This window comes from Scomber scombrus, chromosome 11 (genome assembly GCF_963691925.1).
Source record: "Scomber scombrus chromosome 11, fScoSco1.1, whole genome shotgun sequence".
Taxonomy (NCBI): domain Eukaryota; kingdom Metazoa; phylum Chordata; class Actinopteri; order Scombriformes; family Scombridae; genus Scomber; species Scomber scombrus.
Window position 1 is genome coordinate 30,871,296 of NC_084980.1, and position 72,089 is coordinate 30,943,384.

General features: G+C 40.9%; 2 gene segments (V, D, J or C); both read right to left on the minus strand.

Annotated features, from left to right (window-relative positions):
* Nucleotides 1–46,948: 46,948 nt before the first annotated feature.
* Nucleotides 46,949–48,626, minus strand: LOC133991208 (T-cell receptor alpha chain V region CTL-F3-like; the record flags this gene model as incomplete). The annotated part of the segment is given in 2 exon segments: nt 46,949–47,259; nt 48,584–48,626. Coding segments are annotated over 2 exon segments (354 nt in total), but the record flags the coding sequence as incomplete, so codon positions are not given.
* A 4,482-nt stretch (nt 48,627–53,108) lies between these two features.
* Nucleotides 53,109–54,786, minus strand: LOC133991209 (T-cell receptor alpha chain V region CTL-F3-like; the record flags this gene model as incomplete). The annotated part of the segment is given in 2 exon segments: nt 53,109–53,419; nt 54,744–54,786. Coding segments are annotated over 2 exon segments (354 nt in total), but the record flags the coding sequence as incomplete, so codon positions are not given.
* Between the last annotated feature and the right edge of the window lie 17,303 nt (nt 54,787–72,089).

Here is a 72,089-nt window from a genome sequence, read left to right on the forward strand (position 1 = left end):
TGAAAAACAGTTACGAGAGTGATATAACATATTAATACCAAAGTTGACGTTGCGTAATAGATTATTTAAATTAGGCTTAAAAGTGAGTTCTGAATCCAGCCATTCACCAAGATATTTAAAACTGTCAACTTTATGCAGTGGTGAGCCGTCATTACAGTTTATAACACAGGAACCAGGTTTGGATTTAAGTTTTTGTTTGGTACCAAATATCATGATGTAGGATTTTGATTTATTAAGCAGGAGTTTGTTACAAGATAGTCTTTCCTGAGCAGAGGTAAAATCAGACTGAAGATAAGGCTGGGATGTATATATGACGGTGTCATCAGCATAAAGTTGAACTGAATTTAGCAAGACTTAATGGGAGATTATTTACATAGATTGAGAATAGAAGAGGTCTGAGTGTTGACCCCTGAGGGACACAACATTGCTGAATAAGGAAATTGGATTGAAATCCATTCAAGACAACACAATGTTTTCTGTTGTGAAGGTATGAGCTAAACCACTTGACTGCATTGAGATATTGTGAAATTTGTCTAAAAGCATGATCCTTATATACAGGAAGATACAGAAATATCTCTATACACAACACATCAATGTACAATATTATTGTGCTGTAAATTAAAGGAAAGCTCAGGGTCAAAGGTCAGACTCATACTGACAGCAGTATTCTTCTTGTTATCAACAATCTAAGATACAAGACTAGCTGCTGACATTACAGGATTTTAATGGAACATATAAAGATGTGTCATCAGCATGTTGTGAGATCCAGTATTGAAGAGCAGCTTTACAAGCTGTTTGATAGCAAACCTCTGAAGTTTAACAGTGTGTGACTCCCTCTAGTGGATGTTGTGGAGTATTCTGTTGTCTTTGCTCCAAAGGTTTTTGTACAGAGTTTTGGTGTTTCCTGTCACTGTGGGCTGCAGAGCACAGTAGTACACAGCAGAGTCAGACAGCTGCAGCTTCTGGATCTTCAGAGGAACTGATGTCCCGTTGACTGTAGCATCAATCCTCTCTTCCTCTGCAGGATTATCTTCTGTTCCAGACTTGAAACGTTGCAGTAACAACTTTGGGTAATCATTTACTTCTTGTTTGTACCAGAACAAAGTGGGACTTGGGTAACTGGTCTTGAATGTACAATTAAGTGTAACTGTCTGTCCTTCAGTAGCAATGACATCTCCTGGTGGCTGGATCACTCTGTCTTGTCCTTTACACTCTGGGGAAGAACAGAACATGCAGAGGAAGAGATGAATTAATAAAGATGATTGATTAAAGGAGAACAATCAGCAGGTTTAAAGAGTTACCTAGCCAGAGAGTCAGAATCAGGATGTTTCTCAGCCAGTGTTTCATGTCTGCAGTGAGAGGGGAGGAGAGAGAGGAAGAACATTGATACTCTGATGGATCTGGGCCTTCACATCATTGGCCCTTCCTCTTTATCATCTGTTGAGGAACTCTCAACATTTACATCACATATACATTTCAGCTGTTTAGCTGCCGCTCTTATCCAGAGCAGCTCATCATGAGGAGATTGAACCTGTCAACTCTTTTAAACAGGAAGGTCTCTTTAATCAGTGAACCACCCTGGTATTCCACCATCATCATCCTCTCAATAAGCTTCATTTATTTGTTGGAGATATAAAAGAGATGTTTATATCAAAGTGTTAAGTGTCCTATCATATAACGTCTCCTGGAGCTAACATGAGGTCTGTCACCACATCTGATCAACAATGACAGAAACACTAACTGTGGAGAAAAAGGACGTTCTTGTCAAGTTCTTCTGTGTAGAGAAAATTATAATCAAGCTCACTATGAGCTGGATTAGACGTGTTTATGAAGATGTAAAAAGAAAGACACAGTATCATGTTGTCAGTGTCCATCTGATGGCGCTGTTGTTGAATAAAAGGAGGAGTTGAAGTGTGTAAATGTTGAGTGAGGAGCTGTCAGGTTTTTGTACAGAGACTGTGGGTTTGCTGTCACTGTGGGCCTCACAGCACAGTAGTACAGAGCAGAGTCTGTCACTGCAGCAGAGGAGATCTGCAGGTTGACTCCACGCTTTTCTCCAGACAGTTTAGCAGAGAACCTTTTTTTAAGTGAGTCTGCAGGTCTTGAGCTGTTCAATCCTGAGATGTACATGATGAACTCTGGAGGTTTTCCTGGATATTGTCGATACCAGAAGAAATGATCATCATAATCAGCTTCTTTGGAGTATTTGTAGGACAGAGTAACAGAGCTGCCTTCTAAACTGAACTTTTCACTGTTGACTGGAGTGAGTTCTTCACAGCTGACACCTAAAGGAAGAGATAACTCTGTTATAACATGTTGTCAAAGACTCATCAAAGGAATATGTACAACTTCATGCTCAGTTTTGAAGCAAACATCAATAGAAGTAAATATGAAGTGTGTCTCCTACCTGTTAGTGTGATCAGAAACACAGTTGAAAACAGACTTAATTGCATTGACACCATCTTGAAGACAACAAGAAACTGTGTGTGTTGTTTAGTATGAAACACCACAGTGAAAGTTTGTGTCTTTCTGTACTTCAGTGACAGTTTTGCTCCTCCCTTAATCTCCTCCTCCCTGCTCTCACAGCTCTGACTCATAATGTCTTCAATGTAGTTTGAATCAATAATGTTGTTTTAAACAGTAAAGATACTAACTATATTTGACAGATGCTAAATGAAATGTAATAATTGATTCCTTTAGGATAAAACAGCAGTGAGGAGAAAGTGGAGCCTTGGTGGGAGCCTCTCAGCTGTTAGTGTTGTTGTCAGAAGAGTTACTGTGTGATACTCTCTCATTTATGTGAATCATACTTCATAGCTATCAGGACAGTCTACATCATTCATTAAACATAATGTGTTTAAACCCCTCTTAAAAAATCTAACCTCAAGCCTGCATATGAATTTAAATCGGCTTTCTTTCTACACATAGCACAGAGACAGCTCTCCTCAAAGTTACGAATGACCTTTTACAATCAGATGCAGGGCTCTTCTTGATTTTAGTTCTTCTTGATATCAGCGCTGCTTTCAATACAAGATCATGAGCTTCTTTTAAATGATCTGAGGGACTGGGTTGGTATCTCTGACATTATCAGTAGTGTTTGGTAAGTCCTCATCCTCCTTTGCTCACATTACTTGTGAGGTGCCACAAGGCTCTATTCTGGGTCCTTTGTCACTGTTTATGCTCCCATTAGGTCACATAATACAAAGACCTAATGTGTTCTTGATGTGATGGATCGATATCTCCTGCTGGACGGGAGGAGATTGAACAGTCCATGAGAGAGGTGGGAGGAGTCCTTCACTATGCAGAGAGCTTTTCTCCTGCATCTGTCTGTGTAAATGTCCTCAATAGCAGGGAGTGAGACTCTGATGACCCTCTCAGCCATCCTCACAACATGCTGCAGAGTCTTTCTGTTGGCTGCACTACAACTTCCATACCAGGAAGTGATGCTGCTCATCAGGACACTCTCAACAGTGCCCTGATAGAAGATGGTGAGGATGGGGGCGGGAGGGTTCACCTTCCTCAGGAAGTGCATCCTCTGCTGTGCTTTATTGATCAGGTGTGTGGTGTTCAGGGACCAGGACAGATCCTCAGTGATGTGAACACCAAGGAATTTTGTGCTGCTGACCCTCTCCACAGCAGAGCTGCTGATGTACAGCAGGGAATAATCAGCCTTTGACCTGAAGTCCACAATTATCTCTTTAGTCTCATCGACGTTAGGAGACAGATTGTTCTTTATACACCAACCCACCAGTTGTTCCACACTGATGCTGCAGTCACCATCATGATACAGGTTTCTTTTCTTCTTTTGTAGGTCTGAGTCAAATATGTGAAGATTCAAACCTCTGAAGTTTAACAGTGTGTGACTCCCTCTTGTGGATGTTGTGGAGTATTCTGTTGTCTTTGCTCCAAAGGTTTTTGTACAGAGTTTTGGTGTTTCCTGTCACTGTGGGCTGCAGAGCACAGTAGTACACAGCAGAGTCTGTCACTGCAGCAGAGGAGATCTGCAGAGGAACTGATCTTGAGGTTGTATTCAAAGTTGATGAAAATCTTTCCTTAAACTCATCTACTGTGTTCCCTTCATCCAGTTTATAGCGGCTCAGGATGAATTTGGGTCTGTTGTTTCCATCCTCTTTGTACCAGTAGAGATATGGATTTGATGAACTGCTTTCATATTTACATCCAAGTGTTACTGTCTCTCCTTCAGTAGCAGTCACATCTCCTTTTGGCTGCAGCACGTTGTCTTGTTGTGCTCTGCATTCTGTAAAACAGCAACAAACAGTATCAGTGAGCTGTTAAAGAATCATGTCAATGTTGGATTGATATCACAGAAACAGAGCTGTGTTCATACCAAGGCACATAGCAGCCAGCAACACTGAGATGAACAGAGACGTCATATCTGCAGTGTTGAGTAACTCTGAGCTACAGCGAGTATAAAGAAGACTCTGATCTCTGTTTAGTCTTCATCAACACTAAGTTGGTGGATTTAAAGGAGGAGTCTGATCACAGTGACAGAGCTCATTCACAGCCCTGTGTTATTCCTCCTACTGACAACTTTACACTAAACACATGTTTGTGCCTCTCTCCTTTCCTAGCATAGCTTGTCTTGTATGTTTTCATCACTGGAGATTTAATGTTTGAATATAAATTACAGTTTAGTGTCTTTTGGTTCTCTGCAGCTGTCAGAGGTCAAATGTAAAGATGGTGGAGTTGTTGTGGAAGCTTCAGTTTCTATAAATCAGCTGATTCTAAACTTGGTGAAAGCTTCAGCTGTTAAAGTGTAGCCCTGTTGAGTTTATGATGTGTGAGAATATAAATGAACAGTAATGTCAGAGTTTAATGCTTCAGTGTGTATTTATGGTGTAGCTCAACATGTTACTGAGGATAATGAACAATGGACGGAGCTCATTGTGGCCTAATGGCCCACAGGGAACAAAGAGGATGAAGTCAGTCAGTAAGTGTCCATTTATTCTGTTTGATGGTGTCTTGTGGTTACACCAGTATTGGAAGCCACTGGCTTCCTGTCTGTTTCAGGATTGATTTCAAGATTTTGTTTGTTTTTAAGGTTTTAAATGGGCTGGTGCCTCCTTACCTAGCAGAACTCCAGCATCATCATCATACTCCAGTTGGAGAACTGAGGTCCACCAACCACATGCTCTTGGATGTTCTGAGATCCAGGAACAAAACCTTGACCTGGATATAGTTCCTTATGCAGTTAGTGATAAAACCATCTAGCTCCTGTGATTCTTTGATTATTTTTGTTCAGACTCAGAAGAAAACTTTATAAGTGATTCATGTAAATATCTTGTTTATTTCTAAAGCAGTAGGAGGCAGACAGAGGTTGCTTAGATAACTGTCAGTATATCTGAAATGGGGCAGCTGTGGCTCAGGTCGTCCACTAATCAGAAGATTGATGGTTCGATTCCCGGCTCCTCCAGTCCACATGTTGATGTGTCCTTCGGCAAGATGCTTAACCCCAAATTGTTCCTGATAGCTGCACCAATGGTGTGTGAATGTTAATCAGTTGACTAATGTTTGAATGTAAATAGAATTTAGATCAATTTCAATCAGGCTTTCTTTCTACACATATGACAAGGTTCTATTCTGGGTCCAGTCCTTTTCTCACTCATTCCAAGACTGAATGTGTCTGACCACTGTTATGCAGATGATACCCAGATATACATCATCTTCTCCCCAAATGTCCTAAACAGCCTAATCCTCCTGCAAAAGTATTTAATTGAAATTAAAGAATGGATGCATCAAAACTACCTGCAGCTTAATAATAATAAAACAGAGATTCTACTGATTGGTCCACACTGCACAACTGAGCTTTAATTTACTCTAGACTTAATTATTACAACTCTCTGTACTCCTGTCTTAGTCAGAAGCAACTGTCATGCCTTTGTTATTTTTCTCCCCAGTGAAAAGAATCTAGACTGTTTGATACCAAACCTCTGAAGTTTAACAGTGTGTGACTCCCTCTAGTGGATGTTGTGGAGTATTCTGTTGTCTTTGCTCCAAAGGTTTTTGTACAGAGTTTTGGTGTTTCCTGTCACTGTGGGCTGCAGAGCACAGTAGTACACAGCAGAGTCTGTCACTGCAGCAGAGGAGATCTGCAGATCCATTTGTTTTCCTTCCACTTTAATCTCCAGTCCAGATTTTGGAGTTACTACATCCCCAGAAGCTGAGTGTGAGATGAGGAACTCTGGTGGTTTTCCTGGATATTGTCGATTCCAGAAGAAATTATCAGTACTGAAAAGTTTTGGGTATTTATAGGACACAGTAACATTGCTGCTCTCCAAACTGTGCTCTTCATTCTTGACTGCAGTGAGATCTTCACAGCTGACACCTGCATGAGAATATTTAAATCCAGCAGTTAGTGAACAAATGGACATTTTCTTGGGCTTCTTGTTCTTTGCTTTAGTAACTATGTAGCTGCTTTAATTACATGATCAGATATGAATGTTGTTGCCATTGAATTTAAGTCCAAGAGATGAAATGAAAATGTGACTCACCAGTGAATATACAGAGGAGCAGAGCTGCCACTAAAAGCAACATGTTGAAAGATAAACAGCTCAGTAATCCTCACAGTCAACTTTCTGAAGTCTGCTTACTTTCTGATGGGGACAGCTGGGCTTCTTCCATCTGTAAAGGAAGCCCCTCCTCCCTTAATGACATCACTGTGACATCACTGATCCTTGCAGGGGGGGGGGGGGTATCCCACCAGTTATATCACCATCACAAGACTTTTCTTCTTCTCTTATTTCTTCAAGGTCACCTTACAAAGAATAAAACAACAACAAGAAATATAAAAAATAAAAAACATCAAACATTAATTAAAATCAGACATCAACCTTAAAACAAGTGTAGTGCACAGTGTCAGAGTGAGTCTGCCTGTTTGAATAGTTTTGTTTTGAGTTTGGATTTGAATGTTGTGATGGAGTCTGACTGTCTTATGTGTGGGGGATGGGGGGGGGGGTTACATAGTCTGGGTGCCGAGCAGCTGATGGCTCGGGCACCCATGGTGCTGAGGCGTGATGTGTGGATGGTTAGTAGACCAGCAGAGGTAAGAAGGGGCTAGGTGGTGGAGAGCTTTGTATGTGTGGAGGAGGTTTTTGTAGTGGATGCGGTATTGTACCGTGAGCCAGTGAAGTTGTGTGGGAATAGGGGTGATCTGGTCAGATGATTTGGTGCGGGTGATGATCCGGGCGGCCGAGTTCTGAATAATTTGCAGTCTGTTGATGAGTTTGTCGGGGAGTCCGGTGAGGAGAGCATTGCAGTAGTCAAGGCGGGAAGTGACAAATTAATGAACCAGGATTTCGGTGCTGGATTGGGACAGTGATGGGCGGAGTCTGGAGATGTTTCTGAGGTGGAAGAAGGCAGTCCGGGTGATGTTTTGAATGTGAGTTGCAAATGAGAGGGTGCTTTCCAGAGTGACACCAAGGCTCTTGACTTGGGGGTAGAAGGGTACAGGGAATCCGTCGATGATGATGGGTGTGGCTGGGTAGTGTTGTGATTTTGTGAGGGTGGCTTTGGAGCTGATGAGCAGGGCCGCGGTTTTATTGCCATTGAGCTTCAGGAAGTTCCTGCTCATCCAGCTCCGGATGTCTTCCAGGCAGGTGATGAGGGAGGTAGGAGGGATGGCAGTGGTGGGTTGGGAGGAGATGTAAACCTGAGTGTCATCGGCGTAGCAGTGAAAATGGATCCCATGATGACGGAGGATTGTGCCCAGGGGGAGGAGGTAGATGATGAAGAGGAGTGAACCCAAGACTGACCCCTGGGGGACACCCAGTGAAACATCCAGTGAAACACCCAAACACCCAGACTTATGGTCCCTTATTTGCACAAATTGTTCGTGGTCAGTGAGGTATGAAGTAAACCAGCAAAGTGTAGCACCAGTGATCCCAATGCCAGCCAGGCGGTCCAGGAGTAGTGTGTGGGAGATGGTGTCAAATGCTGCACTGAGGTCGAGGAGGATGAGAATGGTGAGTAGTCCAGAGTCAGCTGCACAGAGGAGGTCGTTAGTGATTTTGACCAGGGCTGTTTCAGTGCTGTGCTTTGGACGAAAACCGGATTGAAAGGGTTCATGGAGGTTGTTTGTGTCAAGGTGGGACTGTAGTTGTGCGGCGACCACCCTTTCAAGTGTTTTGGAGATGTAGGGAAGGTTGGAGATGGGCCGGTAAAGGTTAAGGCCTGTTGGGTCAGCACTGGGTTTTTTCAGGATGGGAGTGATAGTAACCAGTTTGAGAGTGGGGGGTACAGTGCCAGTGGTGATAAAACCATCTAGCTCCTGTGATTCTTTGATTATTTTTGTTCAGACTCAGAAGAAAACTTAATAAGTGATTCATGTAAATATCTTGTTTATTTCTAAAGCAGTAAGAGGCAGAATATTTTCAGGAATATATTCAGTTGTGCTCCCCTTTGCTCTTTTCCAGAGTATAAACTCAGGTGCCTGAAGATCAGAATAATGTTTGTACCAGTAAAGGAGAACACCCCCAGCAGTTGTCTCATATGTACATGTGAGTGTGACAGATTCTCCTTCTCTTCTACTGACTTCATGTTGTTGAGGATAGATTTTGTCTCCAGCTATTAGTCCTGGAAAAAGTAGAGAAAATGAAGCCATTAGACTAACATTGTTCATGAGGCTGAGAGGAGAAGACAGTGGAAAATGTCAACTGTACAGTGTTACTCTGTGGACACAAACTGATCAACTGTTCATTTGACTGATTTCTATAGAAATCATCTTCCAAGGTGTTACCTAGTGAAGGAAACATGTTGTATTAAAGTTCTGTTCCAGAGTGAAATATCCATCATTTGTAAAATATCACACAATGACAAAAACATACAAACCTACAAGAGTTGAAAAGAGTAAAATGACAGCGAGTGTTTCCATGTTTCCAGAAGTGAAATGCTGTAACTGAATGTTCAGTGTGAATAAGTGTTGAGTGGTTTTGTGAGTTGTGTTTGGTCTGATGTTCACAGCTGGAATCAAACAGCTCTCTGCCATGCAGCCACCTCTGCAGTCAGTAGGAGGAGACTCATATGTCAAATTACATTCATTTCTAAAAGTCTTCATCACAGCTGTGTCTCATGAGGGAAAAGAATCTAGACTGTTTGATACCAAACCTCTGAAGTTTAACAGTGTGTGACTCCCTCTAGTGGATGTTGTGGAGTATTCTGTTGTCTTTGCTCCAAAGGTTTTTGTACAGAGTTTTGGTGTTTCCTGTCACTGTGGGCTGCAGAGCACAGTAGTACACAGCAGAGTCTGTCACTGCAGCAGAGGAGATCTGCAGAGGAACTGATCTTGAGGTTGAATCCAACGTCGATGAAAACCTTTCCTTAAACTCGTCCTCTGTTTTTCCCTCACCAACTTTAAAGCGGCTCAGGATGAACTTAGGTCTGTTGTTTCCATCCTGTTTGTACCAGAAGAGGTTATGATTTGAATCACTGGTGTTATATTGACATCCAAGTGTTACTGTCTGTCCTTCAGTAGCAGTCACATCTCCTTTTGGCTGCAGCACGTTGTCTTGTTGTGCTCTGCATTCTGTAAAACAGCAACAAACAGTATCAGTGAGCTGTTAAAGAATCATGTCAATGTTGGATTGATATCACAGAAACAAAGCTGTGTTCATACCAAGGCACATAGCAGCCAGCAACACTGAGATGAACAGAGACGTCATATCTGCAGTGTTGAGTAACTCTGAGCTACAGCGAGTATAAAGAAGACTCTGATCTCTGTTTAGTCTTCATCAACACTAAGTTGGTGGATTTAAAGGAGGAGTCTGATCACAGTGACAGAGCTCATTCACAGCCCTGTGTTATTCCTCCTACTGACAACTTTACACTAAACACATGTTTGTGCCTCTCTCCTTTCCTAGCATAGCTTGTCTTGTATGTTTTCATCACTGGAGATTTAATGTTTGAATATAAATTACAGTTTAGTGTCTTTTGGTTCTCTGCAGCTGTCAGAGGTCAAATGTAAAGATGGTGGAGTTGTTGTGGAAGCTTCAGTTTCTATAAATCAGCTGATTCTAAACTTGGTCAAAGCTTCAGCTGTTAAAGTGTAGCCCTGTTGAGTTTATGATGTGGGAGAATATAAATGAACAGTAATGTCAGAGTTTAATGCTTCAGTGTGTATTTATGGTGTAGCTCAACATGTTACTGAGGATAATGAACAATGGACGGAGCTCATTGTGGCCTAATGGCCCACAGGGAACAAAGAGGATGAAGTCAGTCAGTGAGTGTCCATTTATTCTGTTTGATGGTGTCTTGTGGTTACACCAATATTGGAAGCCACTGGCTTCCTGTCTGTTTCAGGATTGATTTCAAGATTGTATTGATCACTTTTAAAGCTCATCTGGATCGGGCTCCAAGCTACATAGAAGAAATGTTGACCCGTATGAGCCGGCCACAGCCTTAAATCCTCAGTTTGGCCCTTCTGGATGTTCCAGAGTCGAGGCATGAATCCAAAGGTGACCCCTCGGCTTTGGAGTGACCTACCTGAGGAAGTAAGGCTCCCAGAATCTGTAAATTCTTATAAAATCACTTAAAACTCATTTCTAAAGAGTTTTAATGTTGTTTGTTCATTTCTTACTGTACTTTTTATTTTAATTTCTTCTTATCATTATGTCTTTATTGTATTGCATTGTCTTCTGCTCTCATATTGTTAATGTTGGCCTTGCTGTCTGTGTTGTATGTCTTTGCTTTGCATTGAACTGTCTTTACTTGTCTGTCAAAGCACTTTGTAAACTGTTCTGAAAAGGTGCTATATAAATAAAGTTGTTGTTATTATTGTTATTATTATTCGACTATGTGGCTCTCAGCTGATGAAGCATTAAATGGCCTTTTGTGATTCCTGTATCTGCCATAATCAATCTTCTACTGCCTGCTGTGTATTGATCTTCACTCACTGTGTTCATCCTTGATCACCGTTCATGATAGTTTCTCATGTTGGGCAGAAGCATAACAGTCAATGAAGCCACTGGCTTTACTCCAGCTGAGTTGCTGCCTAGAGGGTCTTCAAAGGGACCTTTTGCCAGAGCCTTCATCACAGGTGTCCCGTGCTCCGAAAAATGTCCAAGCCTTTGTACAGTCAAACCTGCGGCAGCCAAGAAGAAAACAGGTTCAAACCTACCTTAAAAACATGTCAAATTCAAAGAGAAAGACCAGGTCTGAATGAAAGCCCCTCCCCTGTCCAAGGCTTCCAATAATTATACCGCTAGATTTGCCCCACGGTGGATTGGCCCTTACTGGAGTTGAGCAGGTTGACCCTGTGAACTACAAAAGTGTTCTTGTAGACATCTGTAGACTTCCACTGCAGTAGAATGAAGAAACTAAACAGCCTCTCTGCTGCACAGCCCTTCTCCTCAGCATCAAGCTGATTGGGATTTGACTTCCTCAAACATTTCTGCTCTGGAGACAGAAATAATCTCATTGGTTGAGTTGAACCTCAGTGGGCGGGACAACCCTCTTGTTATGTGATAAAAAGAGGATGTGATGGTGACAAGCTCTGAGACTTTCGGTACAGCAAGTAGCTTGGAAAGGTTTGGAAAGAATCAAGGAACTATTGTTTTTGATGGTGTCTTGTGTTTGAAGCATCATCCAGCTGGTTTGTCATTGATGTGGATTTGCTGCTCATGTGAATCCTCCCACAGTGTTTCATTAGCAGCTGTAACCACAGTGACTCTGATAAAACAGGAATTAGCAGAATCCATCTGATATGAAGCTGTGGTTTGAATACCACTTCCCTCCTCTTTGAAGAGTAGTCACATATCTGTGTTCAGGTTTTTGTACAGCCTCTTCTACACTTTCTATCACTGTGTGTCTAGAGCACAGTAGTAGAGAGCTGTGTCTGCCAGGGTTAGTCTCTGTATGGTCAGCTCAGTTGATGTTGGTGATGTTTTGGATCCATATCTATCTTTATTATTATCAGGAATATATTCAGATGTAACTGATTTTGCTCCTTTCCAGAGTATAAACTCAGGTGCCTGAAGGTCTGAATCATGTTTGTACCAGTAAAGGTAAACACCACTTGCAGTTGTCTCATATATACATGTGAGTGTGACCAATTGTCCTTCTCTTCTACTGACTTCATGTTGTTGAGGATAGATTTTGTCTCCAGCTATTAGTCCTGGAAAAAGTAGAGAAAATGAAGCCATTAGACTAACATTGTTCATGAGGCTGAGAGGAGAAGACAGTGGAAAATGTCAACTGTACAGTGTTACTCTGTGGACACAAACTGATCAAAACACACATTTATGCTCTGAACTCTGGATACTAGAAATAAAAAGCTGGAAAAGTCAGTCAGTACAATTTACATATATTTGTACAAGATGATAAAAACATGAAGTGTTTTCTATGTTACCAAAGAAAAGAGCAGCAAGAATAATCCACAGCCAATGTTCCATCTCTACAACAAGGTTTAAATCAACAGGAGAAACTATGTGATGTTCAACATTCAGTGTGAGAATTGTTCTCTTCACAGCAGCAGTTATTATTGACAGAATGGTTGAACACAGTGCAGAAGTAGTGCACCGCCTACTTGATAATGTGGCCCTCTAGTGGAGGTAAAAAGTTCAGTACAACAGTGTGGAAAAAAGGCTTCCAGCAGCTTGTCAGTGTGTCAGCTTGTGTTTTTGTACAGAGACTGTGGGTTTGCTGTCACTGTGGGCCTCACAGCACAGTAGTACAGAGCAGAGTCTGTCACTGCAGCAGAGGAGATCTGCAGATCCATTTGGGTTTTATCTCCACTCACATTAACAGACAGTCTAGGTACTGGTTCTGATATTGGAAGTCCTGTTCCAAAATGAGAGATGAGGAACTCTGGTGGTTTTCCTGGATATTGTCGATACCAGAAGAAATAATCACTACCAGTTGCAGCTTGAGAGTATTTGTAGGACAGAGTAACAGAGCTGCCTTCTAAACTGAACTCTTCATTGTTGACTGGAGTGAGTTCTTCACAGCTGACACCTAAAGGAAGAGATAACTATGTTAGAGTTAATGTTTTAAATGTTTCATCAGTGAAATTCCTTTTTAAGTCAAAGCAATAAAATATTATGCAGTAGTTAATTTGTTCACCTACCTGTCAGTGTGATGAGAAACAAAGTCAGAAACAGACTAAAGTGCACTGACAGCATCTTAAAACCAGCTGTGTTTGTTCTGAAGTCCACAGTGAAAGTTTGTGTCTTCTCTGAACTTCAGTCACAGGTTTTCTCCTCCTCTTCAGCTCTGTTCGTTCTTCCTGCTGCTGTCTGTCTCTTCACAACAAACTGTGATCACCTGACAGAAGCAGAATTATCTGGAATTTGTAGCTTTTTCATAAATTGTGTAAATATTACTTTGTGAGAACAGTAAATGTAACTAAAAATTCCAGGGAAATGTTGAGTGTCACGGGGCTGCTGCCGGAACGAGTACACGATTTATTTCCAGTGTTCAAAAGTCACCCTGATCATATTCTGGTTTTAAGTATTAAGTACATCTTACTCGTCAGTATCAAGTGTAATGTACTTTATTCTCAACTTAACATCCCTGTAAAAATATTAAGTAAATGTTCATCATATTTAAGCATAAATAATATTTATTTAAACTAATTAAAGTCCCTGTAAAGTAAGAATAAATATGTTTTCTGAGTTTGACATACCACAGAAAAGTGTGTTGTTAACCACCCTGCCAAATGTGAATGATTAAAAAAAAAAGCTAAATATGTGAAATTAGGATTCAAAGTTGTGTAAAAATCAGCCTCTGGTCTCTGCTCCCAAACGCTGTGGGCGTTCCCGCCGAATTCGCTGAAGCCCCGCCCCCTACAGAGTGTCACCTGTCAATCAAAGTCACCATCTCTACCCTAAACTATTGCTGGATGCTATTGCTGAGAGCTAGCTCGGTTAACTGGCAAAACAGACAGACAGGAATTAGCCAATCACAAAAAAGTAGGTCAGTTTCTGTCCAGCAACAGGTTGCTAAGGACAGCAGAGGTTCTATGGTTGCTACGGCGATTTGAGAATATGTTTGGAAAAAATTCTCAAAATGCCTCAGAATTTGGCTTCTGACAAGGTCCCGAACAATTACAAACTGTGAGAAAACCGTAACTCCTGTCCAAAAACCGAAAACACTGTGAGAGACACAGAAGCCGGCAGATTCTGACAGTGTTTATTTTATTCAGATATTCCTTAAAATGAGCGCGTAAGCTCAGTGCGAAGACAGAGTGAGATTCTTTTTTTTTTTAAAGACGATTTCATTAGGGTCAATGGGGAGCGAGACAGGTATTGCCGCCGGTCTCGGCCCCCCCGTTTAAATTTTGTGCAGACCCCGCCTGTCAACGTCACATTTTATGAATCCCAACAACTATGTCTACTTTTTGACAAAAAATTATTTGTCTCCTTTTCACGGTTTGGCCGTGAGCTCGAGTTAGAAATAAAAATTAAGGTTATTTTTTACTGCTTCTCACACTCAAGCTAACTGACGCTTCCACTCTAACTTTGAAGAAAAAGTGATTTCCACTCCTCGTTTGACTGCTCATAGTTTGAAAAGTTTACATGTTATGTAAAAACAGTTTGGTATTTTTCGAGAGAGCACAAGTTTTCCTCCGTTTTAAAGTTTGAATCACATTTCTACGTGCAGGTATGAGAGAGCTAGTTGACTCTGAAAAAAGGTGAAATTTTGTGGTTTTAAAAAAAAAATCCCATTTTCAATGGAGAAATTTCCCGGTATTTTGGGAATAACTTTGGGAAAAAGTTCAAATTCAAATATGAGCTCATTGAATTTATGTGTTAACTGTTATTAAGTATGTGATGTGTCAAACAGGTCAGTTTCCAAAGAGGGTCCCTTATATTTCACAGATACTAAATGATGACCTTAATGCAATAGTTGATACCAAATGATGTTCATGTATAACTCTGTAGAGTAAGAGCAGAGTAGAGACTGTAATCATTATCTCAGAAACACAATTACAATATTTTCAGCAGAACAGACGAATCACAGAATTATTACAAATCCTCAACAGGCCCAGTAGAAGTCAAAGTCATTGGTTTCTAATTTTAAGAATTATTTTAATAAAACAATCAATATTTTTCTCTACTGACAATTCACACCAAAAATATGAACTTAAATAAAATGCCGACCAATACTGCATGAATGTAAATCTCTTCTAATAAATGGTGATTATATCAACAGGAGCAAAGGAAATATTTGCAGTAAATGCAAACCTCTGAAGTTTAACAGTGTGTGACTCCCTCTAGTGGATGTTGTGGAGTATTCTGTTGTCTTTGCTCCAAAGGTTTTTGTACAGAGTTTTGGTGTTTCCTGTCACTGTGGGCTGCAGAGCACAGTAGTACACAGCAGAGTCTGTCACTGCAGCAGAGGAGATCTTCAGAGGAACTGATCTTGAGGTTGAATTCAAAGTTGATGAAAATCTTTCCTTAAACTCATCTACTGTGTTCCCTTCATCCAGTTTATAGCGGCTTAGTATGAATTTGGGTCTGTTGTTTCCATCCTGTTTGTACCAGAAGAGGTTATGTTGTGATGTTGAGCTGGTGTTATATTGACATCCAAGTGTTACTGTCTGTCCTCCAGTAGCAGTCACATCTCCTTTTGGCTGCAGCACGTTGTCTTGTTGTGCTCTGCATTCTGTAAAACAGCAACAAACAGTATCAGTGAGCTGTTAAAGAATCATGTCAATGTTGGATTGATATCACAGAAACAGAGCTGTGTTCATACCAAGGCACATAGCAGCCAGCAACACTGAGATGAACAGAGACGTCATATCTGCAGTGTTGAGTAACTCTGAGCTACAGCGAGTATAAAGAAGACTCTGATCTCTGTTTAGTCTTCATCAACACTAAGTTGGTGGATTTAAAGGAGGAGTCTGATCACAGTGACAGAGCTCATTCACAGCCCTGTGTTATTCCTCCTACTGACAACTTTACACTAAACACATGTTTGTGCCTCTCTCCTTTCCTAGCATAGCTTGTCTTGTATGTTTTCATCACTGGAGATTTCATGTTTGAATATAAATTACAGTTTAGTGTCTTTTGGTTCTCTGCAGCTGTCAGAGGTCAAATGTAAAGATGGTGGAGTTGTTGTGGAAGCTTCAGTTTCCAGTGTTGTGCATGAACGCGTTCATTGAACGAAAGTTCATGAACTCGTTCATAATTTTGGTGAACTTGAACGAACGAACGGTATTTCTGCCTGATGAACGATACTATGAACGCGTTCATTCTGGTGTCCGTGAACGTCACGTTCACTCTTTTTAAATTTCGTTCAATAAGTGTTGCCCAACCGTTGCGTGTACTTCTTTGTCTGTGCCAGATTATGCCTAAAAAGTCCGAGAGCGCCACAGTTGAGTAGAGCTATCTGGCAACCATAGGCAAAGGCAGCCAGTGTCGCACTGCTCCATGCGTCATCAAAACAAAACAAAACAAAAAACAGCATGGAAGCAGCATGGAAGCGACAGCAGCATGTGGACATAAGGAGGTCTCATATAATTATCTCAGCGATTTTTATGAGAAAATCGACAACTACCTCAGTCTGGTTCCTACCTCAGTTTCTAGTCAGTAGAATGGTCTTGAGGGTTTGTAATTTTCTTTCCAGAATTCCAGTATTACTATTTTGTAATGTTCTGCTATGGAATTTGAAATTATCAATGCACCTTACAAACTACTGTCCTGTTTGTTTTATAATTTCTTATTAAAAAGGACATTCAAGCAAGTTTTTCCTCATGTTTTTGAGAATATAATGTTGGGGTGAAAGCTGCAACTGCTACTAGTGTGGACTGAATGGAGTTTAAACAACAATGGGGGAAGGCCCTTCGATGTTAATGTAAATCCTGGTTGGATAAGGATTCAAAACTGGATGAAATCTGACACATAGTTTCAGTGTTAAACTAATGAAATAATTGCTGGCTGTGGCAACAGTTTTAAAAGAGTATAGTTCGCAACGTATTGAAAAAAAGAACTGAACTAGTTCATTTTTTGGAGCTGTGAACTTAGTTCATAATTTGGAATTATGAACTATGAACTGAACTAGTTCATTTTAAAATGTGTGAACTATGAACTGAACTAGTTCATGTAGAAAGTGAACTTTCCCAACACTGTCAGTTTCTATAAATCAGCTGATTCTAAACTTGGTAAAAGCTTCAGCTGTTAAAGTGTAGCCCTGTTGAGTTTATGATGTGTGAGAATATAAATGAACAGTAATGTCAGAGTTTAATGCTTCAGTGTGTATTTAAATTCAAATTCAAAAAAATCAAAATTACTTTATTTATCCCCGAGGGGAAATTCAATTAGTCTGTTAGCTCTTCTGTAAATGATTGTAGAATTAGAAAGCCTGATGGCTGTAGGAGCGAAGGATCTTTTAAATATATCCGTCCTGCAACGGAGAGAGAGGAGCCGTCCACTGCTGTTTTTTTGGTCCATAAAGATGTTGTGTAGCGGAAAATCCGGGTATTTGAAGATGGCCTCGAACATCTTCACAGTGCATCTCTCCTCCTCCAGTGTGTCCTACCTGGCTCCAATCACAGAGCTCTTTTGACTAGTTGGTTGATGATGCCTTGCATCCCTGTGTCTGATGCTGCCTCCCCAGCAGACTGCAGCATAAAACAACACACTTGCCACCACAGACTGATAAAACATCTGCAGCATATTACTACAGATGTCAAAAGATCTGAGCTTCCTTAAGAAAAAGAGGCGGCTCTGCCCCTTTTTGTAGAGAGCGTCTGTGTTTAGGGACCAGTCCAACTTATTATCCAGTTATATACCTAGATACTTATAACTTGGCACCACCTCAATGTCCACCCCACAAGTATTCACTGGCTGAAGAGGAGGCTTGAACCTGCGGAAATCTATGATCATTTCCTTAGTCTTTGAGGTGTTCAGTAGGAGATAGTTCTTGTGACTCCAGTCACTGAAGGCTTTTATCAGATCCCTATATTCAGATTCCTGTCCATTCCTGATACACGCCACAATAGCAGTATCGTCCAAGTATTTCTGGATATGGCAGGACTCAGATATGTATTTAAAGTCCGCTGTGTACAGTATGAACAGGAATGGAGCCAGAACAGTCCCTTGTGGAGCACCTGTGCTGCTCATGAATGTCCCAGAAACACAGTTCCCCAACCTGACATACTGTGATCCAGGAGATAAAGGAAAGATCCACTCCCATCTCTGTGAACTTGTTTTTGAGTATGTTGGGTTGGATGGTGTTGAATGCGCTTGCAAAATCAAAAAACATGATTCTCACATAGCGCCAGTTTCCTCCAGATGAGCAAGGGCACGGTGAAGCATGTAGAGGACAGCATCGTTCACCCCAATGTGTTGTTTGTATGTAAACTGCAGGGGGGGTCGAGTTTGTCTTTAACCTCAACTCTAAGTAGGCGTAGAATCAGCCGCTACAAGGTCTTCATGATGTGAGAAGTGAGGGCTACTGGTCTGTAGTATTAAGTTCAGCTGGACAGTTGGTGTAGCTCAACATGTTACTGAGGATAATGAACAATGGACGGAGCTCATTGTGGCCTAATGGCCCACAGGGAACAAAGAGGATGAAGTCAGTCAGTAAGTGTCCATTTATTCTGTTTGATGGTGTCTTGTGGTTACACCAGTATTGGAAGCCACTGGCTTCCTGTCTGTTTCAGGACTGATTTCAACATTTTATTGTTTGTTTTTAAGGTTTTAAATGGGCTGGTGCCTCCTTACCTAGCAGAACTCCAGCATCATCATCATACTCCAGTTGGAGAACTGAGGTCCACCAACCACATGCTCTTGGATGTTCTGAGATCCAGGAACAAAACCTTGACCTGGATATAGTTCCTTATGCAGTTAGTGATAAAACCATCTAGCTCCTGTGATTCTTTGATTATTTTTGTTCAGACTCAGAAGAAAACTTTATAAGTGATTCATGTAAATAACTTGTTTATTTCTAAAGCAGTAGGAGGCAGACAGAGGTTGCTTAGATAACTGTCAGTATATCTGAAATGGGGCAGCTGTGGCTCAGGTCGTCCACTAATCAGAAGATTGATGGTTCGATTCCCGGCTCCTACAGTTCACATGTTGATGTGTCCTTGGGCAAGATGCTTAACCCCAAATTGTTCCTGATAGCTGCACCAATGGTGTGTGAATGTTAATCAGTTGACTAATGTTTGAATGTAAATAGAATTTAGATCAATTTCAATCAGGCTTTCTTTCTACACATATGACACAAGGTTCTATTCTGGGTCCAGTCCTTTTCTCACTCATTCCAAGACTGAATGTGTCTGACCACTGTTATGCAGATGATACCCAGATATACATCATCTTCTCCCCAAATGTCCTAAACAGCCTAATCCACCTGCAAAAAGTATTTAATTGAAATTAGAAAATGGATGCATCAAAACTACCTGCAGCTTAATAATAATAAAACAGAGATTCTACTGATTGGTCCACACTGCACAACTGAGCTTTAATTCATTCTAGACTTGATTATTACAACTCTCTGTACTCCTGTCTTAGTCAGAAGCAACTGTCATGACTTTGTTATTTTTCTCACCAGTCGTAAGAATCTAGACTGTTTGATACCAAACCTCTGAAGTTTAACAGTGTGTGACTCCCTCTAGTGGATGTTGTGTAGTATTCTGTTGTCTTTGCTCCAAAGGTTTTTGTACAGAGTTTTGGTGTTTCCTGTCACTGTGGGCTGCAGAGCACAGTAGTACACAGCAGAGTCTGTCACTGCAGCAGAGGAGATCTGCAGATCGACTCTATTTCTCTTCTCATTCAGTTTAGTAGTCAGTCGAGGATTTGGAGGTTTTGCTTCAACCACAGTAGGAGGTGTTGCATCAGTGATCAGGAGAAGGAACTGATGAGCTGATCCAGGATCTTGTCGATACCACTGGAGATTATAAGCTTGAACTGAATAGTTACAGGACAGAGTAACAGTATGTCCCTCTGATGAAAACACTTCTGCACTGCTGGCTGTAATATCATCTTCCAAGGTGTTACCTAGTGAAGGAAACATGTTGTATTAAAGTTCTGTTCCAGAGTGAAATATCCATCATTTGTAAAATATCACACAATGACAAAAACATACGTACCTACAAGAGTTGAAAAGAGTAAAATGACAGCGAGTGTTTCCATGTTTCCAGAAGTGAAATGCTGTAACTGAATGTTCAGTGTGAATAAGTGTTGAGTGGTTTTGTGAGTTGTGTTTGGTCTGATGTTCACAGCTGGAATCAAACAGCTCTCTGCCATGCAGCCACCTCTGCAGTCAGTAGGAGGAGACTCATATGTCAAATAACATTCATTTCTAAAAGTCTTCATCACAGCTGTGTCTCATGAGGGAAAAGAATCTAGACTGTTTGATACCAAGACTCTGAAGTTTAACAGTGTGTGACTCCCTCTAGTGGATGTTGTTGAGTATTCTGTTGTCTTTGCTCCAAAGGTTTTTGTACAAAGTTTTGGTGTTTCCTGTCACTGTGGGCTGCAGAGCACAGTAGTACACAGCAGAGTCTGTCACTGCAGCAGAGGAGATCTGCAGTGGAACTGATCTTGAGTTTGAATTCAAAGTTGATGAAAATCTTTCCTTAAACTCATCTACTGTGTTCCCTTCATCCAGTTTATAGCGGCTCAGGATGAATTTGGGTCTGTTGTTTCCATCCTGTTTGTACCAGAAGAGGTAATTACTTGTACCACTGCTTACATATTGACATCCAAGTGTTACTGTCTCTCCTTCAGTAGCAGTCACATCTCCTTTTGGCTGCAGCACGTTGTCTTGTTGTGCTCTGCATTCTGTAAAACAGCAACAAACAGTATCAGTGAGCTGTTAAAGAATCATGTCAATGTTGGATTGATATCACAGAAACAGAGCTGTGTTCATACCAAGGCACATAGCAGCCAGCAACACTGAGATGAACAGAGACGTCATATCTGCAGTGTTGAGTAACTCTGAGCTACAGCGAGTATAAAGAAGACTCTGATCTCTGTTTAGTCTTCATCAACACTAAGTTGGTGGATTTAAAGGAGGAGTCTGATCACAGTGACAGAGCTCATTCACAGCCCTGTGTTATTCCTCCTACTGACAACTTTACACTAAACACATGTTTGTGCCTCTCTCCTTTCCTAGCATAGCTTGTCTTGTATGTTTTCATCACTGGAGATTTAATGTTTGAATATAAATTACACTTTAGTGTCTTTTGGTTCTCTGCAGCTGTCAGAGGTCAAATGTAAAGATGGTGGAGTTGTTGTGGAAGCTTGTTATCAACAATCTAAGATACAAGACTAGCTGCTGACATTACAGGATTTTAATGGAACATATAAAGATGTGTCATCAGCATGTTGTGAGATCCAGTATTGATCCCTGTGGTACACCACAAGAATTAATTTCGTATGGAAGAACAGCAGAGAAACTTGTATTGAAAATAAAATAAATCAACCAATCAGGACCTGAGTGTCTGGTGTCAACAAATATATGCAGATTATTGAATTGACTTCAAATTAAATAAGAAAATTCACCTCAGCTTTAAATCTGCTGTTGAAGAAAATCAGTCAAGCATCACTTGTATGAGAATCAAATATTAAACCTGTCATGGACTTGTGGTTTTTTGATTCAGTTATTTTGTTCTCTTGGGTTCATGTTGGTTTTCTGTATTTGGGTTTATATTCATGTGTTTTCTTGCACAGTTAACTGTATGCAGGCTTGTATTAAGGGTATTGTGTTGTCTGGGTTTTGGTTTTCAGTTTGCTCTGTGTGTCTCTTCTGTCTTCCTGCACTCCTCTCAAACCCGTTTTTCCCTCCATGAAAAGATGATTTCTGGGCAACGGAGAGGTGAAGAATAGAAGACAATCAGACCACAAGTCGATTCTTGATTTAGCTGCTTTATTCATGCATGAAGGACAAAACACTGATTAAATAGTCAGGCTTTACCCCCGAACAGAGGACAGTTCACCCTTATACCATACTGACTGTGTACATGATGTGTCTTCTCCTCTGTAGGTGTCTATGTGTGTCTCAATGTAAACATATAGTGACTATGTCCACGTCGTTCAGCTCCAAACAGATGTGAGGATCCTCCTCAGTTAACAGTCCTTTACAGGCATCACAAGACCTTTGGCCTCAACCTCCATGCCACTGACCCTCACATTAATAGTTAGGTGTTGATAGATGTGTTTCTTGCAAATATACCATTGAAAGGTTAGTGAACAGTAACTGGAACATTCAGAAAGAGCAAACGACCAAACATAAGGAACCATTTACTACCTAACACTCCACACCTGCCCTGCATCATGTTTGTTAGCCCTGTCCTGCTCAGTGTTTTTCCGCAGCCTGCTGTTACCTTCACACCTGCCCTGATTCAGTATCATGAAGACTGCCGGCTTCTAGTGTCTTCCCAGCCAATCAACTCCCAGCCCACCCTTGTTTCGAGTCACCTGTTTCCTATTCCATTATTAATTCTGTCTGTATTTAAGGGAATGTTCCCAACACCACGGAACAAGGAGCGCAAAGGGAAGGATAAGACGAGACAGATTCAGGAGGAGGTGAGGGCGGCAGTGGAGGAAGGAAGATCAAGCAGAGCGGCTGGGTTGAAGCAACAGGGAGCTTGGACAAGGTGGGAGCAAGCCATGGATGGGAAAGTCACCTGGACGGACCTCTGACAGGCTGAGCCACACCGCATCACATTCCTGATAAAGGCAGTGTATGATGTCCTGCCTAGCCCAGCAAACCTCTTCACCTGGGGTAAGGTGGAGACCCCGAACTGCCCACTGTGCTCATCAAAGGGAACGTTGGAGCACATTTTGAGCTCCTGCCCAACAGCACTCGGCCAGGGCCGTTATACCTGGTGCCATAACCAGGTGCTGAAGCCGATTGCAGAAGCCATCAGCAAGGGGATCAGCAGCTGCAGCTGAGTGCGCAACACCACCAGCGCAATCGCCTTTGTTAAGGCAGGGGAGAGACCCAGGGCAGGTCACAAGAAGGTGGCTGCAGGGATCCTGGCAACAGCCCAGGACTGGCAGCTCTCAGTGGACCTGGAGAAATAGCTGAGATTCCCACAGAACATTGTCAGCACCACCCTTAGGCCAGACATCCTTTTGGTCTCTATCAGCACTAAGAAAGTCATCATTATGGACTGAAAGTGCCATGGGAGGATCGCCTGGGGAGGCTCACGAAAGGAAGAGGACCAAATATGAACATCTGGTGATAAACTGTGGAGAGCAGGGCTGTAAGGCAAGGTGTATGCCCATCGAAGTAGGCTGTAGAGGATTTGTGGGTCACTCAGTCCACAGAGCCCTCGGTGTGCTGGGCATCACAGGAGGAGCGAGGAGCAGAGCTATCAAGAACATCACTGAAGCAGCTGAGAAAGCCTCGAGATGGCTCTGGATCCGGAGAGAAGGTCCATGGGGACTAGCAAATGCCACCTGAACACGGGCCACGGTCTGATCAACCGCGGTGGGGTCGCCTAGGAGAGGGTGTATGATGTTGAGAGACCCGAAACACCCGATGACCCCAGGTTACATCACTGAGGATGTGTTCAGGTGCATCAGAAGATGTATTCAATAACTTGTTTGCAGTCCAGTTTTGTTGGATCATCTGTCCTCTTCTTTTCACCCTGGTGTGTTCAGTCTCATTCAGCTCAGCCAGTTTCTGTTTTGCCGGCTCAGTCCAAGAATAAAAATCTTTGTGTCCAGCTTCAGTCAGCCTGCAGTCTCTGCATTTGGGTTGACCTGCTGGTTAACCCAGAATATGAGGAGAGTGCTGAACATCAGCGGACAGCTTAGTAAGATTAGATTTCATTTGATTGACTTTCACTTGGATTTTAGGGGTAAAGGATCTCAGCAGCAATTAACATGTAATAAACAAGCTGCCAAGATGACTGGACTTTACTGGATTATATAATCTCATATCATCAAAAAAATAATGGAAACTGGTACAATGTTGATGTGAAGCAATTCATGGAGATACTTCATTTCAATTGTGTTATCTGTTAATAGTGGAATTCAATATAATAGTTAATATATTAACACACTCTTGTATATGATAACCATGTTATTTAGAAGTTTAACAGTGTGTGACTCCCTCTAGTGGATGTTGTGGAGTATTCTGTTGTCTTTGCTCCAAAGGTTTTTGTACAGAGTTTTGGTGTTTCTTGTCACTGTGGGCCGCAGAGCACAGTAGTACACAGCAGAGTCTGTCACTGCAGCAGAGGAGATCTGTAGCTGAAATATTTTTGCTTCTTTGTCATGTTTCAAAGAAAACCCTTCTACTGTCTCTTGATACTCCATGATGAGCAGATGTGGAGCCGAACTGGACTTCTGTTGATACCAGTAGAGGTAGTCTACAGATCCAGAATAATTGCAGGAGAGAGTCACATTGTCTCTTTCCAAAGCCAGCATTACATCTTGAAGTGGTTTCAGTAAATCCTCAGAGGATCCTGAAAACAACAAATATATATTTCACCATGACATTTCTATGTTTAAAATTATGAAATGTCTTTAAACTGAATGAAGTAATCACGTTAATCCTGAAACAATCAAGTTATTGAATCATGTTTACCATCTCTTGTTACATGTTGATTTGTGTCCTGAGTACTTACCAGTATGAAAAGTGAGCATCATCATCCAAACGAAATGAAGTAACATGATTTGACTTGTAGTGAATGAACAATAGAAAGAACACAGTATCTGTTCAGTTCCAAATGAAGCCTTTCATATTCAGTTGTGTAGCTCCTCCTCTTGCTGTGGTCTGTTTCCATTCAGGCTGATGTTAGCTTTAGAAATGACAGTGATGCTGCAGTCATCATCATCCAAGAAGGTCAGACTGAAGGAGGAATCTGCAGCCTTTAGTTTTTAGCTGGCGTAGTGCTGGTGTAAACCAAGGAGCAGGGTGGGTAAAAGAAACAGAACTATTTTTCAGAGGTGCAAGAGTATTTAGCAGACCATGAAGTCCATTATTGTAGTGATATACCAGTTCATCTGTGGTGGATTCATTTTCTCTGCTAGGGAAGTCATCAATTCCATTGGAGAGAGCCAACAAGTCAATATTCTTAACGTTTCGGAATGTGATAGAGCAATGCATATTAGTCATAGATAATCTTAGATTGACATTGCAGGATATTAACTTGTGGTCTGAGATAGGCAGGTCTGAGGCACAACCGTTATGAGGGTTTGCACCAGAACAGCAGATTAGGTCAAGAATGTGTCCTTTGGAGTGTGTCGGAAAGTCAATATATTGCTGTATTACAAAGCTGTCAAGGCATGAAGTAAAGTCCCTTGTAAAAGCATTGTTGATGCTATCCAAGTGAATAGTGGTGGTCTGGCCATTTATGATTGTCTGAACAGACATGTGCAGGTTTCTCTTAAAGTCAACACATGTATCTTGTTTTGGAGACATTCAGTCTCATACACTACATCAGTATCTTCAGTAAGATTCAGATGATTCATCACATCAAGTATCTGTCATGATGAGACCAATCTACATGTAATACAGTGTCTTCTTCCATGTCATTATAATACTTCACTGTTTTCACTACCACTTATATTCATTCAGTCATGGTGGACTGGAGCCTAAATGTGTTGGTGCCACAGCAATGCATGACCTCATGTGACCTCATGCTGAAGTTATTCCAATGAAATTCCAGTAGTGAGGTGCACAGATTTGAATGTGGGGAAAAGAGAGCGCTGCTATGGGATCAGTACATCAGCAGATACTTTGAGCTGAGAGACAGGAATCATTATCAAGAGAGAAAGAGTCGACCGATTCAACCCTTCTGTTACACTTCTGTGATTCAGCTGTGGAAATGATGCTGCAGTCACCATCATAATGCAGGTTTCACATTGTTGGATACAGATGGGTCTGTTGTAGGGCTGAGTCACATATGTGAAGATTCAAACCTCTGAAGTTTAACAGTGTGTGACTCCCTCTAGTGGATGTTGTGGAGTATTCTGTTGTCTTGCTCCAAAGGTTTTTGTACAGAGTTTTGGTGTTTCCTGTCACTGTGGGCTGCAGAGCACAGTAGTACACAGCAGAGTCAGACAGCTGCAGCTTCTGGATCTTCAGAGGAACTGATGTCCCGTTGACTGTAGCATCAATCCTCTCTTCCTCTGCAGGATTAGCTTCTGTTCCAGACTTGAAACGTTGCAGTAACAACTTTGGGAAATCATTTACTTCTTGTTTGTACCAGAACAAAGTCGGACTTGGGTAACTGGTCTGAAATGTACAATGAAGTGTAACTGTCTGTCCTTCAGTAGCAATGACATCTCCTGGTGGCTGGATCACTCTGTCTTGTCCTTTACACTCTGGGGAAGAACAGAACATGCAGAGGAAGAGATGAATCAATAAAGATGATTGATTAAAGGAGAACAATCAGCAGGTTTAAAGAGTTACCTAGCCAGAGAGTCAGAATCAGGATGTTTCTCAGCCAGTGTTTCATGTCTGCAGTGAGAGGGGAGGAGAGAGAGGAAGAACATTGATACTCTGATGGATCTGGGCCTTCACATCATTGGCCCTTCCTCTTTATCATCTGTTGAGGAACTCTCAACATTTACATCACATTTACATTTCAGCTGTTTAGCTGCCGCTCTTATCCAGAGCAGCTCATCATGAGGAGATTGAACCTGTCAACTTTTTTAAACAGGAAGGTCTCTTTAATCAGTGAACCACCCTGGTATTCCACCATCATCATCATCATCCTCTCAATAAGCTTCATTTATTTGTTGGAGATATAAAAGAGGTGTTTATATCAAAGTGTTAAGTGTCCTATCATATAACGTCTCCTGGAGCTAACATGAGGTCTGTCACCACATCTGATCAACAATGACAGAAACACAAACTGTGGAGAAAAAGGACGTCCTTGTCAAGTTCTTCTGTGTAGAGAAAATTATAATCAAGCTCACTATGAGCTGGATTAGACGTGTTTATGAAAATGTAAAAAGAAAGACACAGTAGTAAGTTTCATTTGATCAGTGAATCATGTTGTCAGTGTCCACCTGATGGCGCTGTTGTTGAATAAAAGGAGGAGTTGAAGTGTGTAAATGTTGAGTGAGGAGCTGTCAGGTTTTTGTACAGAGACTGTGGGTTTGCTGTCACTGTGGGCCTCACAGCACAGTAGTACAGAGCAGAGTCTGTCACTGCAGCAGAGGAGATCTGCAGTTTGACTCCACGCTTTTCTCCAGACAGTTTAGCAGAGAACCTTTTGTTAAGTGAGTCTGCAGGTCTAGAAATGTTCAATCCTGAGATGTACATGATGAACTCTGGTGGTTTTCCTGGATATTGTCGATACCAGAAGAAATGATCAAAACTATCAGCTTCTTTGGAGTAATTGTAGGACAGAGTAACAGAGCTGCCTTCTAAACTGAACTCTTCATTGTTGACTGGAGTGAGTTCTTCACAGCTGACACCTAAAGGAAGAGATAACTCTGTTATAACATGTTGTCAAAGACTCATCAAAGGAATATGTACAACTTCATGCTCAGTTTTGAAGCAAACATCAATAGAAGTAAATATGAAGTGTGTCTCCTACCTGTTAGTGTGATCAGAAACACAGTTGAAAACAGACTTAATTGCATTGACACCATCTTGAAGACAACAAGAAACTGTGTGTGTTGTTTAGTATGAAACACTACAGTGAAAGTTTGTGTCTTTCTGTACTTCAGTGACAGTTTTGCTCCTCCCTTAATCTCCTCCTCCCTGCTCTCACAGCTCTGACTCATAATGTCTGTCACATAATACAAAAACATAATATATCCTCCCACTGTTATGCAGATGATACCCAGATATACATCATCTTCTCCCCAAATGTCCTAAACAGCCTAATCCACCAGTTAAAGTGTTTACCTGAAATTAAAGAATGGATGCATCAAAACTACCTGCAGCTTAATAATAACAAAACAGAGATTCTACTGATTGGTCCACACTGCACAACTGAGCTTTTACTGATTATTACAACTCTCTGTACTCCTGTCTTAGTCAGAAGCAACTGTCATGCCTTTGTCATTTTTCTCCCCAGTGAAAATAATCTAGACTGTTTGATACCAAACCTCTGAAGTGTGTGACTCCCTCTAGTGGATGTTGTGGAGTATTCTGTTGTCTTTGCTCCAAAGGTTTTTGTACTGAGTTTTGGTGTTTCCTGTCATTGTGGGCTGCAGAGCACAGTAGTACACAGCAGAGTCAGACACTGCAGCAGAGGAGATCTGCAGATCCATTTGGATATTATCTTCACTGACTTTAAAATTCAGTCGAGGTACTAAAGCTGATAGTGGATTTCCTGTTCCATAATGAGAAATAAGGAACTCTGGTGGTTTTCCTGGATATTGTCGATACCAGAAGAAATAATCACCACCAGTTGCACGTTTGGAGTAATTATAGGACACAGTAACGTTGCTGCCCTCCAAACTGTGCTCTTCATTCTTGACTGCAGTGAGATCTTCACAGCTGACACCTGCATGAGAATATTTAAATCCAGCAGTTAGTGAACAAATGGACATTTTCTTGGGCTTCTTGTTCTGTGCTTCAGTAACTATGTAGCTGCTTTAATTACATGATCACATATGAATGTTGTTGCCATTGAATTTAAGTCCAAGAGATGAAATGAAAATGTGACTCACCAGTGAATATACAGAGGAGCAGAGCTGCCACTAAAAGCAACATGTTGAAAGATAAACAGCTCAGTAATCCTCACAGTCAACTTTCTGAAGTCTGCTTACTTTCTGATGGGGACAGCTGGGCTTCTCACATCTGTAAAGGATGCCCCTCCTCCCTTAATGAAATCACTGTGACATCACTGATCCCTGCAGGGGGGGTGTATACTGATATCCCACCAGTTATATCACCATCACAAGACTTTTCTTCTTCTCTTATGTCTTCATTGTCAACATGAAAACTTTGTCTGGAGCAGCTTTTACATGACTGATCTGTTGTCATGTGAAACTAGAGAAGCATCAAAAATCTGTCAGCTTGTGTTTGAGTTTTGGTGTTTTCTGTCACTGTGGGTCAGCTCATTCAATGTTTCTGATGTTTGTGGTTTATATGAATTATCAGGAATATATTGATCATTGCTCCTGTCCAGAGTATAAACTGAGGTGCCAAAAGGTCAGAATGTTTGTATCAGTAAAGCTAAATATAGTTATGAATTGTCTCATATTGACATCTGAGTGTGACAGATCCTCCTTCCCTTCCACTGTTTAGCTGCAATGACAGAGAACACTGACTGACTGAAAGCACTTCTTGTGATGGGAACGATGAGCAGATGATATATTTGCAGAATGTGACAGTAATGATGATGGTTTGGTTCTTGGAGTTTGTTTATGAAGGGTTGTGAGTGGCTTTCAGGTTGTATTATTAGCTTGGGACCAGCTTGTCAGACAGTAAAGTGTGACATGATCATGGTGTTCATGGATGTCTCCACTGTTTCAGAGGACTTTACTTTCCAGATGAACTGAACGTTTGAAAGGTTTAATTTTAGCCTTTGACATAAAAGTGAGGGTAACAAAGTGTAAAAGTGTAAAAATGTAAAATTGAGGGTAAAAGTGTAAAAATTTAAAAGCGAGGTTAACGTGTAAATGTGTAAAATTGGAGGACTGTGTGGAATATATATTATATATAATAGACAAAACATACATTCTGATGACAGCTTGAATGTTTAATAAGACTTTGTTTTTCAGTGTTCATTTGTTCAGTTTGATGGTGTCTTGTGTTTGAAGCATCATCCAGCTGGTTTGTCATTGATGTTGATTTGCTGCTCATGTGAATCCTCCCACAGTGTTTCATTAGCAGCTGTAACCACAGTCCATCCTTCCATCCATCTTCTTCCGCTTATCCGGGGTCGGGTCGCGGGGGCAGCAGCCTTAGCAGGGAAACCCAGACTTCCCTCTCCCCAGTCACTTCGTCCAGCTCTTCCCGGGGGATCCCGAGGCGTTCCCAGGCCAGCCGAGAGACATAGTCTCTCCAGCGTGTCCTGGGTCTTTCCCGGGGTCTCCTACCGGTAGGACGTGCCCTGAACACATCACCCGGGAGGCGTCCGGGAGGCCTCCTAACTAGATGCCCGAGCCACCTCATCTGGCTCTTCTCAACGCGGAGGAGCAGCGGGTCTACTCCAAGCTCCTCCTAGATGTCCGAGCTTCTCACCCTATCTCTAAGGGAGAGCCCCGCCACCGTACAGAGGAAGCTAATTTCGGCCGCTTGTACCCGCGATCTCGTTCTTTCGGTCACTACCCAAAGCTCATGACCATAGGTGAGGGTAGGAACGAAGATCGACTAGTAAATCGAGAGCTTCGCCTTTCGGCTCAGCTCCCTCTTCACCACGACGGATCTGTGCAGAGCCCGCATTACTGCAGACGCCGCACTGATCCGCCTGTCGATCTCCCGCTCCATCCTTCCCTCACTCGTGAACAAGATCCCGAGGTACTTGAACTCCTCCACTTGGGGCAGGATCTCATCCCCGACCCGGAGAGTGCACTCCACCCTTTTCCGGCTGAGGACCATGGACTCGGATTTGGAGGTGCTGATTCTCATCCCGGCCGCTTCACACTCGACGGCGAACCGATCCAGTGAGAGTTGGAGGTCACGGTCTGATGAAGCCAACAGGATCACATCATCTGCAAAAAGCAGCGACCCAATCCTGAGGTCACCAAACCGGACCCCCTCAACGCCCTGGCTGCGCCTAGAAATCCTGTCATTAAAAATTATGAACAGAATCGGTGACAAAGGCCAGCCCTGGCGGAGTCCAACCCTCAGTGGAAACGAGTCCGACTTACTACCGGCAATGCGGACCAGGCTCTGACACCAGTCGTACAAGGAACGGACGGCCCGTATCAGGGGGTCCGATACCCCGTACTCCCGGAGAACCCCCCACAGGACCCCCCAAGGGACACGGTCGAATGCCTTTTCCAAGTCCACAAAGCACATGTGGACTGGTTGGGCAAACTCCCATGCACCCTCAAGGATCCCGCAGAGGGAGTAGAGCTGGTCCACAGTTCCACGACCCGGGCGAAAACCACATTGCTCCTCCTGAATTCGATTTTCGACTATCCGACGGACCCTCCTCTCCAGTACCCCCGAATAGACCTTACCAGGGAGGCTGAGGAGTGTGATCCCCTATAGTTGGAACACACCCTCCGGTCCCCTTTCTTAAAAAGAGGGACCACCACCCCAGTCTGCCAATCCAGAGGCGCTGCCCCCGATGTCGCAGAGTCATGTCAACCATGAGACAGGAATCAAAATCAAGAGAGAAAGAGTCGACCGATTCAACCCTTCTGTTACACTTCTGTGATTCAGCTGTGGAAATGATGCTGCAGTCACCATCATAATGCAGGTTTCACATTGTTGGATACAGATGGGTCTTTTGTAGGGCTGAGTCAAATATGTGAAGATTCAAACCTCTGAAGTTTAACAGTGTGTGACTCCCTCTAGTGGATGTTGTGGAGTATTCTGTTGTCTTTGCTCCAAAGGTTTTTGTACAGAGTTTTGGTGTTTCCTGTCACTGTGGGCCGCAGAGCACAGTAGTACACAGCAGAGTCAGACAGCTGCAGCTTCTGGATCTTAAGATGAACTGATGGCTTGTTGACTGTAGCATCAAATCTGTCTTTTTTGAACTCTGCAGCATTATCTCCTTCCCCAATTGTATCACGTCGCAAAACATACTTTGGGAAACCATTTACTTGTTGTTTGTACCAGAACAAATATGGAGTTGTACCACTGGTCTTAAATGTACAATTAAGTGTAACTGTCTGTCCTTCAGTAGCAATGACATCTCCTGGTGGCTGGTTCACTCTTTCTTGTCCTTTACACTCTGGGGAAGAACAGAACATGCAGAGGAAGAGATGAATCAATAAAGATGATTGATTAAAGGAGAACAATCAGCAGGTTTGTTTGTGAATTGACTTCCACAAAATCATCCAGCTGTGAAAAACAGATATGTGGTTAATACATCAGGTAAAATGAGACTTTGATCTGTGTTCTAACACTCACCTATAAAGTGAGATAAAAGTATAAAGAGGTAAAGCAACATGTCTTTGGAGATGTTGAAAGCAAACAGACAGCAGATGATCAATGTTCTTCCACTGCAGTAGAATGAAGAAACTAAACAGCCTCTCTGCTGCACAGCCCTTCTCCTCAGCATCAAGCTGATTGGGATTTGACTTCCTCAAACATTTCTGCTCTGGAGACACAAATAATCTCATTGGTTGAGTTGAACCTCAGTGGGCGGGACAACCCTCTTGTTATGTGATAAAAAGATGATGTGATGATGACAAGCTCTGAGATATTCAGTACAGCAAGTAGCTTGGAAAGGTTTAGAAAGAATCAAGGAACTATTGTGTTTGATGGTGTCTTGTGTTTGAAGCATCATCCAGCTGGTTTGTCATTGATGTGGATTTGCTGCTCATGTGAATCCTCCCACAGTGTTTCATTAGCAGCTGTAACCACAGTGACTCTGATAAAACAGGAATTAGCAGAATCCATCTGATATGAAGCTGTGGTTTGAATACCACTTCCCTCCTCTTTGAAGAGTAGTCACATATCTGTGTTCAGGTTTTTGTACAGCCTCTTCTACACTTTCTATCACTGTGTGTCTAGAGCACAGTAGTAGAGAGCTGTGTCTGCCAGGGTTAGTCTCTGTACGGTCAGCTCAGTTGATGTATCTGATGTTTTGGTTTTATATCTATCTTTATTCTCATCAGGAATATATTCTCGATCACTTTGTGATTTTGCTCCTTTCCAGAGTATAAACTCAGGTGCCTGAAGATCAGAATGATGTTTGTACCAGTAAAGCCGAGGATCAGTCCTACTTGTCTCATATGTACATGTGAGTGTGACAGATTGTCCTTCTCTTCTACTGACTTCATGTTGTTGAGGATAGATTTTGTCTCCAGCTATTAGTCCTGGAAAAAGTAGAGAAAATGAAGCCATTAGACTAACATTGTTCATGAGGCTGAGAGGAGAAGACAGTGGAAAATGTCAACTGTACAGTGTTACTCTGTGGACACAAACTGATCAACTGTTCATTTGACTGTTTTCTATAGAAATCATCTTCCAAGGTGTTACCTAGTGAAGGAAACATGTTGTATTAAAGTTCTGTTCCAGAGTGAAATATCCATCATTTGTAAAATATCACACAATGACAAAAACATACGTACCTACAAGAGTTGAAAAGAGTAAAATGACAGCGAGTGTTTCCATGTTTCCAGAAGGGAAATGCTGTAACTGAATGTTCAGTGTGAATAAGTGTTGAGTGGTTTTGTGAGTTGTGTTTGGTCTGATGTTCACAGCTGGAATCAAACAGCTCTCTGCCATGCAGCCACCTCTGCAGTCAGTAGGAGGAGACTCATATGTCAAATTACATTCATTTCTAAAAGTCTTCATCACAGCTGTGTCTCATGAGGGAAAAGAATCTAGACTGTTTGATACCAAACCTCTGAAGTTTAACAGTGTGTGACTCCCTCTAGTGGATGTTGTGGAGTATTCTGTTGTCTTTGCTCCAAAGGTTTTTGTACAGAGTTTTGGTGTTTCCTGTCACTGTGGGCTGCAGAGCACAGTAGTACACAGCAGAGTCTGTCACTGCAGCAGAGGAGATCTGCAGATCAACACGTTTCTCTGTTGAGTTAATGTGAGCTGAGAAATCAGAATCACTTGGATAAATCAATCCGTCCTCTGTGATGTAGAGCAGGAACTCTGGTCTGGATCTCTGGTATTGTCGGTACCACTGGATATTGTAGATAGCACCTTCATATCTACAGTACAGCTTGATGTTTCCTCCCTCTGCAACATGTTCTTCAGTATTTTCTGGCTTTATGCTGTTCATGGAACCCATGGCTGCAAAATGAATCATTCATGTCAGTTAGTCTGCAAGAGATTTTAAAAGAGACTCAACAGAGGTTCTTGACTTTTACTGTCATCTTTGATCATTTAAAATGCATTAAAAAGCCAACATGTTCTTTCCGTTTGTGAATTGACTTCCACAAAATCATCCAGCTGTGAAAAACTGATATGTGGTTAATACATCAGGTAAAATGAGACTTTGATCTGTGTTCTAACACTCACCTATAAAGTGAGATAAAAGTATAAAGAGGTAAAGCAACATGTCTTTGGAGTTGTTGAAAGCAAACAGACAGCAGATGATCAATGTTCTTCCACTGCAGTAGAATGAAGAAACTAAACAGCCTCTCTGCTGCACAGCCCTTCTCCTCAGCATCAAGCTGATTGGGATTTGACTTCCTCAAACATTTCTGCTCTGGAGACAGAAATAATCTCATTGGTTGAGTTGAACCTCATTGGGCGGGACCATGAAATCACCTCTATAGCTTCATGAAGCACCAATGATATCATGAACTTCATCACAGTTTAACACGGCTTTCAGTTGTGTTAAGTTTCAGTTGAACACTGAGATCCATCAGCCTGCTGACAAACTCATCATATTTATCTAAATGTGTTGGTGCCACAGCAATGCATGACCTCATGTGACCTCATGTTGAAGTTGTTTGAATGAGTTTCCAGCAGTGAGGTGCACAGATGTTAATGTGGGGAAAAGAGAGCGCTGCTATAGGATCAGTACATCAGCAGATACTTTGAGCTGAGAGACAGGAATCATTATCAAGAGAGAAAGAGTCGACCGATTCAACCCTTCTGTTACACTTCTGTGATTCAGCTGTGGAAATGATGCTGCAGTCACCATCATAATGCACGTTTCACATTGTTGGATACAGATGGGTCTTTTGTATGGCTGAGTCACATATGTGAAGATTAAAAAATCGATCAACAGTGTGTGACTCCCTCTAGTGGATGTTGTGGAGTATTCTGTTATCTTTGCTCAAAAAGGTTTTTGTACGGAGTTTTGGTGTTTCCTGTCACTGTGGGCCTCACAGCACAGTAGTACACAGCAGAGTCTGTCACTGCAGCAGATGAGATCTGCAGGTGGATTTGTTTTTGATTCACTCTAATCTCCATTACAGAGGTTAGATTATTTATTACATTTCCAGAACCTGAGTGAGAGATGAGCAAATCCGGTGGTTTTCCTGGATATTGTCGATACCAGAAGAAAGAATCACTGGTTGAAAGTTTTGGATAATTATAGGACACAGTAACATTGCTGCCCTCCAAACTGTGCTCTTCATTCTTGACTGCAGTGAGATCTTCACAGCTGACACCTGCATGAGAATATTTAAATCCAGCAGTTAGTGAACAAATGGACATTTTCTTGGGCTTCTTGTTCTGTGCTTCAGTAACTATGTAGCTGCTTTAATTACATGATCAGATATGAATGTTGTTGCCATTGAATTTAAGTCCAAGAGATGAAATGAAAATGTGACTCACCAGTGAATATACAGAGGAGCAGAGCTGCCACTAAAAGCAACATGTTGAAAGATAAACAGCTCAGTAATCCTCACAGTCAACTTTCTGAAGTCTGCTTACTTTCTGATGGGGACAGCTGGCCTTCTCCCATCTGTAAAGGAAGCCCCTCCTCCCTTAATGACATCACTGTGACATCACTGATCCCTGCAGGGGGGGTGTATACTGATATCCCACCAGTTATATGACCATACATACAGACTGTTTTAGAAACATTTAGTTGAAGGCATGAAGCATTTAGACAAATGTAGATGCAGCTCATTGCAGTGGTTAATCTTTAATACAATACAATAATCTTTATTGTCCCGCTTAGGGAAAATTGTCTTGGACTCAGCAAATGTGCCATAAATGACTAAACAGCCACAATGACAACAAACAGTACATCACCAGCCTTACCATCCCAACAACAGTTACATAACAGTATTGCACATATATCCCATAATATTATACTCAACACATACATACACCAATGGGAAAAATACATGCTAAAAGATCACTATAATAAAAGCACTATAAAATTGTTGCACAATCTTCGTCCTCAAGCAGCATTGTTTAGGAGTTTGATGGAGGTTGGAACAAATGAATTCTTAAGACGGTTGAGTTTGAAGTCAGTGTCATAGGCGCCGAAACCGTGGGTGCTCCGGGGCCAGGGCACCCACGGGAATTCATGAGCACCCACGGGATCCATCTGACATTTTTTTTTAATCAAACACGTACTTCGGACGAGACCAGCGGTTTCTCTGTTAAAACACTGTAACTCCTACCGTTGTTCCTACTTACACTTATTATAGACGTCCGATTGGGATATATAGCGCTCTATTTAAAATATGTTTGCATAACGCTGCGCAGAGAAGTTTAGTCATTTACTTAATAAAGGAGGTTTTGGACCTGTGCCAAGGGTGTGGATCGCTGCCCTGATACGCACGCGCACACACAGACACACCCACACACACGCTACCACTCTCCTGCCCAACGAAGCAGCTGCTGTACAGGTACACACCAAAAATGTCTTTAAGATTTCAGCAGAAAAACTTGTTGGAAACACCTGTCAAACCACAGTGTGGTGCTATGCAGCAGATCAGCTTTGGGACACGATTCCAGATGATACATTTATGACCATTCTAAATCTTACAGCAACATCGTTCTCAGTTCCTTACTTCTAATTTTTGGTTATAAAGCGTCTCACGAATGCAATGAAATGTAGGCTATGATAATGTAATGTAGCCTAATGATTTTCACTCTTGATTTATTTTATTTTATTGTCATCTCATCTGTTAAAGATAGGCTATTTTTGTGAAGCGTTTCAAACGCACTCATGTTTAAATCTGTTATAGGCTACAACCAGTAGCAAGACCTGTCTAAATCAACTGATTTAGCCTAGTTTATGAATGGAATCAGTTATCTTGGGCAATGTGATTGTGTTTAACTTGTTTGATTGCAATCAACCAGCGTTCAGTATCAGCCTGTTGTTTTACCTGTTGAATTTCCTGATACAACTTCATGGTTACTCAGCTAAATAAATTAAGCTACTCAGTTAAAAAAAATGCAATGCCTAGGACTCACGTTGACAGTGCCAAAGTTAGGCTACTCGCCTTGCAATAAGAGGTAAATAAACGTTTCAAATGGAAAGCACTTGTTTGACTTTACGCTGCTTTATTCAGAGCGAACAACGTTTCGCCTCTGTGCGTTCTGTTCGCTCAGGCATTAAATAAGCGTTTCTTTTATTGTCCTGGACATTATTTTAGCCTAACTCTAAACCAGTTAATAGAAATAGTTTCATGATGTCTGAAACCTTTGAGTGTCGAAAATTTGGAGGAGGGGAGTCAGATTAAAAGTGCCAATGGAGATGGCGCGCGCACCCATCCGTTAGCAGCCTATCCAAACTCAATGCAGGGATAAAAGCACCACCCTTGATAAAATGTAGGCTAGATCTTTTAGCAAAGTGATATTACCACACTACAACACATGTACTTGGCTGGCTACAGATTGATTTGTCATATTACAAAGCTCAGCTTGACTGCTTTACCGTGTTTTCATCCCGGGAAATAGTTTTGGTCATAAGTGCCATTGGTTGTGTCGCGTCAAGCGTTTGCCGTGTAATTCCATTTTCGATTTAAATTTAAATAGGTTATTTTATTGTAAAATATTGATGCGATATGCACAGGGAAAATAAATAGGACTATATGAAACGTTATTATGCAATTTATGGGTCGCGACCCCCAGTTGGGAACCGCGAGCACCCACGCGCAAAAACAAAAGTCGGCGCCTATGGTTAGTGTCTCTATATCGTCTGCCCGATGGTAGGAGCTCATATTATGGGATGGCTCAGTCACTATCCTCTGGACTTGCCTAAGAACAGTTTGTTCATATATAGACTGCAAGCTCTGATAGTTACTTCTTCCTATCAGCCTCATGGCCGTGTGCATCAGACGAGTGAGTTTAGTTTTCAGTTTTGCAGTAAGGTTGTAAAACCAGGCTGACATCCCATATCTAAGCTCTCTAGTACTGCCTGCTAAAATAAAAACATGATGCTTTTGTCCACAACATACTCTCAGTCTGCGCAAAAAATACAGTCTTTGCTGTAAACGGGAACACAGACTTTCAACATGGACACTCCAACTAAAAGTGTCATCTAAGTGACTCCCAGATACTTGTATGAGCTGACCTGCTCAATGGGTGAGTCATGTATGACAACAGGACTATAGTCCCCTACTGATCTCGGGTCTAAGACCATCTCTTTATTTATTTTTTTTGACATTCAAAATGAGATGATGAGCATCACACTATTGCACAAAGTTTTCTATTTCAGAAAAACAGGCTGAAGGGCTTGAATCTTTGTGCAGTAAACTAAGGATGGCCGTATCATCAGAACATTTAAAAACAAGGTTCCCTGGGTGGCTGTTTGTACATTCATTTGTATAAAGTGTAAAAAGGAACGGGGAGCTGACACAAACCTGCGGGGCACCTGTGCTGATTGATTTGCACTCTGAGAGGGTGTTATTAACTCTTACCTGCTTCGACTTCCATTGGTTAAGAAGGAAAAATACCACTTGATTAAAAAAGGGTTGACACTCCTCTGTCGCAGTTTTGAGATGAGCGGATGGGGTTGGAGTGTGTTAAAAGCTGAGCTAAAATCAATAAATAAGATCCGTGCATATGCTTTAGGGCATTCCAAGTGCTTGGTAGTAAAGTGGGTGATGCTGTTGGTGGTGTCATCAGTACCTCTCCCCTGCCTATAAGCATACTGGTATGGGTCAAGTGCCAAACTGCCCTCTGCTTTAAGCAAAGACAACATGTATTTACCAAAACTCTTCATAACAATCAAAGTCAGGGCCACAGGTCTAACATCACTGTTATCAGCTGGACGCGGTTTCTTAGCTTTAAGTGTAGAAGAGAGAAGAGAAGTGATGAAGGAAGAAAAAGTTGCAAGAAAGAAAAATCATGACTGAATAGTGACGAAAAACATTTGAAAACTTGATTAAAACCAAAAGACAGTAAAATGATTAAAGCTGCAAACATTCAAAATGTAATTTGAATAATGTGTTAGTTTGTTTTTTTATTTAATCTTTTGGTTTATGAAATGGTGTCTTGTGTTTGAAGCATCATCCAGCTGGTTTGTCATTGATGTGGATTTGCTGCTCATGTGAATCCTCCCACAGTGTTTCATTAGCAGCTGTAACCACAGTGACTCTGATAAAACAGGAATTAGCAGAATCCATCTGATATGAAGCTGTGGTTTGAATACCACTTCCCTCCTCTTTGAAGAGTAGTCACATATCTGTGTTCAGGTTTTTGTACAGCCTCTTCTACACTTTCTATCACTGTGTGTCTAGAGCACAGTAGTAGAGAGCTGTGTCTGCCAGGGTTAGTCTCTGTATGGTCAGCTCAGTTGATGTTGGCGATGTTTGGGATTTATATCTATCTTTATTCTCATCAGGAATATATTGATCACTTCTTGACTTAGCTCCTTTCCAGAGTATAAACTCAGGTGCCTGAAGATCAGAAAGATGTTTGTACCAGTAAAGGCGAGGATTGCTGATAGTTGTCTCATATGTACATGTGAGTGTGACAGATTGTCCTTCTCTTCTACTGACTTCATGTTGTTGAGGATAGATTTTGTCTCCAGCTATTAGTCCTGGAAAAAGTAGAGAAAATGAAGCCATTAGACTAACATTGTTCATGAGGCTGAGAGGAGAAGACAGTGGAAAATGTCAACTGTACAGTGTTACTCTGTGGACACAAACTGATCAAAACACACATTTATGCTCTGAACTCTGGATACTAGAAATAAAAAGCTGGAAAAGTCAGTCAGTACAATTTACATATATTTGTACAAGATAATAAAAACATGAAGTGTTTTCTATGTTACCAAAGAAAAGAGCAGCAAGAATAATCCACAGCCAATGTTCCATCTCTACAACAAGGTTTAAATCAACAGGAGAAACTATGTGATGTTCAACATTCAGTGTGAGAATTGTTCTCTTCACAGCAGCAGTTATTATTGACAGAATGGTTGAACACAGTGCAGAAGTAGTGCACCGCCTACTTGATAATGTGGCCCTCTAGTGGAGGTAAAAAGTTCAGTACAACAGTGTGGAAAAAAGGCTTCCAGCAGCTTGTCAGTGTGTCAGCTTGTGTTTTTGTACAGAGACTGTGGGTTTGCTGTCACTGTGGGCCTCACAGCACAGTAGTACAGAGCAGAGTCTGTCACTGCAGCAGAGGAGATCTGCAGATCCATTTGGGTTTTATCTCCACTCACATTAAAAGACAGTCTTGATACTGGTTCTGATATTGGATTTCCTGTTCCTAAACGAGAGATGAGGAACTCTGGTGGCTTTCCTGGATATTGTCGATACCAGTAGAAATAATTACTACCAGTTGCAGCTTGAGAGTATTTGTAGGACAGAGTAACAGAGCTGCCTTCTAAACTAAACTCTTCATTGTTGACTGGAGTGAGTTCTTCACAGCTGACACCTAAAGGAAGAGATAACTGTTATAACATGTTGTCAAAGACTCATCAAAGGAATATGTACAACTTCATGCTCAGTTTTGAAGCAAACATCAATAGAAGTAAATATGAAGTGTGTCTCCTACCTGTTAGTGTGATCAGAAACACAGTTGAAAACAGACTTAATTGCATTGACACCATCTTGAAGACAACAAGAAACTGTGTGTGTTGTTTAGTATGAAACACCACAGTGAAAGTTTGTGTCTTTCTGTACTTCAGTGACAGTTTTGCTCCTCCCTTAATCTCCTCCTCCCTGCTCTCACAGCTCTGACTCATAATGTCTTCAATGTAGTTTGAATCAATAATGTTGTTTTAAACAGTAAAGATACTAACTATATTTGACAGATGCTAAATGAAATGTAATAATTGACTCCTTTAGGATAAAACAGCAGTGAGGAGAAAGTGGAGCCTTGGTGGGAGCCTCTCAGCTGTTAGTGTTGTTGTCAGAAGAGTTACTGTGTGATACTCTCTCATTTATGTGAACCATACTTCATAGCTATCAGTTTACATCATTCTTCTATCTCTGTCTTCATCAGTTTAAACATGCCATAGTTCAGTCCTCTCTCTTCCACTGAATTACCATCTGCCTCTTTTGTCCAAACTGATGGAAAAAGTTGTGACCAAGCAGCTTATAAATGTTGTAGAATCACTTAGCCTGTAGGACTCATTTCAAACAGTTTTAGTAAACTCCATTCAACAGAAACAGATTAATAATGACATTATGATGGCTGCAGATGATGGGAAACGCTGGTTAGTGGAGTTACTTGACCTCAGCTGTGCTTTTGATACCATTGATCATCGTTTTCTACTAAACAGGCTAAACCAGCTGTGTATTTCTGGGTCTACCTTGGATTGGTTCTCAGCATACATTGCTGATAGGAGCTTTTCAGTCTCTGTGGGTCAGTACATGTCAGGCACAGCAATTCTGTCATGTGGTGTCCAACAGGGTTCTGTCCTTGGTCCTACATTGTTCTCTTGATTTATCTCTTGGGCAGATTATTAGCATTATCATTTTTATGTCGTTGATATTCAATTGTTTTGCTCATTTAAAACTCATGAAAGTAGCCAATTGTGCTTTTCAAATGAATGTATAGAGGCTATCAAGATTTGGATGGCTGACAAGCGCTTTCAGTTAAATGAAAATAAGACAGAAGCTCTTATAGTTGCTCCACAAAATGTTATTCCAAATATAAATCAGTACATGTGGTTGTTGAGTGTTTGTATTCAACATAACCTTTGAAATGTTGGCCAGTTTAGATATAGAGATAGAGATAGATCTTTATTGTCATTGTCACTTGTACAATGAAATGTAAAAGTGCTTACCAGGCAGTGCATCATTCATACATAAATAAATAAAAAATAAAAAATAAAAATTAAAAAATAAAACAAGACAATAAAAGTTAAATAAATACTATATACAAAACATATACATTTGTCATTGCACGGCTTTATTGCACAGTCAGTTGTAAACATCATTAATTAGCAGCATTGAGTGTAGTAATCGCATTAGGATAAAAACTGTGTTTAAATCTGTTTGTCATTGTTTCAACTGATCTGAATCATCTGCCTGATGGCAACAGTTCAATCAGAGATGTCCAGGGTGAGAAGAGTCCTTTATAATGTTCTGTGTAGTTCTTCCAGTGTGGGGAGAGGACAGCCTGTTGATGACCCTCTGGAGCGCTTTCCTCTGAGCCACTTTGCAGCTGGTGAACCACACAGATGCAGTATGTTAGGATGCTCTCGATGGAGGCTCGGTAGAAGGACACCAGCAGTTTCTGTGTGATGTTGTTCTTCCTGAGTATTCTCAGGAAGTAAAGTCTCTGCTGGGCTTTCTTCAGCAGCTCAGAGGTGTTGGCGCTCCAGGTCAGGCCCTCCCCAATGTGGACTCCCAGGAAGCGGAAGTCTGCCTCTCCACACAGTCCCCGCTGATGATTAGTGGTGGATTGTCCATTTTCTTCCTAATCTATTATGAGCTCCTTGGTCTTTGCAGTGTTAAGGAGCAGGTTGTTGCCCCTGCACTCGTGTTCTTTCCAGTTGAGGAACATTGCTAAATGAAGGTGTGTGGTGACCAAGGTTGAGATGGAGATGATTAGTTATTCTTTTATTTCTTCTCCTTTAGATTACTGTAATTCTCTTTTTTACCTTTTTAAATCAAACTTCTCTGAAACGTCTGTAAAAGGTCCAAAATACAGCAGCTTGGCTTGTAAACAGAAATAACATGAGAGCCCATATCATGACACTTTTTCCTCTCTGAACTGGTTTCCAATTAGATATTTATTTTAAATACTGGTGCTAACCTATAGAGCCTTGCATGGTCTAACTCCCCAGTATATCACTGACTTTCACCCTTATAAGCCCAAACAGGCTGTTATAAACTGCTGGCTGTCCCTCAAACCAGCCACAAAACTTGGGATGACTGTTCTTTTCAAGCTGTTGCACTGAAACTATGGAATACTATCTCCTTATCACTGTGATCTCTGGACTCCTGTGACTCCTTTAATGAGCAGCAGAACATGTTTTATCAGACTGTCTGAATAGTGGCTGCACTTTATTTACTGCTTTGTTTTTTCTTATTTCTTTATCAGTGTTTTTTAATTTGTCTTTGTCCGCATTGTCTTGTTATTGCTCTGATGAACAATTAAAAGTATCAGTGTGACTGATATTTTAATATTGCGGTTAATAATTCATTATATAGAGCACCAGTGAAAATGGTCTGAGAGTAGAAGAATCCATGTGGTTTAGATGGCAGACGGTGTATAATCCCTCCATGTTTACCCTGGTGGTTCCTCTCATGTTGATATGGTGTTTCTGGTGTATGTGGTCAGGGTCGTAGCTGCTGTTTATCAGAAGATTGATGGTTCGATTCCCGGCTCCTTCAGTCCACATGTTGATGTGTCCTTGGGCAAGATGCTTAACCCCAAATTGTTCCTGATAGCTGCACCAATGATGTGTGAATGTTAATCAGTTGACTATTGTTTGAATGTAAAAAGAATTTAGATCAATTTCAATCAGGCTTTCTTTCTACACATATGACACAAGGTTCTATTCTGGGTCCAGTCCTTTTCTCACTCATTCCAAGACTGAATGTGTCTGACCACTGTTATGCAGATGATACCCAGATATACATCATCTTCTCCACCAATGTCCTAAACAGCGTAATCTACCAGTTAAAGTGTTTACCTGAAATTAAAGAATGAATGCATCAAAACTACCTGCAGCTTAATAATAATAAAACAGATTCTACTGATTGGTCCAAACTGCACAACTGAGCTTTAATTCATTCTAGACTTGATTATTACAACTCTCTGTACTCCTGTCTTAGTCAGAAGCAACTGTCATGCCTTTGTTATTTTTCTCCCCAGTGAAAATAATCTAGACTGTTTGATAACAAACCTCTGAAGTTTAACAGTGTGTGACTCCCTCTAGTGGATGTTGTGGAGTATTCTGTTGTCTTTGCTCCAAAGGTTTTTGTACAGAGTTTTGGTGTTTCCTGTCACTGTGGGCTGCAGAGCACAGTAGTACACAGCAGAGTCTGTCACTGCAGCAGAGGAGATCTGCAGGTGAAATATTTTTGCTTCTTTGTCATGTTTCAAAGAAAACCCTTCTACTGTCTCTTGATACTCCATGATGAGCAGATGTGGAGACGAACTGGACTTCTGTTGATACCAGTAGAGGTTTTGTACAGATCCAGAATATTGGCAGGAGAGAGTCACATTGTCTCCTTCCAAAGCCAGCGTTACATCTTGAAGTGGTTTCAGTAAATCCTCAGAGGATCCTGAAAACAACAAATATATATTTCACCATGACATTTCTATGTTTAAAATGATGAAATGTCTTTAAACTGAATGTAGTAATCACGTAAATCCTGAAACAATGAAGTTATTGAATCATGTCTACCATCTCTTGTTACATGTTGATTTGTGTCCTGAGTACTTACCAGTATGAAAAGTGAGCATCATCATCCAAATGAAATGAAGTAACATGATTTGACTTGTAGTGAATGAACAATAGAAAGAACACAGTATCTGTTCAGTTCCAAATGAAGCCTTTCATATTCAGTTGTGTAGCTCCTCCTCTTGCTGTGGTCTGTTTCCATTCAGGCTGATGGAAGCTTTAGAAATGACAGTGATGCTGCAGTCATCATCATCCAAGAAGGTCAGACTGAAGGAGGAATCTGCAGAAAACTCAGCACAATGAATCTGTAGAGAAACAACTTCCTGACAAGTTAAAAAGTCCAAACTGCGTACTGTACAGAAAGTAACTGAGTTGAGAAAGTGAAAAATATTCAAACTTAAGGAGTTTGCCTGCAGTAATACTCAGGTGATCCATCACCTCAAGTATCTGCCATGATCAGATCAATCATTATAATACTTCAACATGTTCACTACTTATATTCATTCAGTCATAGCGGGCTGGAGCCTAAAGTTATTCCAATGGGTTTCCAGCAGTGAGGAGCACAGATTTGAATGTTAGAAAAAGCAGAGCACTGGTCTGGGATCAGTACTCTGCATCAGCAGATACTCTGAGCTGAGAGACAGGAATCATTATCAAGAGAGGAAGACTCAGCTTTTATAATTTGATTAGAACCAAATGTTTAAAGCTTCTGGCACTCCTCTACAGCAGTAATGCTGCAGAGTGCCTCGGGGCGTAACTCCTCCCGCAGCTTTGAGAAAACCCGACAATATATACATCAAAGCATGCGGCTCGATCGAGAAATAGGTGCGATGACCTTTGGTGTTGAAAATTCCCATTTTTCCAAAGTAATTCCCAAAAAAACGGGAGAATTCCCCATTGGAAATGAATGGGAATATTTTGAAAAACCCACAAAAACTGTTTTCACCTTTTTTCGGAGTCACCTAGCTCTCTCATACCTGTACGTAGAAATGTGATTCAAACTTTAAAACGGATGAAAGCTTGTGCTCTCTCGAAAACAACAAACTGTTTTTACATAACATGTAAACTTTTCAAACTATAATCAGTCAAACGAGGAGTGGAAATCACTTTTTCTTTAAAGTTAGAGTGGAAGCGTCAGTTAGCTTGAGTGCGAGAAGCAGTAAAAAATAACCTTAATTTTTATTTTTAACTCGAGCTCACGGCCAAACCGTAAAAACGAGACAAATAATCTTTAGTAAAAATGTAGACATAGGTGTTGGGATTCATAAAATGTGACGTTGACAGGCGGGGTCTGCACAAAATTTAAACGGGGGGGGTTAGGGTTAGGGTGGCAATACCTGTCTCGATCCCCATTGACTCTAATGTAATCATCATTTTCTTTCAAAAGAATCTCACTCTGTCTTCGCACTGAGCTTATTTGCTCATTTTAAGGAGTATCTGAATAAAATAAACACTGTCAGAATCTGCCGGCTTCTGTGTCTCTCACGGTGTTTTGGGTTTATGGACAGGAGTTACGGTTTTCTCACAGTTTGCAATTGTTCGGGACCTTGTCAGAAGCCAAATTCTGGGGGTATTTTGAGAATTTCCAAGCAGATTCTCACATCGCCGTAGCAACCGTAGAACCTTAGCTGTCCTTAGCAACCTGTTGCTGGGCAGAAACTGAGCTACCTTGTTGTGATTGGCTAATTCCTGTCTGTCTGTTTTGCCAGTTAACAGAGCTAGTATTGATACTCTCTCTCTCTCTCTCTCTCTCTCTCTCTCTCTCTCTCTCTCTCTCTCTCTCTCTCTCTCTCTCTCTCTCTCTCTCTCTCTCTCTCTCTCTGTATATATAGGATATTAGAGTTAGTGCATGTTGCTATTGCCTTGTGCTTTGTGTGCTACTCTCTGCTTACATCTACTGTTACACTTGATACTGACTATTAAGATGTACTTAATACTGCGACAGGAAAAGAGTCTTAGTTAGTGTTTGTGCAATTCTCCAAACCAGAATATGATCAGGGTGACTTTTGAACACTGGAAATAAATCATGTACTCATCCCGGCAGCAGCCCCGTGGCTCTCACAATGTCCCTGGTATTTTCTAGTTACTTTCTACTGTTTGTTATTGGACTGTAATGTTTTAATATTGACCTTCTGAAAGGACTGCAGATGAAAATGATCTGGAAGCTAACTCTGCTACAGGACATCACATGGAAACATTTATGTTTAACACTGTAAATGGTCCCAATAAACACATTACTACTACTACTATTACTACTAGATTCATCCCCTCTGTTACACTTCTTTGAAGAAAATCAAGTTTCAAATGTACTTTTTGTCATTCCAGCCACATTTATAGAATCCATACAGTGGAAGGAAACCTCCTCAGGACCAGAGTGCAAAAGAAATAAATAACTGAACATAGCTAAGGAACGTATGAGATGATTAAAGAGACATGTTAAATAGTTTGTTATTATGTAGATGTGCAATAGTGCAGTATTACATATTTAAGAGTCTTGATATCTCCTGCTGGACGGTAGGAGATTGGACCGTTCATGAGAGGGGTGGGAGGTGTTGAAGCAGGAGGATGCTGCAGTCACCATCATAATCCAGGTTTCACATTGTTGGGCACAGATGAGTCTTTTGTAGGGCTGAGTCAAATATGCGAAGATTCAAACCTCTGAAGTTTAACAGTGTGTGACTCCCTCTAGTGGATGTTGTGGAGTATTCTGTTGTCTTTGCTCCAAAGGTTTTTGTACAGAGTTTTGGTGTTTCCTGTCAATGTGGGCTGCAGAGCACAGTAGTACACAGCAGAGTCAGACAGCTGCAGCTTCTGGATCTTCAGAGGAACTGACGTCCCGTTGACTGTAGCATCAAATCTGTCGTTCTGGAAATCAGGAGCATTCACGCCTGTTCCAGACTTGAAACGTTGCAAAACATACTTTGGGGAATCATTTACTTCTTGTTTGTACCAGAACAAATATGGAGTTGTAGCACTTGTCCCAAAAGTACAATTAAGTGTAACTGTCTGTCCTTCAGTAGCAATGACATCTCCTGGTGGCTGGATCACTTTGTCTTGTCCTTTACACTCTGGGGAAGAACAGAACATGCAGAGGAAGAGATGAATCAATAGAGATGATTGATTAAAGGAGAACAATCAGCAGGTTTGTTTTTGAATTGACTTCCACAAAATCATCCAGCTGTGAAAAACAGATATGTGGTTAATACATCAGGTAAAATGAGACTTTGATCTGTGTTCTAACACTCACCTATAAAGTGAGATAAAAGTATAAAGAGGTAAAGCAACATGTCTTTGTAGTTGTTGAAAGCAAACAGACAGCAGATGATCAATGTTCTTCCACTGCAGTAGAATGAAGAAACTAAACAGCCTCTCTGCTGCACAGCCCTTCTCCTCAGCATCAAGCTGATTGGGATTTGACTTCCTCAAACATTTCTGCTCTGGACACAGAAATAATCTCATTGGTTGAGTTGAACCTCAGTGGGCGGGACAACCCTCTTGTTATGTGATAAAAAGAGGATGTGAGGGTGACAAGCTCTGAGACTTTCAGTACAGCAAGTAGCTTGGAAAGGTTTAGAAAGAATTAAGGAACTATTGTGTTTGATGGTGTCTTGTGTTTGAAGCATCATCCAGCTGGTTTGTCATTGATGTGGATTTGCTGCTCATGTGAATCCTCCCACAGTGTTTCATTAGCAGCTGTAACCACAGTGACTCTGATAAAACAGGAATTAGCAGAATCCATCTGATATGAAGCTGTGGTTTGAATACCACTTCCCTCCTCTTTGAAGAGTAGTCACATATCTGTGTTCAGGTTTTTGTACAGCCTCTTCTACACTTTCTATCACTGTGTGTCTAGAGCACAGTAGTAGAGAGCTGTGTCTGCCAGGGTTAGTCTCTGTATGGTCAGCTCAGTTGATGTATCTGATGTTTGGGATTCATATCTATCTTTATTCTCATCAGGAATATATTCTTCATCTCTTCGTGATTTTGCTCCTTTCCAGAGTATAAACTCAGGTGCTTGAAGGTCAGAATGATGTTTGTACCAGTAAAGCCAAACATCATCATCAGTTGTCTCATATGTACATGTGAGTGTGACAGATTCTCCTTCTCTTCTACTGACTTCATGTTGTTCAGGATAGATTTTGTCTCCAGCTATTAGTCCTGGAAAAAGTAGAGAAAATGAAGCCATTAGACTAACATTGTTCATGAGGCTGAGAGGAGAAGACAGTGGAAAATGTCAACTGTACAGTGTTACTCTGTGGACACAAACTGATCAAAACACACATTTATGCTCTGAACTCTGGATACTAGAAATAAAAAGCTGGAAAAGTCAGTCAGTACAATTTACATATATTTGTACAAGATGATAAAAACATGAAGTGTTTTCTATGTTACCAAAGAAAAGAGCAGCAAGAATAATCCACAGCCAATGTTCCATCTCTACAACAAGGTTTAAATCAACAGGAGAAACTATGTGATGTTCAACATTCAGTGTGAGAATTGTTCTCTTCACAGCAGCAGTTATTATTGACAGAATGGTTGAACACAGTGCAGAAGTAGTGCACCGCCTACTTGATAATGTGGCCCTCTAGTGGAGGTAAAAAGTTCAGTACAACAGTGTGGAAAAAAGGCTTCCAGCAGCTTGTCAGTGTGTCAGCTTGTGTTTTTGTACAGAGACTGTGGGTTTGCTGTCACTGTGGGCCTCACAGCACAGTAGTACAGAGCAGAGTCTGTCACTGCAGCAGAGGAGATCTGCAGATCCATTTGGGTTTTATCTCCACTCACATTAAAAGACAGTCTAGGTACTGGTTCTGATATTGGATTTCCTGTGCCATAATGAGAGATGAGGAACTCTGGTGGTTTTCCTGGATATTGTCGATACCAGTAAAACTCATCTGACCCAGTTGCAGCTTGAGAGTATTTGTAGGACAGAGTAACAGAGCTGCCTTCTAAACTGAACTCTTCATTGTTGACTGGAGTGAGTTCTTCACAGCTGACACCTAAAGGAAGAGATAACTCTGTTATAACATGTAAAAGTCACAATGGATTAATCCCAAATGTTATAACATGTATAATGTAACATACCTGTTAAAATGGATAGAAACACCAAAGAAAGTAGACAATGATCCATTGACAGCATGTTGGATAAAGGTAATGTTTGTGGTTTGTGTATTGAACTCTGCTGAATATGGAAGTTCCTCTCTCTTCTATAGTTCAGTAACAGCTTAGCTCCTCCCTGAATCTCTCCGTCTCCTCTTAGATCTGTATTTTCACTTCTCTCAGTTACACTTCCTCCTTGTTAACAGACTGGTAGCAGCATTTTCTATCAGCTGGATGTGGGAAGTGTTATTTACTGACCCTTATATACAGGAAGATACAGAAATATCTCTATACACAACACATCACTGTACAATATTATTGTGCTGTAAATTAAAGGAAAGCTCAGGGTCAAAGGTCAGACTCATACTGACAGCAGTATTCTTCTTGTTATCAACAATCTAAGATACAAGACCAGCTGCTGACATTACTGGATTTTAATGGAACATATAAAGATGTGTCATCAGCATGTTGTGAGATCCAGTATTGATTCCTGTGGTACACCACAAGAATTCACTTCTTCTGAAAGAGAGAAAGAGCAGCTTTACAAGCTGTGTGATACCAAACCTCTGAAGTTTAACAGTGTGTGACTCCCTCTAGTGGATGTTGTGGAGTATTCTGTTGTCTTTGCTCCAAAGGTTTTTGTACAGAGTTTTGGTGTTTCCTGTCACTGTGGGCTGCAGAGCACAGTAGTACACAGCAGAGTCTGTCACTGCAGCAGAGGAGATCTGCAGGTGAAATATTTTTGCTTCTTTGTCATGTTTCAAAGAAAACCCTTCTACTGTCTCTTGATACTCCATGATGAGCAGATGTGGAGACGAACTGGACTTCTGTTGATACCAGTAGAGGTTTTGTACAGATCCAGAATATTGGCAGGAGAGAGTCACATTGTCTCCTTCCAAAGCCAGCGTTACATCTTGAAGTGGTTTCAGTAAATCCTCAGAGGATCCTGAAAACAACAAATATATATTTCACCATGACATTTCTATGTTTAAAATGATGAAATGTCTTTAAACTGAATGTAGTAATCACGTAAATCCTGAAACAATGAAGTTATTGAATCATGTCTACCATCTCTTGTTACATGTTGATTTGTGTCCTGAGTACTTACCAGTATGAAAAGTGAGCATCATCATCCAAATGAAATGAAGTAACATGATTTGACTTGTAGTGAATGAACAATAGAAAGAACACAGTATCTGTTCAGTTCCAAATGAAGCCTTTCATATTCAGTTGTGTAGCTCCTCCTCTTGCTGTGGTCTGTTTCCATTCAGGCTGATGGAAGCTTTAGAAATGACAGTGATGCTGCAGTCATCATCATCCAAGAAGGTCAGACTGAAGGAGGAATCTGCAGAAAACTCAGCACAATGAATCTGTAGAGAAACAACTTCCTGACAAGTTAAAAAGTCCAAACTGCGTACTGTACAGAAAGTAACTGAGTTGAGAAAGTGAAAAATATTCAAACTTAAGGAGTTTGCCTGCAGTAATACTCAGGTGATCCATCACCTCAAGTATCTGCCATGATCAGATCAATCATTATAATACTTCAACATGTTCACTACTTATATTCATTCAGTCATAGCGGGCTGGAGCCTAAAGTTATTCCAATGGGTTTCCAGCAGTGAGGAGCACAGATTTGAATGTTAGAAAAAGCAGAGCACTGGTCTGGGATCAGTACTCTGCATCAGCAGATACTCTGAGCTGAGAGACAGGAATCATTATCAAGAGAGGAAGACTCAGCTTTTATAATTTGATTAGAACCAAATGTTTAAAGCTTCTGGCACTCCTCTACAGCAGTAATGCTGCAGAGTGCCTCGGGGCGTAACTCCTCCCGCAGCTTTGAGAAAACCCGACAATATATACATCAAAGCATGCGGCTCGATCGAGAAATAGGTGCGATGACCTTTGGTGTTGAAAATTCCCATTTTTCCAAAGTAATTCCCAAAAAAACGGGAGAATTCCCCATTGGAAATGAATGGGAATATTTTGAAAAACCCACAAAAACTGTTTTCACCTTTTTTCGGAGTCACCTAGCTCTCTCATACCTGTACGTAGAAATGTGATTCAAACTTTAAAACGGATGAAAGCTTGTGCTCTCTCGAAAACAACAAACTGTTTTTACATAACATGTAAACTTTTCAAACTATAATCAGTCAAACGAGGAGTGGAAATCACTTTTTCTTTAAAGTTAGAGTGGAAGCGTCAGTTAGCTTGAGTGCGAGAAGCAGTAAAAAATAACCTTAATTTTTATTTTTAACTCGAGCTCACGGCCAAACCGTAAAAACGAGACAAATAATCTTTAGTAAAAATGTAGACATAGGTGTTGGGATTCATAAAATGTGACGTTGACAGGCGGGGTCTGCACAAAATTTAAACGGGGGGGGTTAGGGTTAGGGTGGCAATACCTGTCTCGATCCCCATTGACTCTAATGTAATCATCATTTTCTTTCAAAAGAATCTCACTCTGTCTTCGCACTGAGCTTATTTGCTCATTTTAAGGAGTATCTGAATAAAATAAACACTGTCAGAATCTGCCGGCTTCTGTGTCTCTCACGGTGTTTTGGGTTTATGGACAGGAGTTACGGTTTTCTCACAGTTTGCAATTGTTCGGGACCTTGTCAGAAGCCAAATTCTGGGGGTATTTTGAGAATTTCCAAGCAGATTCTCACATCGCCGTAGCAACCGTAGAACCTTAGCTGTCCTTAGCAACCTGTTGCTGGGCAGAAACTGAGCTACCTTGTTGTGATTGGCTAATTCCTGTCTGTCTGTTTTGCCAGTTAACAGAGCTAGTATTGATACTCTCTCTCTCTCTCTCTCTCTCTCTCTCTCTCTCTCTCTCTCTCTCTCTCTCTCTCTCTCTCTCTCTCTCTCTCTCTCTCTCTCTCTCTGTATATATAGGATATTAGAGTTAGTGCATGTTGCTATTGCCTTGTGCTTTGTGTGCTACTCTCTGCTTACATCTACTGTTACACTTGATACTGACTATTAAGATGTACTTAATACTGCGACAGGAAAAGAGTCTTAGTTAGTGTTTGTGCAATTCTCCAAACCAGAATATGATCAGGGTGACTTTTGAACACTGGAAATAAATCATGTACTCATCCCGGCAGCAGCCCCGTGGCTCTCACAATGTCCCTGGTATTTTCTAGTTACTTTCTACTGTTTGTTATTGGACTGTAATGTTTTAATATTGACCTTCTGAAAGGACTGCAGATGAAAATGATCTGGAAGCTAACTCTGCTACAGGACATCACATGGAAACATTTATGTTTAACACTGTAAATGGTCCCAATAAACACATTACTACTACTACTATTACTACTAGATTCATCCCCTCTGTTACACTTCTTTGAAGAAAATCAAGTTTCAAATGTACTTTTTGTCATTCCAGCCACATTTATAGAATCCATACAGTGGAAGGAAACCTCCTCAGGACCAGAGTGCAAAAGAAATAAATAACTGAACATAGCTAAGGAACGTATGAGATGATTAAAGAGACATGTTAAATAGTTTGTTATTATGTAGATGTGCAATAGTGCAGTATTACATATTTAAGAGTCTTGATATCTCCTGCTGGACGGTAGGAGATTGGACCGTTCATGAGAGGGGTGGGAGGTGTTGAAGCAGGAGGATGCTGCAGTCACCATCATAATCCAGGTTTCACATTGTTGGGCACAGATGAGTCTTTTGTAGGGCTGAGTCAAATATGCGAAGATTCAAACCTCTGAAGTTTAACAGTGTGTGACTCCCTCTAGTGGATGTTGTGGAGTATTCTGTTGTCTTTGCTCCAAAGGTTTTTGTACAGAGTTTTGGTGTTTCCTGTCAATGTGGGCTGCAGAGCACAGTAGTACACAGCAGAGTCAGACAGCTGCAGCTTCTGGATCTTCAGAGGAACTGACGTCCCGTTGACTGTAGCATCAAATCTGTCGTTCTGGAAATCAGGAGCATTCACGCCTGTTCCAGACTTGAAACGTTGCAAAACATACTTTGGGGAATCATTTACTTCTTGTTTGTACCAGAACAAATATGGAGTTGTAGCACTTGTCCCAAAAGTACAATTAAGTGTAACTGTCTGTCCTTCAGTAGCAATGACATCTCCTGGTGGCTGGTTCACTTTGTCTTGTCCTTTACACTCTGGGGAAGAACAGAACATGCAGAGGAAGAGATGAATCAATAGAGATGATTGATTAAAGGAGAACAATCAGCAGGTTTGTTTTTGAATTGACTTCCACAAAATCATCCAGCTGTGAAAAACAGATATGTGGTTAATACATCAGGTAAAATGAGACTTTGATCTGTGTTCTAACACTCACCTATAAAGTGAGATAAAAGTATAAAGAGGTAAAGCAACATGTCTTTGTAGTTGTTGAAAGCAAACAGACAGCAGATGATCAATGTTCTTCCACTGCAGTAGAATGAAGAAACTAAACAGCCTCTCTGCTGCACAGCCCTTCTCCTCAGCATCAAGCTGATTGGGATTTGACTTCCTCAAACATTTCTGCTCTGGACACAGAAATAATCTCATTGGTTGAGTTGAACCTCAGTGGGCGGGACAACCCTCTTGTTATGTGATAAAAAGAGGATGTGAGGGTGACAAGCTCTGAGACTTTCAGTACAGCAAGTAGCTTGGAAAGGTTTAGAAAGAATTAAGGAACTATTGTGTTTGATGGTGTCTTGTGTTTGAAGCATCATCCAGCTGGTTTGTCATTGATGTGGATTTGCTGCTCATGTGAATCCTCCCACAGTGTTTCATTAGCAGCTGTAACCACAGTGACTCTGATAAAACAGGAATTAGCAGAATCCATCTGATATGAAGCTGTGGTTTGAATACCACTTCCCTCCTCTTTGAAGAGTAGTCACATATCTGTGTTCAGGTTTTTGTACAGCCTCTTCTACACTTTCTATCACTGTGTGTCTAGAGCACAGTAGTAGAGAGCTGTGTCTGCCAGGGTTAGTCTCTGTATGGTCAGCTCAGTTGATGTATCTGATGTTTGGGATTCATATCTATCTTTATTCTCATCAGGAATATATTCTTCATCTCTTCGTGATTTTGCTCCTTTCCAGAGTATAAACTCAGGTGCTTGAAGGTCAGAATGATGTTTGTACCAGTAAAGCCAAACATCATCATCAGTTGTCTCATATGTACATGTGAGTGTGACAGATTCTCCTTCTCTTCTACTGACTTCATGTTGTTCAGGATAGATTTTGTCTCCAGCTATTAGTCCTGGAAAAAGTAGAGAAAATGAAGCCATTAGACTAACATTGTTCATGAGGCTGAGAGGAGAAGACAGTGGAAAATGTCAACTGTACAGTGTTACTCTGTGGACACAAACTGATCAAAACACACATTTATGCTCTGAACTCTGGATACTAGAAATAAAAAGCTGGAAAAGTCAGTCAGTACAATTTACATATATTTGTACAAGATGATAAAAACATGAAGTGTTTTCTATGTTACCAAAGAAAAGAGCAGCAAGAATAATCCACAGCCAATGTTCCATCTCTACAACAAGGTTTAAATCAACAGGAGAAACTATGTGATGTTCAACATTCAGTGTGAGAATTGTTCTCTTCACAGCAGCAGTTATTATTGACAGAATGGTTGAACACAGTGCAGAAGTAGTGCACCGCCTACTTGATAATGTGGCCCTCTAGTGGAGGTAAAAAGTTCAGTACAACAGTGTGGAAAAAAGGCTTCCAGCAGCTTGTCAGTGTGTCAGCTTGTGTTTTTGTACAGAGACTGTGGGTTTGCTGTCACTGTGGGCCTCACAGCACAGTAGTACAGAGCAGAGTCTGTCACTGCAGCAGAGGAGATCTGCAGATCCATTTGGGTTTTATCTCCACTCACATTAAAAGACAGTCTAGGTACTGGTTCTGATATTGGATTTCCTGTGCCATAATGAGAGATGAGGAACTCTGGTGGTTTTCCTGGATATTGTCGATACCAGTAAAACTCATCTGACCCAGTTGCAGCTTGAGAGTATTTGTAGGACAGAGTAACAGAGCTGCCTTCTAAACTGAACTCTTCATTGTTGACTGGAGTGAGTTCTTCACAGCTGACACCTAAAGGAAGAGATAACTCTGTTATAACATGTAAAAGTCACAATGGATTAATCCCAAATGTTATAACATGTATAATGTAACATACCTGTTAAAATGGATAGAAACACCAAAGAAAGTAGACAATGATCCATTGACAGCATGTTGGATAAAGGTAATGTTTGTGGTTTGTGTATTGAACTCTGCTGAATATGGAAGTTCCTCTCTCTTCTATAGTTCAGTAACAGCTTAGCTCCTCCCTGAATCTCTCCGTCTCCTCTTAGATCTGTATTTTCACTTCTCTCAGTTACACTTCCTCCTTGTTAACAGACTGGTAGCAGCATTTTCTATCAGCTGGATGTGGGAAGTGTTATTTACTGACCCTTATATACAGGAAGATACAGAAATATCTCTATACACAACACATCACTGTACAATATTATTGTGCTGTAAATTAAAGGAAAGCTCAGGGTCAAAGGTCAGACTCATACTGACAGCAGTATTCTTCTTGTTATCAACAATCTAAGATACAAGACCAGCTGCTGACATTACTGGATTTTAATGGAACATATAAAGATGTGTCATCAGCATGTTGTGAGATCCAGTATTGATTCCTGTGGTACACCACAAGAATTCACTTCTTCTGAAAGAGAGAAAGAGCAGCTTTACAAGCTGTGTGATACCAAACCTCTGAAGTTTAACAGTGTGTGACTCCCTCTAGTGGATGTTGTGGAGTATTCTGTTGTCTTTGCTCCAAAGGTTTTTGTACAGAGTTTTGGTGTTTCCTGTCACTGTGGGCTGCAGAGCACAGTAGTACACAGCAGAGTCTGTCACTGCAGCAGAGGAGATCTGCAGGTGAAATATTTTTGCTTCTTTGTCATGTTTCAAAGAAAACCCTTCTACTGTCTCTTGATACTCCATGATGAGCAGATGTGGATATGAACTGGACTTCTGTTGATACCAGTAGAGGTTTTGTACAGATCCAGAATATTGGCAGGAGAGAGTCAGATTGTCTCCTTCCAAAGCCAGCATTACATCTTGAAGTGGTTTCAGTAAATCCTCAGAGGATCCTGAAAACAACAAATATATATTTCACCATGACATTTCTATGTTTAAAATGATGAAATGTCTTTAAACTGAATGTAGTAATCACGTAAATCCTAAAACAATGAAGTTATTGAATCATGTCTACCATCTCTTGTTACATGTTGATTTGTGTCCTGAGTACTTACCAGTATGAAAAGTGAGCATCATCATCCAAATGAAATAAAGTAACATGATTTGACTTGTAGTGAATGAACAATAGAAAGAACACAGTATCTGTTCAGTTCCAAATGAAGCCTTTCATATTCAGTTGTGTAGCTCCTCCTCTTGCTGTGGTCTGTTTCCATTCAGGCTGATGGAAGCTTTAGAAATGACAGTGATGCTGCAGTCATCATCATCATCCAAGAAGGTCAGACTGAAGGAGGAATCTGCAGAAAACTCAGCACAATGAATCTGTAGAGAAACAACTTTCTGACAAGCAGTGTTGAGGTGTGAGTGCCTGGATTACGTTTTTAATGAGTAATGCGTTACGTCTACAATTTAAGTACTCAGTTGTTTAGTTACATTTTACCAACTAGTCCTGTAACTTTTGCCACAACAAAAGAAAGTAAGACAAATTTGGACCATTTCTACCTTTTTATTGGCAGGCACTTGGTTACGTGCTCCAGTTATATCACTGCGCTCATGTACAGCGGCTTGTTGAGCAAGATGGGACAGCATGTGTTTTCGTGGAAATATTCACATTATTTAGAATGAGTTGGAGGAAATAAGAGCAGTAAGTTGTGTGTGTTGGTCTGTTGCAGTGATGTAGATGTGTTTAAAAGCCTGGATGTAGTTTATAACTTGTATGTGAGCTTATGTTTGAGACGCAGCTTTAGTCCAATAAAGACTGTTAATGGGACATTGTGTGTGTATTTCCTGCTATTAGTGTAAAGATTTACAGATTATGGGCCAGACTTGGCTGTGTGATGATGGTACAGTCATTATATTTGAAGGAAGACTAAAACATCATGCGTGAAGAATTGCAAAGGGGTTTTCATTTTCGGTAACACTATAGTGTCAGGCTCTGACAGATAAACTGGGACCCACAGAGCAGACAGGTGTGGTGAGGCAGTTTATTACACAGTCCATGTTCAGTATACGAAGGCAGAAGTACAACAACAAGGCAAAAGGTTAGTCCAAAAAACAGGCGAGGGTCAATCCATCAAGAGTTGGGATTTGGCTATGGTTCAAAAAATGCTAGGGTTCACTGGTATCAAGGGAACAACAGGGTCAGAACACTTAGACAAGGAAACTGCCGGGAAGTTACTCACAAACGATGCAGACAATCTGACAAAGACACACTGGGGGAAACAGGCATTTAAACACATGAGGGGAGGAGATAATGATGCACAGGTGAAGACAATGGACAATCACACACACAGGGAGTCAAGACACCTAGAATGAACATAAACAGGAAGTGAGGGAATCCCAACAAAATGAAACAGGAAATCAAAAACAAAACAAACTAAACAGTATGGGACCTGACATATAGCACTAACTCTTTTCTCAGAAGGTAATGTAACTACTTACTTTTAATGGCAGTTATTTTGTAATGTAATTATTTATTTATATAAGTGACGTTCCCCAACACTGGTAATGACACTGATGCTGCAGTCACCGTCATAATCCAGTTTTCACATTGTTGGACATAGATGAGTCTTTTCTTCTTTAGCAAGGCTGAGTCAAATATGTGACGATTCAAACATCTGAAGTTTAACAGTGTGTGACTCCCTCTAGTGGATGTTGTGGAGTATTCTGTTGTCTTTGCTCCAAAGGTTTTTGTACAGAGTTTTGGTGTTTCCTGTCACTGTGGGCTGCAGAGTACAGTAGTACACAGCAGAGTCTGTCACTGCAGCAGAGGAGATCTGCAGATCGACTCTATTTCTCTTCTCATTCAGTTTAGCAGTCAGTCGAGGATTTGGAGGTTTTGCTTCAACCACAGAAGGAGATGTTGTATCAGTGATCAGGAGAAGGAACTGAGGAGCTGATCCAGGATCTTGTCGATACCACTGGAGATTATTAGCTCTAACTGAATAGTTACAGGACAGATTAACAGTATATCCCTCTGATGAAAACACTTCAGCACTGCTGGCTGTAATATCATCTTCCAAGGTGTTACCTAGTGAAGGAAACATGTTGTATTAAAGTTCTGTTCCAGAGTGAAATATCCATCATTTGTAAAATATCACACAATGACAAAAACATACGAACCTACAAGAGTTGAAAAGAGTAAAATGACAGCGAGTGTTTCCATGTTTCCAGAAGTGAAATGCTGTAACTGAATGTTCAGTGTGAATAAGTGTTGAGTGGTTTTGTGAGTTGTGTTTGGTCTGATGTTCACAGCTGGAATCAAACAGCTCTCTGCCATGCAGCCACCTCTGCAGTCAGTAGGAGGAGACTCATATGTCACATTACATTCATTTCTAAAAGTCTTCATCACAGCTGTGTCTCATGAGGGAAAAGAATCTAGACTGTTTGATACCAAACCTCTGAAGTTTAACAGTGTGTGACTCCCTCTAGTGGATGTTGTGGAGTATTCTGTTGTCTTTGCTCCAAAGGTTTTTGTACAGAGTTTTGGTGTTTCCTGTCACTGTGGGCTGCAGAGCACAGTAGTACACAGCAGAGTCTGTCACTGCAGCAGAGGAGATCTGCAGTTTGACTCCACGCTTTTCTCCAGACAGTTTAGCAGAGAACCTTTTGTTAAGTGAGTCTGCAGGTGTAGAAATGTTCAATCCGGAGATGTACATGATGAACTCTGGTGGTTTTCCTGGATATTGTTGATACCAGAAGAAATGATCATTAAAATCAGCTACTTTGTCGTATTTGTAGGACAGAGTAACAGAGCTGCCTTCTAAACTGAACTCTTCATTGTTGACTGGAGTGAGTTCTTCACAGCTGACACCTAAAGGAAGAGATAACTCTGTTATAACATGTTGTCAAAGACTCATCAAAGGAATATGTACAACTTCATGCTCAGTTTTGAAGCAAACATCAATAGAAGTAAATATGAAGTGTGTCTCCTACCTGTTAGTGTGATCAGAAACACAGTTGAAAACAGACTTAATTGCATTGACACCATCTTGAAGACAACAAGAAACTGTGTGTGTTGTTTAGTATGAAACACCACAGTGAAAGTTTGTGTCTTTCTGTACTTCAGTGACAGTTTTGCTCCTCCCTTAATCTCCTCCTCCCTGCTCTCACAGCTCTGACTCATAATGTCTGTCACATAATACAAAAACATAATATATCCTACCACTGTTATGCAGATGATACCCAGATATACATCATCTTCTCCCCAAATGTCCTAAACAGCCTAATCAACCAGTAAAAGTATTTACCTGAAATTAAAGAATGGTAGTAGTACACAGCAGAGTCTGTCACTGCAGCAGAGGAGATCTGCAAGTACATTTTTTTTTCTTCCACTTTAATCTCCAGTCCAGATTTTGGAGTTGCTACATCCCCTGAAGCTGAGTGAGAGATGAAGAGCTCTGGTGGTTTTCCTGGATATTGTCGATACCAGAAGAAAGAATCACTGCTTGAAAGTTTTGGGTAATTATAGGACACAGTAACGTTGCTGCCCTCCAAACTGTGCTCTTCATTCTTGACTGCAGTGAGATCTTCACAGCTGACACCTGCATGAGAATATTTAAATCCAGCAGTTAGTGAACAAATGGACATTTTCTTGGGCTTCTTGTTCTGTGCTTCAGTAACTATGTAGCTGCTTTAATTACATGATCACATATGAATGTTGTTGCCATTGAATTTAAGTCCAAGAGATGAAATGAAAATGTGACTCACCAGTGAATATACAGAGGAGCAGAGCTGCCACTAAAAGCAACATGTTGAAAGATAAACAGCTCAGTAATCCTCACAGTCAACTTTCTGAAGTCTGCTTACTTTCTGATGGGGACAGCTGGGCTTCTCCCATCTGTAAAGGAAGCCCCTCCCCCCTTAATGACATCACTGTGACATCAGTGATCCCTGCGGGGGGGTGGGGGGTGTATACTGATATCCCACCAGTTATACTCTATACATACAGACTGTTTTAGAAATATTTAGTTGAAGGCATGAAGCATTTAGACAAATGTAGATGCAGCTCATTGCAGTGGTTAATCTTTAATACATTACAATAAACTTTATTGTCCCGCTTAGGGAAAATTGTCTTGGACTCAGCAAATGCGCCATAAATGACTAAACAGCCACAATGACAACAAACAGTACATCACCAGCCTTACCATCCCAACAACAGTTACATAACAGTATTGCACATATATCCCATAATATTATACTCAACACATACATACACCAATGGGAAAAATACATGCTAAAAGATCACTATAATAAAAGCACTATAAAATTGTTGCACAATCTTCGTCCTCAAGCAGCATTGTTTAGGAGTTTGATGGAGGTTGGAACAAATGAATTCTTAAGACGGTTGAGTTTGAAGTTAGTGTCATAGGCGCCGAAACCGTGGGTGCTCCGGGGCCAGGGCACCCACGGGAATTCATGAGCACCCACGGGATCCAGCTGACATTTTTTTTTAATCAAACACGTACTTCGGACGAGACCAGCGGTTTCTCTGTTAAAACACTGTAACTCCTACCGTTGTTCCTACTTACACTTATTATAGACGTCCGATTGGGATATATAGCGCTCTATTTAAAATATGTTTGCATAACGCTGCGCAGAGAAGTGTAGTCATTTACTTAATAAAGGAGGTTTTGGACCTGTGCCAAGGGTGTGGATCGCTGCCCTGATACGCGCACGCGCACACACACACACACCCACACACACACACACACGCTACCACTCTCCTGCCCAACGAAGCAGCTGCTGTACAGGTACACACCAAAAATGTGTTTAAGATTTCAGCAGAAAAACTTGTTGGAAACACCTGTCAAACCACAGTGTGGTGCTATGCAGCAGATCAGCTTTGGGACACGATTCCAGATGATACATTTATGACCATTCTAAATCTTACAGCAACATCGTTCTCAGTTCCTTACTTCTAATTTTTGGTTATAAAGCGTCTCACGAATGCAATGAAATGTAGGCTATGATAATGTAATGTAGCCTAATGATTTTCACTCTTGATTTATTTTATTTTATTGTCATCTCATCTGTTAAAGATAGGCTATTTTTGTGAAGCGTTTCAAACGCACTCATGTTTAAATCTGTTATAGGCTACAACCAGTAGCAAGACCTGTCTAAATCAACTGATTTAGCCTAGTTTATGAATGGAATCAGTTATCTTGGGCAATGTGATTGTGTTTAACCTATTTTGATTGCAATCAACCAGCGTTCAGTATCAGCCTGTTGTTTTACCTGTTGAATTTCCTGATACAACTTCATGGTTACTCAGCTAAATAAATTAAGCTACTCAGTTAAAAAAAAATGCAATGCCTAGGACTCACGTTGACAGTGCCAAAGTTAGGCTACTCGCCTTGCAATAAGAGGTAAATAAACGTTTCAAATGGAAAGCACTTGTTTGACTTTACGCTGCTTTATTCAGAGCGAACAACGTTTCGCCTCTGTGCGTTCTGTTCGCTCAGGCATTAAATAAGCGTTTCTTTTATTGTCCTGGACATTATTTTAGCCTAACTCTAAACCAGTTAATAGAAATATTTTCATGATGTCTGAAACCTTTGAGTGTCGAAAATTTGGAGGAGGGGAGTCAGATTAAAAGTGCCAATGGAGATGGCGCGCGCACCCATCCGTTAGCAGCCTATCCAAACTCAATGCAGGGATAAAAGCACCACCCTTGATAAAATGTAGGCTAGATCTTTTAGCAAAGTGATATTACCACACTACAACACATGTACTAGGCTAGCTACAGATTGATTTGTCATATTACAAAGCTCAGCTTGACTGCTTTACCGTGTTTTCATCCCGGGAAATAGTTTTGGTCATAAGTGCCATTGGTTGTGTCGCGTCAAGCGTTTGCCGTGTAATTCCATTTTCGATTTAAATTTAAATAGGTTATTTTATTGTAAAATATTGATGCGATATGCACAGGGAAAATAAATAGGACTATATGAAACGTTATTATGCAATTTATGGGTCGCGACCCCCAGTTGGGAACCGCGAGCACCCACGGGCAAAAACAAAAGTCGGCGCCTATGGTTAGTGTCTCTATATCGTCTGCCCGATGGTAGGAGCTCATATTATGGGATGGCTCAGTCACTATCCTTTGGGCTTGCATAAGAACAGTTTGTTCATATATAGACTACAAGCTCTGATAGTTACTTCTTCCTATCAGCTTCATGACCGTGTGCACCAGATAAGCGAGTTTAGTTTTCAGTTTTGCAGTAAGGTTGTAAAACCAGGCTGACATCCCATATCTAAGCTCTCTAGTACTGCCTGCTAAAATAAAAACATGATGCTTTTGTCCACAACATACTCTCAGTCTGCGCAAAAAATACAGTCTTTGCTGTAAATGGGAACACAGACTTTCACCATGGACACTCCAACTAAAAGTGTCATCTAAGTGACTCCCAGATACTTGTATGAGCTGACCTGCTCAATGGGTGAGTCATGTATGACAACAGGACTATAGTCCCCTACTGATCTCGGGTCTAAGACCATCTCTTTATTTATTTTTTTTGACATTCAAAATGAGATGATGAGCATCACACCATTGCACAAAGTTTTCTATTTCAGAAAAACAGGCTGAAGGGCTTGAATCTTTGTGCAGTAAACTAAGGATGGCCGTATCATCAGAACATTTAAAAACAAGGTTCCCTGGGTGGTTGTTTGTACATTCATTTGTATAAAGTGTAAAAAGGAACGGGGAGCTGACACAAACCTGCGGGGCACCTGTGCTGATTGATTTGCACTCTGAGAGGGTGTTATTAACTCTTACCTGCTTCGACTTCCATTGGTTAAAAAGGAAAAATACCACTTGATTAAAAAAGGGTTGACACTCCTCTGTCGCAGTTTTGAGATGAGCAGATGGGGTTGGAGTGTGTTAAAAGCTGAGCTAAAATCAATAAATAAGATCCGTGCATATGCTTTAGGGCATTCCAAGTGCTTGGCAGTAAAGTGGGTGATGCTGTTGGTGGTGTCATCAGTACCTCTCCCCTACCTATAAGCATACTGGTATGGGTCAAGTGCCAAACTGCCCTCTGCTTTAAGCAAAGACAACGTGTATTTCTCAAAACTCTTCATAACAATCAAAGTCAGGGCCACAGGTCTAACATCACTGTTATCAGCTGGACGCGGTTTCTTAGCTTTAAGTGTAGAAGAGAGAAGAGAAGTGATGAAGGAAGAAAAAGTTGCAAGAAAGAAAAATCATGACTGAATAGTGACGAAAAACATTTGAAAACTTGATTAAAACCAAAAGACAGTAAAATGATTAAAGCTGCAAACATTCAAAATGTAATGTCAATAATCTGTTAGTTTGTTTTTTTATTTAATCTTTTGGTTTATGAAATGGTGTCTTGTGTTTGAAGCATCATCCAGCTGGTTTGTCATTGATGTGGATTTGCTGCTCATGTGAATCCTCCCACAGTGTTTCATTAGCAGCTGTAACCACAGTGACTCTGATAAAACAGGAATTAGCAGAATCCATCTGATGAAGCTGTGGTTTGAATACCACTTCCCTCCTCTTTGAAGAGTAGTCACATATCTGTGTTCAGGTTTTTGTACAGCCTCTTCTACACTTTCTATCACTGTGTGTCTAGAGCACAGTAGTAGAGAGCTGTGTCTGCCAGGGTTAGTCTCTGTATGGTCAGCTCAGTTGATGTTGGCGATGTTTTGGATTCATATCTATCTTTATTCTCATTAGGAATATATTGAGAACTGCTATATGATTTAGCTCCTTTCCAGAGTATAAACTCAGGTGCCTGAAGGTCAGAATGATGTTTGTACCAGTAAAGCCAAGGATCAGTCCTAGTTGTCTCATATGTACATGTGAGTGTGACAGATTGTCCTTCTCTTCCACTGACTTCATGTTGTTCAGGATAGATTTTGTCTCCAGCTATTAGTCCTGGAAAAAGTAGAGAAAATGAAGCCATTAGACTAACATTGTTCATGAGGCTGAGAGGAGAAGACAGTGGAAAATGTCAACTGTACAGTGTTACTCTGTGGACACAAACTGATCAACTGTTCATTTGACTGATTTCTATAGAAATCATCTTCCAAGGTGTTACCTAGTGAAGGAAACATGTTGTATTAAAGTTCTGTTCCAGAGTGAAATATCCATCATTTGTAAAATATCACACAATGACAAAAACATACGTACCTACAAGAGTTGAAAAGAGTAAAATGACAGCGAGTGTTTCCATGTTTCCAGAAGTGAAATGCTGTAACTGAATGTTCAGTGTGAATAAGTGTTGAGTGGTTTTGTGAGTTGTGTTTGGTCTGATGTTCACAGCTGGAATCAAACAGCTCTCTGCCATGCAGCCACCTCTGCAGTCAGTAGGAGGAGACTCATATGTCACATTACATTCATTTCTAAAAGTCTTCATCACAGCTGTGTCTCATGAGGGAAAAGAATCTAGACTGTTTGATACCAAACCTCTGAAGTTTAACAGTGTGTGACTCCCTCTAGTGGATGTTGTGGAGTATTCTGTTGTCTTTGCTCCAAAGGTTTTTGTACAGAGTTTTGGTGTTTCCTGTCACTGTGGGCTGCAGAGCACAGTAGTACACAGCAGAGTCTGTCACTGCAGCAGAGGAGATCTGCAGAGGAACTGATCTTGTGGTTGAATCCAACGTAGATGAAAATCTTTCCTTAAACTCGTCCTCTGTTTTCCCCTCACCAATTTTAAAACGGCTCAGGATGAATATGGGTCTGTTGTTTCCATCCTGTTTGTACCAGAAGAGGTTATGATTTGAATCACTGGTGTTATATTGACATCCAAGTGTTACTGTCTGTCCTTCAGTAGCAGTCACATCTCCTTTTAGCTGCAGCACGTTGTCTTGTTGTGCTCTGCATTCTGTAAAACAGCAACAAACAGTATCAGTGAGCTGTTAAAGAATCATGTCAATGTTGGATTGATATCACAGAAACAGAGCTGTGTTCATACCAAGGCACATAGCAGCCAGCAACACTGAGATGAACAGAGACGTCATATCTGCAGTGTTGAGTAACTCTGAGCTACAGCGAGTATAAAGAAGACTCTGATCTCTGTTTAGTCTTCATCAACACTAAGTTGGTGGATTTAAAGGAGGAGTCTGATCACAGTGACAGAGCTCATTCACAGCCCTGTGTTATTCCTCCTACTGACAACTTTACACTAAACACATGTTTGTGCCTCTCTCCTTTCCTAGCATAGCTTGTCTTGTATGTTTTCATCACTGGAGATTTAATGTTTGAATATAAATTACAGTTTAGTGTCTTTTGGTTCTCTGCAGCTGTCAGAGGTCAAATGTAAAGATGGTGGAGTTGTTGTGGAAGCTTCAGTTTCTATAAATCAGCTGATTCTAAACTTGGTAAAAGCTTCAGCTGTTAAAGTGTAGCCCTGTTGAGTTTATGATGTGTGAGAATATAAATGAACAGTAATGTCAGAGTTTAATGCTTCAGTGTGTGTTCATGGTGTATCACATCAGGTTCACATTATCAGAACATTGTTACTGAGCATTTTGAAGGAGGCTTGCCCTATTTAAACCTCAGACATTTAGTTTGATGTGCCCCTGACTGTTGAAGTTAAAGTGAGCCCCATGGTGAGATCGAACTGTCTGAGGCCTTCAGAAAGAAGATTGTAGCAGCTTATGAGTCTGGTAAGGGATTTAAAAAGATCTCAAAAGAATTTGAAATCAGCCATTCCACTGTCCGGAAAATAGTGTACAAGTGGAGGACATTCAAAACAACTGCCAACATGCCCGGGTCTGGCCGTCCAAGCAAGTTCACCCCGAGAGCAGACTGCAAGATGCTAAAAGAAATCACCAAAAACCTAAAAATGTCATCACGGGACCTACAGCAGACTCTTGCTACTGTTGATGTGAAAGTGCATGCCTCTACAATCAGAAAGAGACTACACAAGTTTAATTTTTTTTTAGGTGTGCAAGGAGGGGAAACCTTTGCTCTGTAAGAAAAACGTGAAGGCCAGACTGAAGTTTGCCAGAGAGAACATAGACAAAGACCAGGACTCCTGCGATAATGTTTTTTGGACAGATGAGTCTAAGATTGAATTATTTGAACACCAGAACAGAGGACATGTTTGGCATAAACCAAATACAGCATTCCAGGAAAAGAACCTCATACCAGCTGTGAAGCACAGAGGTGGAAGTGTCATGGTTTGGGGATGCTTTGCTGGTGTAGTGTAGAATTTGTGTGATAAATACCAACAGTGAACAATGTTGTATCTGCTAAAAGGGTTCTTGATTGTTGACTATTATTTGCTAAAGATAATCAAAACTGAGGGCATTATGTTAAAAGAAGAGGTGTATGTGATTCTGCACTTATTGAGTGAATAAACACATTTGATGATCTGATAAACATAAACTAAAATGTATGTGATTAAATATACCACACCTTCATTATTATTATTATTATTTTTAAAAAGAGAATGCAGTAAGAAAAAGTAATTGAACAGTATTGGAATTGATATGGCCTGTAGTAAATACAGTTGAAAGTAACTGAGCAGCAGTTGAATGAGCTGTGGAAAAACACCAGTAGAAAGAAACAGAAGTCTGAAGGCCAAATTTCAAAGCTGTTGACGTAGGTGAAAAACTCATGCCCAGCAGAAGTACCTGCAAAACCAGGAACCGGATGAAGCAGCCTCCAAAAGTGAAGAAGTGGCCATCGTATTGATCGGTGCCAAGAAAGTTGTTTTAAAAGAAAGCTGATTGGTTGAAATTTTACTCGGCTGTGGAGGAATTCCCACTTTACCACGATGGTCAGCAAAATGATCAATATGAATAGAAACCCTGAACTTTGTATCATTTCTACATAGACGCTGTCTGTGTTGTTGTGGTTTTATGGCCGGTAATAAAACTCTATCTGCAGTCAGCTGAATGACTCCTGGTGATTTCTGATTGAATATTTTGAGACTCCAACATCTTTTGAACAACGAAGTATTAGACTTTAATTTTACATGACACTGGCCAGCTCACCATCATAGAATCCACCATGAATTCTACTGTGTATGAGAGGGGGCTTGAGGAACATGTGAGACCATCTGTTAAATAAAAATTAAAGCTGAAGCGGAACTGGACTCTGCAACATGAAAATGACCCAAAACATACCATTAAATCCACCAAGGACTGGCTGAAAACTAAGAAATGGAGAGTCCTGGAATGGCAGAGTCAAAGCCCAGATGTTATCCCATTGAGATGCTGTGGGGGTGTACATGCAAGAAACCCCTCAAACATCTAACAGCTGAAAGAATATGCGTTGAGGAGTGGGGCAAACTTTCCTCAGACTGATGTCAGAGACTGGTAGATGGCTACAAGAATCGTCTCACTGAAGTTATTTCAGCCAAAGAGGGTAACACTAGCTATTAGGGGGTAGGGTGTCCTAACTTTTTTTGTTTATCTTTTGTTTAATGAGTAAAACATTTTGTTGTTTACCTGCAATTAAATCACTTTCTTTTCCAGAGATAAATAAAACCAAGATTAGACATCGATATTTGAAAATGTCTTAATAAAGAACAGAGTATTTAACGGGATGTCCTAATTTTTACACATGACTGTAGTTCCTTATGCAGTTAGTGATAAAACCATCTAGCTCCTGTGATTCTTGATTATTTTTGTTCTGACTCAGAAGAAAACTTTATAAGTGATTCATGTAAATATCTTGTTTATTTCTAAAGCAGTAGGAGGCAGACAGAGGTTGCTTAGATAACTGTCAGTATATCTGAAATGGGGCAGCTGTGGCTCAGGTCGTCCACTAATCAGAAGATTGATGGTTCGAATTCCCGGCTCCTCCAGTCCTCATGTTGATGTGTCCTTGGGCAAGATGCTTAACCCCAAATTGTTACCAATGCTGTGCCAATGATGTGATAACCAATGAAAATAATCTAGACTGTTTGATACCAAACCTCTGAAGTTTAACAGTGTGTGACTCCCTCTAGTGGATGTTGTGGAGTATTCTGTTGTCTTTGCTCCAAAGGTTTTTGTACAGAGTTTTGGTGTTTCCTGTCACTGTGGGCTGCAGAGCACAGTAGTACACAGCAGAGTCTGTCACTGCAGCAGAGGAGATCTGAAGGTGGATTTGTGTTTGATTCACTCTAATCTCCATTACAGAGGTTAGATTATTTAATACTAAACCAGAACCTGTGTGAGAGATGAGGAACTCTGGTGGTTTTCCTGGATATTGTCGATACCAGAAGAAATTATCAGTGGTTGAAAGTTTTGAGTAATTATAGGACACAGTGACATTGCTGCCCTCCAAACTGTGCTCTTCATTCTTGACTGCAGTGAGATCTTCACAGCTGACACCTGCATGAGAATATTTAAATCCAGCAGTTAGTGAACAAATGGACATTTTCTTGGGCTTCTTGTTCTGTGCTTCAGTAACTATGTAGCTGCTTTAATTACATGATCACATATGAATGTTGTTGCCATTTAATTTAAGTCCAAGAGATGAAATGAAAATGTGACTCACCAGTGAATATACAGAGGAGCAGAGCTGCCACTAAAAGCAACATGTTGAAAGATAAACAGCTCAGTAATCCTCACAGTCAACTTTCTGAAGTCTGCTTACTTTCTGATGGGGACAGCTGGGCTTCTCCCATCTGTAAAGGAAGCCCCTCCTCCCTTAATGACATCACTGTGACATCACTGATCCCTGCAGGGGGGGGGGGTGTATACTGATATCCCACCAGTTATATCACCATCACAGGACTTTTCTTCTTCTCTTATGTCTTCATTGTCAACATGAAAACTTTGTCTGGAGCAGCTTTTACATGACTGATCTGTTGTCATGTGAAACTAGAGAAGCATCAAAAATCTGTCAGCTTGTGTTTGAGTTTTGGTGTTTTCTGTCACTGTGTGTCAGCACTGTACTCAGTGAGGTTCATCTGTTCAGTTACATTATGTTTGTGTCTGAAACAGTTAGGTCCTTAGAAATGTTTGAATTTAAAACTGCATGTCATCAATTTTATCCACAGTGGAGAATTAAATTGTTTCTGCTGATGATTGATTGATTGATTGATTAGTTATTGACTAAATAATTCCCAATTTCATTTTGAGTCACTGAGGACTGTAGTCCAAATACCAACTGTATAAAATTCCCTGCTGAGAGAGACACAAAGAGGTGAGAGGTTCATTCAAATGAGGCGGTGCAATGCCAGCTGTTGGTAGTTTGGTGGAAATGTGAACATTGATGTTGTGCTGAGAATAGACATCTCAGAACTATGTCTGTTTGTGATGCAACGTCAGTCCACTGACACTTTGGTGATTTTATCAACAGGGGCAAAGGAAGTACTTGCAGGAAGCGCAAACCTCTGAAGTTTAACAGTGTGTGACTCCCTCTAGTGGATGTTGTGGAGTATTCTGTTGTCTTTGCTCCAAAGGTTTTTGTACAGAGTTTTGGTGTTTCCTGTCACTGTGGGCTGCAGAACACAGTAGTACACAGCAGAGTCAGACAGCTGCAGCTTCTGGATCTGCAGAGGAACTGATGTCCCGTCGATTTCAGCATCAATTCTCTGTTGGTCTGCAGGATTAGCTTCTTTTTGGGAGAAACGTTGCAATAACAACTTTGGGAAATCATTTACTTCTTCCCGCTCTAGTTGTCCCAAAAAAACAGATATGTGGTTAATACATCAGGTAAAATGAGACTTTGATCTGTGTTCTAACACTCACCTATAAAGTGAGATAAAAGTATAAAGAGGTAAAGCAACATGTCTTTGGAGTTGTTGAAAGCAAACAGACAGCAGATGATCAATGTTCTTCCACTGCAGTAGAATGAAGAAACTAAACAGCCTCTCTGCTGCACAGCCCTTCTCCTCAGCATCAAGCTGATTGGGATTTGACTTCCTCAAACATTTCTGCTCTGGAGACACAAATAATCTCATTGGTTGAGTTGAACCTCAGTGGGCGGGACAACCCTCTTGTTATGTGATAAAAAGAGGATGTGATGGTGACAAGCTCTGAGATATTCAGTACAGCAAGTAGCTTGGAAAGGTTTAGAAAGAATCAAGGAACTATTGTGTTGGATGGTGTCTTGTGTTTGAAGCATCATCCAGCTGGTTTGTCATTGATGTGGATTTGCTGCTCATGTGAATCCTCCCACAGTGTTTCATTAGCAGCTGTAACCACAGTGACTCTGATAAAACAGGAATTAGCAGAATCCATCTGATATGAAGCTGTGGTTTGAATACCACTTCCCTCCTCTTTGAAGAGTAGTCACATATCTGTGTTCAGGTTTTTGTACAGCCTCTTCTACACTTTCTATCACTGTGTGTCTAGAGCACAGTAGTAGAGAGCTGTGTCTGCCAGGGTTAGTCTCTGTATGGTCAGCTCAGTTGATGTTGGTGATGTTTTGGATCCATATCTATCTTTATTATTATCAGGAATATATTCAGATGTAACTGACTTTGCTCCTTTCCAGAGTATAAACTCAGGTGCCTGAAGGTCAGAATGATGTTTGTACCAGTAAAGGCGAGGATAAGTATAAGTAGTCTCATATGTACATGTGAGTGTGACAGTGTCTCCTTCTCTTCTACTGACTTCATGTTGTTGAGGAGAGATTTTGTCTCCAGCTATTAGTCCTGGAAAAAGTAGAGAAAATGAAGCCATTAGACTAACATTGTTCATGAGGCTGAGAGGAGAAGACAGTGGAAAATGTCAACTGTACAGTGTTACTCTGTGGACACAAACTGATCAACTGTTCATTTGACTGATTTCTATAGAAATCATCTTCCAAGGTGTTACCTAGTGAAGGAAACATGTTGTATTAAAGTTCTGTTCCAGAGTGAAATATCCATCATTTGTAAAATATCACACAATGACAAAAACATACGTACCTACAAGAGTTGAAAAGAGTAAAATGACAGCGAGTGTTTCCATGTTTCCAGAAGTGAAATGCTGTAACTGAATGTTCAGTGTGAATAAGTGTTGAGTGGTTTTGTGAGTTGTGTTTGGTCTGATGTTCACAGCTGGAATCAAACAGCTCTCTGCCATGCAGCCACCTCTGCAGTCAGTAGGAGGAGACTCATATGTCAAATTACATTCATTTCTAAAAGTCTTCATCACAGCTGTGTCTCATGAGGGAAAATAATCTAGACTGTTTGATACCAAACCTCTGAAGTTTAACAGTGTGTGACTCCCTCTAGTGGATGTTGTGGAGTATTCTGTTGTCTTTGCTCCAAAGGTTTTTGTACAGAGTTTTGGTGTTTCCTGTCACTGTGGGCCGCAGAGCACAGTAGTACACAGCAGAGTCTGACACTGCAGCAGAGGAGATCTGCAGAGGAACTGATCTTGAGGTTGAATCCAACGTCGATGAAAACCTTTCCTTAAACTCATCCTCTGTTTTCCCCTCACCAACTTTAAAGCGGCTCAGGATGAATTTGGGTCTGTTGTTTCCATCCTGTTTGTACCAGTAGAGATATGGATTTGAATCACTGGTGTTATATTGACATCCAAGTGTTACTGTCTGTCCTTCAGTAGCAGTCACATCTCCTTTTGGCTGCAGCACGTTGTCTTGTTGTGCTCTGCATTCTGTAAAACAGCAACAAACAGTATCAGTGAGCTGTTAAAGAATCATGTCAATGTTGGATTGATATCACAGAAACAG